Consider the following 72,089-nt stretch of genomic DNA (forward strand, 5'->3'; position numbering starts at 1 on the left):
GAGAGGTCTCTCCCATCCTTCCTTCACCAAACACAAGGGGCCTCTCACAGGGTGCCCATACAAAAGTTCAAAAGGGCTGTAGCCAACCCCCTTTTGTGGGACCTCTCTGTAAGCAAACAGAAGGCAGGGCATCAGGACATCCCATCTACGCCTGAGTGTTTCAGGTAGTCCATGAATCATCCCTTTTAGGGTCCTGTTGAACCTTTCAACAAGCCCATTGCATTGTGGGTGATAGGGTGTAGTGAATTTGTAATTGACACCACACTCCTTCCACATAGCAGTTAAGTAGCTTGACATGAAGTTTGCACCTCTGTCAGAGACAACCTCCTTAGGGAAGCCCACTCTGGAGAACACTCCAACTAGGGCCCTTGCCACCACAGGTGCTGTGGTGGTCCTAAGTGGAATAGCTTCAGGATACCTGGTGGCATGATCCACTACCACCAGTATAAACTTGTGCCCTGATGCTGTCTGGGGTTCCATTGGACCAACAATGTCAATCCCCACTCTTTCAAAGGGCACCCCCACCACAGGCATTGGTATAAGGGGGGCCTTTGTTGTGCCACCTGACTTACCACTGGCTTGGCAAGTGACACAGGAGCGACAAAACTCCTTGGTATCCTCATTCATGTGAGGCCAGTGAAAGTGTGAGACAAGCCTGTCCCAAGTCTTTGTCTGGCCTAAGTGACCTGCTAAGGGAATCTCATGGGCCAAGGTAAGTAGGAAACCTCTCTGAGACAAGGGTACAACCAGCCTCCTGGTCATGCCAGGCTTGGGGTCTCTTGACTCAGTGTACAGGAGTCCATCTTCCCAGTATACCTTGTGGGTACCTGTGGCGTTCCCAGCAGCCTCAGCAGCAGCCTGCTGTCTGAGGGGTTCAAGAGAAGGGCAGTCTAACTGGTCCTTCCCCAGGTCTTCCCTTGAGGGTCCCCCTGAACCCAAGAATTCAACTTGATCAAGTTCAAACTCTCTAGGCTCAGTTTCCCTCAATTCCTGCAGGTCAGCCTCCTCTGAGACTTGATCCACAACCTGGGGCAAGGGGGAAGGCACAGCCTTAACCCTACTGCTCTTTTTCTTGGAAGGTGTCTGGTCCATTGTTCCAGGATCCAGCACCTGTTCAGTGGGGCATTTTCTGGCCTGTGACCTAGTCACAGCAAACACATGTGCTGGCAAACCTAACATTTCCAGATGAGTCCTCTGCTCCACTTCTGACCATTGTGATGACTCCAAATCATTGCCCAACAAACAATCCACTGGGAGGTCTGAACTAACTACAACCTTCTTTTGGCCAGTTACCCCTCCCCAGGAGAAAGCTACAATTGCCATACTATGATTGGTAGTGACATTGCTTGCATTGGTCACCAGGAATTCTGTACCTGGCATGATCTGTCCAGGGTCCACAAAGCCAGGTGTCACCATTGTGACACTGGCACAAGTGTCCCTATAGGCCTGAGCCATTTTTCCATTAATAAAAGGTGTCTGTCTGTATTTGCCCAAAGTATTGGGACTTATGTCAGGGGACATATCCATATCCCCTGTACTGACAAGGACAGCCTGAGTGAGGGTGCCAACTAAGTTGTCACTCCCCTCAGAACCCAGGGTTAACCCTACTAAACCCTTGGGAGGTGCACTACCACTGCTGGCTGTACTAGGGGGCACAGGTGCCTTAGGGGCTGCAGTGGCAGGAGTCTGCCCTCCTCCTTTCTTGGTGCACTCACTAAACCAGTGAGTTTTACTTTTGCAGTATTGGCACCACCTTTTAGATTGGCCTTCTTTCTTCTTTTGGGGAGCCTGACCCCCACCCTCTTTGGGTTGTTGGGGACCTGTCGAAGACTTCTGGTCATTTTGTTCCCCTTTTGAATCTTTACCCTTCTGGTCTGCTTTCTTCTGACCACCTTGATTCTGGCCCTGGTTCTGTTTAACTCTTGTTCTAACCCATCTGTCTGCCTTCTTTCCCAATTCTTGGGGAGAGGTCAGATCTGAGTCAACAAGATGCTGATGCAACAACTGGTTCTGACAATTGTTTAAAATTTGCTCTCTCATCATCAAATTGTACAATCCTTTATAATCAGTAACCTTACTGCCCAGCAACCAGCCCTCAAAAGCCTTAGTGGCACAATCTACAAAGTCAGCCCAATCTTGAGACTGAGTTTTCTGGGTATCCCTGAACAGCACCCTGTACTGCTCAGTGGTTAGGCCAAACCCATCAACCAGTGCACTTTTCAAGACTTGGTAATCATTAGCATCCTCCACCCTTGTGGTGAGGAGCTTGTCTCTTCCTTTACCCTCAAAGGAGAGCCACAAGATAGCTGCCCACTGACTTGGGGGAACACCTTGCACAGTGCAGGCCCTCTCCAAAGCAGTAATCCATTTGTGGATGTCATCCCCTTGCTTAAAGGGGGGCACTATCTTACCAAGGTGTTTTGTATCAAAACTCCTTTCCCTATTGCTAGGTACAATGCTGCCACCAGTGGGGACTGTCCCACCCAATTGTTGCTCTCTAGCAAAGGCAAGCCTTTCTTTGGCCAGGGCAAGTTCTTCCCTTTCAATCCTCAGATTGGCTGCCTTTTCCTTAGCTTCATACATTCTCCTCTGGGGAGATGTCATTCCCCTTTGAGAGGAACGTTGAGAGCCATTGGTATGAAGGGATCTGATAGAGCCTCTTGATAGAGATCTAACTCGTCCATTCCCCACGTTAAGCTGACCTGAGAGTGGCCCTAGGGGTCCCCTAGTGCCCATCTCATGTCTGCTTAAGTTGGACCTGGTTAGTCTGCTGACTTCTACCTGTCCCTGGTCTGCCTCACCCCCAGACTCCAAGTCATCATCCTCATCATCAGCATCATCTGCTTCCTGAAGGGGACGGTCCTGGTTATCAAAGGGTCCCTGTAGGGAGGGCATATTGCCTTCTGAAGTAGAAGGGTCTGGGTTACCAGCCCTCCTTGCATCATGAGTCTCTAAGAGACCAATCAGAAAAGCAGTTGTGGGGTTAGACCCCTGCTTAATCTTCCTAGAGGTACATACTTGTCGTAACTCATGGAAGCTAAGCGCAGTATATCTTGAAGGGATGACCTGTGGAGGGTCAACTGACACAAGGGGAGACTCAGTGTTTCCTCCTGTGACCGACATACTGCTTCTAGTGTGGTGTAAGTGATGCACCTACCTACACTATGTGTTACCTACTGGTCCCTTGCTAGAGTTGTAGCCAAGGTGTGCTAAGCCTTGAGGAGCTACAACAGCTGGTTCAGTAGAACTCAGAGTATTCTAAGCTTTAGTTATATGTACCTAACAGTACTTATGTGATCTTTCAACAAGATATTCTTAGGATACGTGTGGTAAAACAACAGCAAGCTCAAATCCCAACCGCTGCCCACCAATGTGAGAAGGTGGCCTGATATGCAGTGCTCACTATTCTAGTGAACACTATGTATCAGTCCAGCAACCCTTATTGATGATTGGTTGTAAGTCAACCTTATAGACCAGCTATCCTAGTAGCGTGGATACGAGCAGTCTAAGGCTAAAGACTCGAGAGGGCGTGTTAAGCCAGCTGTTTACCACACATATACCCCTTGAATACCAAGTGAAAGGACACCACACAAGTGTTATGAAAATAAACAGTTATTTATTTAAAGATCACAACAGCCCTGTACTCTTTATGAGGACAGGGTACTAAGCACAAACCAAAAACTCTTACAAAATACTTAAGTTAGCACAGTATATACAAATGCCCGAGGGGCACGGAAAACCATATACTCTGGAAGTGGAATGCGAAATTCCTAACAGGTAAGTACAGTACTAATAGCTTTTGGAATCGCTAGGACTTGACTAGGGAATCGTTAGATTACTTCTAGGAGGCCTAGGGGACTCGGGTGCAGTGTGTGCACTCTCACGCGAGATGCGGGACAAAAGTCTATGGTAGCTAGGAATTAGAAAGTTAGTGTTCTCGGGCGAACCCGACCTGGTAGGGAGAAAACGAAAGTAGATTCTGACCCTTGGATAGTGAGGCTATGCTGGGGCACCGAAATGCCGAAGTTACCTAGCCCAGGGGCTGCAGCTGCATAGGTCTGAAAAGACGTCGGGAATCCTCGTAGACGGACCAGGAGCCGGAAGAAAAGATGCTGGCCGGTGACCAGTGAAGAAAGTTCAGTTGGATCCAAGCCTGGATCTCGAAGATAGATGACACCTGAAAGCAGAGGGGACCAAGTTCGAGACTACTAGCCAGTAGTCAGTGGGCACCAGGAGGGCACCGGATGGTAGCCACCTCGACAAGGTGAGTGGGTGACGCTTGACTCGAAGATCTCACGGACCAGGAGGCGTTGTCGGCGACCAGGATGGAGGATCGAGCTGTCCCACGAAGATGGAAGCTGTCGGCGTCGCTGGACCCAGGATTGGGCAACAAAGCCTTGGCAAATTCAAGCCCACGCGGTGGACCTAAAATGGCGTCTGGAGTGGACCAGGAGGGTCCGGGGTGCCTCTCTTGAAAAAGGAAGCAAGGGCCAGCCTGGGGCAACCAGACCAGCAGTCGTGAAGTCGTTGGGCGTCGTTCGGAAGGCCACAAGCCAGCCGGCTAGTAGCCAAACAACGCGGTGCACAGCAAACAGCAGAAGGGCCCCACGCCGATCGTGGAGATGCAGGGAGGCTGATCTTGGGTGCTGGAGCTGCGCAGGGTCGGGGCTTCTCGGACCCCAAAGCACTCACCAGTGGAGGACACGGTGGGCTTGCAGTAAAGATGTCGTGCAGTCTTGGCGATCGTCGGTCCCTTGAGGTCTCGTCGCACTCACGGTTCTCAGCTTGGCTGTAGAGGTGAGTAGAGGTCAGAGGTGCCAGGGAAGCCGGGTCTCGTCGAGCTGGGTCGTCGGATTCGTGATGAAGGACTTGCAGCAGACCGCAGTGTTCTTTAGGATGGTGCCTGCTTGATGCAGGGTGACTACTCCTTAGCCACAAGGGAGAATCTTGAAGAAGAAATCGTGAAGTCCTTTCGAAGAAAGTGGTATCTTGATTCCAAAGATGATCTAATTTTAACAGGGGGCCCGCTCCCATCTTTATACTAAAAAAGGGGGCTGACCCGGTGACTAGGTCCTGCCTATGGGTGGGACTAGGTGGGGGGTGGTTACACCCCTCAGCCATGCCGGACTTCCCCAGGCCAGGGGCTGGTGTGCCCCTGGAACTGGTTCAGACCGGCCTATGCGTAGTGAGCACCGGGGTGCCACTCAGCAGTCACCTTCCTGTAAAGCCCTGCCTACCCAGGATACACAAAACCATGTCTGGGACGGTGCTAGCACCGCCCCTGACAGGAAACCCTTTGTCCAGGCTCCCCTCGCTGGAAGGACTCCCAGCTGCAGGGGGTCAGACTCGTGTCTGTGGTGGCAGCATCCATTTTGTGGAGCTGAGGCTTCAGTTAACTTTAACCGGGGTTCACAGTTACATACATGTCGTGTCCCTCTAGAAGGGTGGAATGCTAACCCCGTCGCCAGAATTGGCGAGGGGTTAGTATTCCAATTCGTATGACACCTTACTCGACATGTTTTGATAAAGCAATACCAAAGATAGCATTTAACCGCGAGGATTATAATGCACTTAAGAGTATATGGTATGCGATATCATGGAACAGCTATTAGGACTTGATTCCGCAAGCTGCAGACAGGCTCAGCTCATGCCAGAGCACCATCTCACACGATTCCAAGCACTCTGCCTTCAGGATTGTCAAGGCCTGCCATAGGAGTGACTGATAGGAATCTGTGTGTCCATTTTAGGGTTAGGTATAGGTATACTACACCTACAGCAAAGGGTGATTACACGACTTTGCCCCAGCTGTCATGCAGCCAGTTGTGTCAGATTTAGGAGGCCAGCCAGGGGTGGCATAATACATGCTGCAGCCCCTGGCAGCCCTGGGTACACCTATGCCCTGAGTTACAGGGTCTGATAAGGTGGCCCAGTACCAATTGGTAGATGCACCTAGGGTACATGAGGTAATTTAGAAAGAGAACAGCCAGGCTGTGGGTCTGATTGGCAGGCCCACAGCCAGAGAAAGTCGTAAACCAGTGAAACAAAAGCAAAAAATCTGGGTGATCATAGGATTGCAGACCCTACTCTCCTACAGTGTGACCCCGTGAGTTGAGTAGGCACCAGAGTGAGAATTGTCGAGTCCGTGGAATTTTGAGCTCGAGACCCGCGGAGGCGGGAATCGAACCCTGGTCCACAGTCGATCTCAGCTTCCGGGTCTGCCGCCTCTAACCACTGAGCCACGCTTCTCCACGTGATGTGGGTAGCCTGAATGGGTGGGAGGGAAGAGAGCCTGCATAAGTGACCTTACCATTTAACGCCTGACTCACTTGCTCCTAAAATCCACCCCACCCCCACCACCTACTGGGACAAGGTGGTGGCGATGGCCTGCACAACATGCTCACGAACCTGCAGTGCTCACTGGCCATGTGGCCTTCTGCCAGGGAAGAGGAAGGAGAGTGGGGTGAAAGAAGGTGAAGAGTGAGGGTACAGAGATAGAATGAGCAGAGGAGAGATTAAAGGGGTAAGTGCAGACAGAGATGGGGAATGGATCGAGACAGCTATGGAAAGAGTAAAAGAGGGACGGAGATGGCAGATTAGAAATAGAAAGAGTGATAGTAAAGGATTATAGGATACCTTTGGGGTAAAGAAAGTGGGGCAGCAAGAGAAATGGATACAAATGGGAGAGAAGTGAGTGGGGCAGGGATCGAGAGATTAGAGATGTGAAGATTGACAGAGAGTATTCGTCTGCTTGTTTCTGTGCGGTTGCCTGGTTGTGTGTATGTTTGTGTGTGAGAGAGAAACTAAATAATAGAGGAAGAGCATCAGGACACCCAGGAGGTATTTGAAATGAAATGCGTCTAATATTTGTTATTAATGATGCTATGCCAGTCTCTCTCGTCCTGGTGCACATTGATTCTTTCTGGAAGGGCTAATAGTACTGTTGATGGCTTGGCTGCATTCAGGGTTTAGAAGATTGTTGCATTGCTCACAGAAGTACTTCACACCACCCTTTATTAGCATATGCACCTGTTTATCTGCACATATGGAAAGTTTGAGACAACTACCAAGGGCAAAATGAATACTCAATAGAATTGTTTTCTATCATCGTGTTTTACCCCGCCCACTAGCCACGCCCCTAACTCAATTTAATGAGTACCTGCACTTATTTTTTTTCCATTTAAAGCACTGCCTGGGATGAAGGTTGGACCGTTGACTGGTCCCAAGTGCTTGATTGGCAAAGCAGGGGAGGCTCCACTTTCATTGTTTGATTTCATAGAATTTAGCTGCTAAAGTGTAAAAGTTTGCTATCATATGTACATAGACTATAGAATGTAAATTGCGGTTTTCCGCAATTTTACTGGACGTGTACCGCTCTATTTTATAAGGTAACAATGTGAATGTTAAAAATGTCATGCTTGTGTATCTTTATGTAATAAGCATGGCACTCTTCCCACACCAGCTGTTGTCTGTCATTGATTAGTGGGGCTGTGGTGGTGGTGTAGTGGGTTGGGGGGTTGGCATGACTTTGGGGCCTCGGGGTCCGATGCAAATGAGGTTATTGGATTGCTAACCAAGGTGTATATAATGATGCTTTTTAGAAACTGATGGAAGATGAAGTGGATTCTAGGTAACTTATAACTGTATTATGAAGTAGCCTGTCAGTGGTGGAAGCAGTTAGCATTAATAAAGAGGGAGACACATGTTTTCTACTGTTTTACTTGAGGAAATTGTTTGCAAAGGCCATACGCGTCACCATGGTGGGAGAGTTAGTAAGAGGTGGTTATGTGAATGGTAGCGGAAATGGTCAGAGAGTTTAAGGAGTGGTGTCGGTCTTGCAGTGTTTGTGTGCATGTGCGCATGACTGCTGACAATTGTATCTAGGAGCATTGCCTGTGTACCCTGGGGGATGGCTGGGTGAGCAATGTCGAATTATGCTGCCGATATAATTGGACCGTTTGCATCATTCCCTCGGGAACAAGCTTCCAGGGCAGTACTGGCAAGCTACCCTTCTAAGGGGTTTGCTATATGGTGACTCCACATGAAGTTCTTTAATGTGGTTCTTGCTTGTGAGTGACAATTGTAGTCAGTTTGTGTGAGTGGACTTCGCACTTGAATGCAGCTTCGCCAGTGGTTTTGTGGGCTACCGCACTCCACCATATACAGGAACTACCATTTAAATTATTGGAAGGGACAGTGTCAATGAGTTGGTTGCGGCCAATTTGGTTGGGCCTAAAGGAAAGGAAAATGTGCTTCTTGAAGGATATTATTGCAGGAAGTGAGGAGACAATGTAAGCAATACGTATTCTATATTACTTTGGGGAAAATAGGTAAGAAACAGGCATCTGGGATATACAGGGCAAGTTAAGATGTGAAGAGTGATCAGTACATGCACCAAAGGCTATGCCAGGAGCTCTGAGCTTGTGGACTGTGGGAGGCAGTCGAGTTTTCAGGGAGCAGAGAAAGTGCAAGGCTTTGGCTGCAGGAGCCTGCATGTACATTTGAAGGGAGTTATGGTTTGTAGGACTTGGGTCCGAGAGAAGAGTTGTCTGAAGTGTGTGGGGAGGAGAATGTCAGAAAAACCAAAGTGAGTGAGCCTGCTAGTTTGCTGGTATGGTGAAAAAGGGAACGCAGACTTTGAAGAAAATGGAATAGAACTGAATGGTGAAAGCTGAATGAATTAAGAACGTACAATGAAGTGGGCATTTATTTTAGAAAGACCCATTCAATGAGCACATGCACACTTGCAAAATCCCAAGACTGCTCTATGCAGGTACTTCCTTCATGTGATTATCCTTTGTTGTCTCTTGTTTTCATGCAGCACAGATTGGTTGTGTATAGATGCAGAGAAAGTGTGAGACTGTGGGCATGAGAGATGTAATGTTGTGCATGTATCAAATGGGATGACCTTGAGGTTGAATTGAGGATCGTTTGGAAGAAGGAACATCATTTGTGCTAGGTGCAGTTTACCTCTTATTTGTATTATGTGAACCAGAACATTGGTTCTTAACCTGTAGGCAGAGAATCCCTGGGGTTCTTTGAAGCCGACTAATGTTAAAATGAACTAAGGTATATATATACCTTAGTTCATTTTAACTGATGTCTTGAGTGATGTAATATGTGACATCATCAGCAGTGCATTGCAGGCGCGCTTGTTATAGTGAGTCCAACTAACTATAACGTTGGAATTTCTATGGTTTTATATCAGTAAAATTTCCAGCTAACTATAACTGGTGTGAAACCTATGGTTTTTTCATTGAATTTAATAGGTTTTTTAAATGCTAATTTCTAACTATAACTAGTGTGAAACCTATGTTTTTTTCAGTGAATTTCATAGGTTTTTTAAATGCTAATTCCTAACTATAACTGGTGTGAAACCTATGGTTTTTTCAGTGAATTTCATAGTTTTTTTAAATGCTAATTCCTAACTATATATAGGGCCTCAAACCTATGAAATGTAATATTTTTTATAATGAATCCTGTATTGTCTATTTATATAATACTATTTTTTTTTTTTTGCTCTGGTGCGCTCCCGGTGCGCGCCCCGGTGTGCGCACTGGAAAGCGCATTTTTTTGGAGCGCCCCAGGTCGCGCACCGGTGAGCGTTCCATTATCGCATAGCCACATCCGCGTGATACGCACGGCGTAAGCGCACCCGGAAATACTCGAGCGAATACGATCGCGCAACGTAATCATCTGACGCGCTTACGCGATGCGCCTGAGGTTCCGTGACAATTGTAAGTGGTGTTTTTAACTCGCACGAATATGGTCGAGTCTAGTATCTATGAACCGCAAATGACGAGTTTTGTAAGTGTGCGCAGTTTCGCTGTGCTAACTTAAACCGTTCGTTTGTTATGTGGGTTTGTCATCTGTACCCACGGGTTCCATCTTAGATACGGCATCCATTTTGTCTCTTGCCCTCAAGTAGCCAGCGAACGGACGCTGTCCGCTTCGCGACCCTGGGACTCCCAAGATATGGCGGAAGACGCATGTTCTTTGTAAGTGTCTTTATGACGAGGGGGATGCTACTGTAAGGCAGATGGCGCCGCTCGAGGCTCATCTTGCCGCACGGGCTTATTGTCTCAGTCGTGCATCTCATTAGGCACGTCCCTTTGATGCCTGTATCTCGTGCTTCTCGACACTCCCCTTTTACACCCTTTCCGATCTCCCTACTGTCTCCGTCTTCCTCTGCACCTGTCTTCGTTCCTATTTCGATCTACTTTACTGCTGATTGGAATTTGCTAATGGTGGGAAGATGGGTTTTTACAGTTGGGAACCGCCAAATGTTTCCGCACTTATGTTCCGGATCTTGTGTGTTTCAAAGTGATCTAAGCGACCCCTCTGAGAGCGACTTGTGGGAACCAGGTTGTAAACTATTGTGTATCATGTTATCCTATGGGTAAAAACTGTATAAAAGGAGCGATCCACAAATACAATTTGAAGCAGTCTCCCCGAACTACACTCGATGTACTTCCTGTGACTTCTGTGTTCCCTGCAGTAAATAAACCTTGACTCTTTGACGCCGAAGGAAGTGTCCCGTGTCTCTGTGACTTGTACGCCGGAGCAGGTTACCCACGAAGGTTTCAGGTGTTGTGCCCTGGCACCGCTGGGTCCAAAGAACCCAGTCCTTCAGTTGGCGCCCAACGTGGGGCTGCATCAGTGGTACCGGTCCAAGCCCGACGATCGTGAGGAACTTCGTGTGAAATCTCCGAGGGAAGGTGCACCCCGCTTCATCGATCCTGTTGTCGAAATAAGTGGCCCGAAGACTTTTCCCGCGAAGATTCCCGCCTCCTAACGGCTGCGACGGACTGCTGCCCTGACTGTAGACCTGTTTTGGCGCCTGGCGTAGACCTTGGTATAGCGAGACGATTGACGGGCCTTCCTGAGGACGCCATTGATCTTTGAGTTAAGTATTTGTGGGTCGCTCCCAGAGTTCTTGGTTGTAGACACTTTAGCGAGTGTCTTTGTTGTAAACACTTTAGCGAGTGTTTTTGTTGTAGACACTTTAGCGGGTGTCTTTGTTGTACACGCTGTGTGAGTGTTTTTGTCGGTGACACTTTGCTAGCGTACTTTGTTGTTGTTGTATTTGTTTGACGACTGCAGCCGCCAAAGACCGAGGGTTTAGTTCTTTGCTGGGACTTGGTAAATCCCGAAATCCCGTAACCCTTGAAGTTTGTGAAACTCGGCTAGTGTGCAAGATGCCTGGTCGCAGTACTTTGTTCAGTTGCTTTAGACCTTGTGGTGCGGATTCCCTGCTGGAGGACTCGTGTCCGATACCTCCGGTTGGAACTCCTACATATGACTTATATAGCAAACATGGGCTAGGCCCGATTGCTTTTAACGATTATTGGATCAAATATACAAAGAAAGACGGCGATCTTCGTTGGCCACCTCACGGTAGCTTCGAAGCGTCGATCTTAGATAATTTGGAAATAAAGTTGTTCGAACGTAAATCAAGGCCGGCCATGTTTGATGCCTTTCGGTTCTGGCGCAAAGAAGCCCGACAGAAAGAGATCAGACAAAATAAACGTAGTCAGCGAGATACTGTTGCTACTATAGTGAAGAAAGCTGAGCAGTTTCAGCGTGATAAGGAGGATAAGGATAAGGAAGTGTTTGAGAGATTACAGCGTATGTCCATAGACAAATGCTATCCTGTTTTGCCTACGGAGTCGGATAAGAAGGAAGAGGCAGTTGAGGATTCTTTAATGTCCTATCTTATGAAGTCGCCACCTCCGTACGTACAGGGTACCGCAGCTCCTGTGGTCCCTGCCGTACCTGTTCTTCCACCTGTTATTCCTCCACCAGTTCCTCAACCTGCACCTGCTCTTCCGACTGTTCCTGCTCCTTTGCCTATTTCTATTCCTACTGCTCCTCCGCTTCCACATACTCCTGTTCCCGCTACTGCTCACGCTACTGCTCCTGTGTTGTTAACCCCTGTTGCTGCTAACGTCTCTACTCCTTCTCTTGTTAGTCCTGTGTCTTACTCTTCTCCCTCTACTCGTAATCGTGATTCTCCCCTTGCGACAAACTTCTTTCAGTCGCTCGGACCTGTTTTTGGGTCTGCAGGTTCTGATGGTCCACAGAGACGTAGCCAGCTTCCTGGTAATAGAGAACGTGTTGCGCTATACAATATGGCGATGGGTTGGATGATAAACCCTGTTAGAAATCCACCTCGTGTTGTCCTCGAAACGTTTGATCAATTCAACATACCTACTCAGAGATATGTGTTTGATGAAATGTGCAAGTTCTTACATGATCAGATAGCGGCCAATGCGCCTGACGAGGTGCTGACCGCCCTGTCTGAACTCCGGCTTCAGTTCGCAACTGGACTGATAGTCGACACTAATGTCCGACGTGCTATTGAGCGGTTGCTATCTCTTCGTCCCGCTCCTATTCCTCATGCATTGTTCGTTGAGGACATTGAACAACGAGATGGGTCTGGCCAATATCCTATGCGTGAAGTTCCGCCAGTTTGGGTACCCGCTGATAATACTAATGCTAATGCTCCAATACCAGCACATTTCCAGAGAGTGTGGATACACCTCCCTTGGAAACGATCGGAAGTGCTTCAGGTGAAACAAACTTTGCCTGATCCTCGCAAAAATCCTGCGGGGTATTACAAAGAATTATCGCAGCTCGTAGACGCTACGATAATGAATCTGGCCGATATCGACATGTTGTTTGGCAATGTCGTACCGCAACCGGTATGGGCCAAGATTCGTCACCAAGATCACGCGAATGAATTAGGTGGTGATTGGGCTGCCATTACAGCGGCAGACGCTGGACAAGTGGCTGCTACTAAACCCGATCAGTTGATTGAACTTCTTCCCCAGCGAATCATTACATTAATGAAAACGCTTATGCCAGCTATGAGGGTAAATTGGGACAAGTTGTCAGCCTGTAAGCAGAAGAAAGATGAGAGTGTTTCAGACTTCTTTACGAGGTTCGAGGAAACATTCGTCGATCATAGTGGGCAGGATATGGGTACTGAGGGTGGACAGAGGTTGTTTGTGGATAAATTCGTATCGAACTTATTGCCCGACTTGAGCCATAAATTGAAAAATTCAGAAAGTTCATGGGCCGTTTCTACCTCAGCTCAGATATTGGCTACGGCACAATATTACGAAAATAGAGAAAAAGAGGAAAATGACCGTGCCGATAAAAAGACGAAAGAGCTGAAAACTAAAGTGTTGTTACAACAAGCATATCCGCCGCGTTCTAATCAGAATGCGCCTCAGCAGAATAGATCGCAGTCGCAATCGAATCGATCGCAGCCGCGTAATGATTCATCTTTTCAGAGATCTTCATTAGGGTACAATCAATGTGCTTATTGTAGACAGGAGGGACACATTAAATTCAATTGTCCTGCTTTAAATGACCGTAGTGGTGGTAATTCGTCTAGAGGAGGTCGTGGTGGTGCACAGCACGCATCACGTGGTAGAGGTCGTGGTGCTCAGAATGATCGCTCTGACCATTCATCAAATTCTAATAACTGTTTCGATCAACGTGGATCATCGCAAGGACGATCTGCGCAGTACAATGTAGACGATTATTACGTCGATCAGGGACCTGACGATAGTAATTACTAGGACAGCCAAAGACAAGGAGAGGGAGTGGTATCAGTTCCGGTTGATCAGAGAGGGCCTTACGTCGCAGTTGCTACATCGGGCGTCGTTGAGCCTTTTCTGTTGGACACTGGTGCAGCGAAAAGTTCTATCATGCATTCGAAACTCCCTGGCGCACCTTTGTCTGGCTTAACAAATGTTTCCGTTGGATTCTCTGGCGCCCCCGTTAGCAATCCAGTTTCGCGCCCTTTGCCCCTTAAAATTGGGCCACGTGAGCTCGAAGCTCCATTGATTTTGTCTACTGGTTGTGGCGAAAATCTTTTGGGTCTGGATTTGCTTAAACGCTTGTATGCGACTTTGTATTGTTCTCCTGCGGGTGTAAAGCTTACGTTAGGAGAGAGGGTAGTCTCTCCCATGTACTTGTCCCTCGATAAGCTTCCACCGGAATTGAGTTCTCTTCCTGCATCTTTGTGGGCGACGGGTCCAAATGACGTGGGCCTACTTGATATCTCCCCTTATGTTGTTCAGTTGAAATCGAATGTGCGATTGCCACGTATTCCCCAATATCGTATCTCCCTTGATGGTGAACGAGCTTTGTTAGCGATCATCTATGATTTGATCGAGAAAGATGTCATTGAAGAAACTCGGGGAAACGTGTGCAATAGTCCTGTACTGCCCATTCTTAAACGTACTGATCCTACCAAACCGCCTGTTTATCGTTTTGTTATCGATTTACGGGAGGTGAATAAAATTGTGGTTCCTCAATTCCCTGTTGTGCCTGACATTACGGCGCTACTGACTCTGATTCCAGCTACAGCTTCATGGTTTTCGGTGATTGATTTGAAAAATGCGTTTTTCAGCATCCCGATTGCCGAAGAGAGCAGGGACCTTTTCGGTTTCTCTCTTGGTGGACGTAGCTTCCGGTTCAAACGCGCTCCTCAGGGCTACTGTGAAAGTCCATCGATTTACAGTCAAGCTTTGAAGGGTCAACTAGATGCGTTTAGGTTGCCGGTTGGTGCGGCTTTAATCCAATACGTCGACGACTTATTGGTGGCTGCTGATACTCAGGACATTTGCAAAATTGCTACAGTGTCGTTGCTGCAACATCTCTGTGAGTTAAATCACAAGGTGTCACCTTCTAAACTCCAATATTGTTGTCAAGAAGTAACCTACCTAGGTCACTTATTGTCAAAGGAGGGAAGGAGATTGACCCCAGAGAGAATTGCAGCGATTGCGCGCATGGCTGTGCCACAAACCCAAAGAGATGTGCGTGCCTTTCTAGGTATCACATCGTACTGCAGGCAGTGGATTCCTAATTTTTCATTGCTAGCGAAACCATTGGTGGCTCTTACGTGCAAGGATGTTTCGACTCCTTTACCATGGACGGAAGAATGTCAGAAAAGTTTTTCTGAATTACGTGATTCATTGTGTTCGGCTCCTGTGTTAGGTACCCCTGATTACAGTAAACCGTTCACGTTATATGTTCACGAGAGGGAAGGTTGTGCTTTAAGCGTCTTAACGCAACCTTTTGGTGGTAAGCAACGTCCATGTGCATATTTTTCCTCGACCTTAGACCCAGTAGCTAGAGCATTGCCGAGTTGTTTGAGAGCAACTGCGGCAGCTGCGGTCTCCATCCGACAATCAGCAGGATTGGTCATGGATAATATGCTTACGGTGATGGTTCCGCATGCAGTCGATACTCTTTTGAACCGTACGAAAACTCAGCACTTGACGAGTGCGAGGTTATCTGGGTACGAATTGACGCTCTTGGCAAGCCACATTCAGATAAAACGTTGTAATGTCCTAAATCCGGCAACTTTGTTACCAATTAGTGCAGAGTCAGATGCAGTAACAGAACATGACTGTTACTTGCGGACAGAGGAGGAAACAAAAGGTCGTGTGGACCTTAAAAACACCCCATTGGAAGACCCGGATGGCATCCTGTATGTGGATGGGTCATGTTTTAAATTGCCGAATGGTGATGTGACTACTGCTTATGCTGTGGTGACATTGAATACTGTTGTTGAGACTGCGAGATTGAATCAGAATTCTGCCCAAGCTGCAGAGCTGATCGCTCTTACTAGAGCATGTGTATTAGCAAAAGGTAAACGTGTGAATGTGTACACCGATAGTCAGTATGCTTTCGGTGTAGCGCATAGTTTCGGACGATTGTGGCGAGAACGTGGTTTCTTGACGTCACATGGCACGAAAATACAGCATGGCCAGCTTGTGAACGATCTTTTGGATGCATTGACTTTGCCTGCTCAAGTTGCAATTGTTAAATGTAGTGCGCATCGTAAAGTGACGGATGATGTTGGTCGTGGTAATGCGTTTGCAGATGAGATTGCTAAGGAGACTGCCCGGAACCTTAGCACTCGAATGTATGTGACGAATTCGGTTAGGTGGCCTACAGAATCAAGTATGTGTGAGAATACTATAGAGAGTGTGAAAGCAATTCAGAATGAGGCCACCGACACTGAAAAGATGAAGTGGAAAGAAAGTACGGGAAGGTTGGATGTGAATGGTTGCTGGATTGATTTGTCAGATCAGAAAAGATGGATGTTGCCTGATGCGTATGTACTGGCCGTTGTGCAAATGGCACATGGGTTAGCACATATTAGCGCGAAAGGTATTTGCAAGTTGTTGGCTGATGTGTGGAAGAATGATGGAATTACTAAGTGTGCTGAACGTTTGGTGAAGAATTGTATGGTGTGTATAATGTACAATCCTGGCAAAGGAACCCCAACTCCCCCTGGCAGTTTTGCTCCTCCTTTGTATCCCTTTGAGGTGATCCAATTGGACTTCATCCATATGGAGCGATGCAATAACCTGAAATACGTTTTGGTTGTGGTTTGCGCATTCTCCCGATGGATCGAGGCCTATCCCCTCAAAGACAATACTGCTTTGTCTACTGCGAAAATCCTACTGAAGGAATACTTTCCTCGGTATGGAATGCCTAGAGTCGTGTGGTCAGATAACGGAAGTGAGTTTGTTGGAAGTGTGATGAAGAGTGTGTGTAAGGGCCTTGGAATAAATCAGAAATTCCATAGCGCCAATCATCCCCAGTCAGCTGGATTGGTTGAAGGGTACAATGGCACCCTTAAACTAAAATTAGCGAAGATTCAAGCTACGACTGGACTTTCGTGGCCTGATGCTTTGCCTCTAGCATTACTGTCAACTAGGGCGACTGTACACTCCCGAATAGGGCTCAGTCCCTATGAAATAGTGTTCGGCCGTCCTGCGAATGTGTGGGGGGTTCCTAGGCCAGGAATATTCTCTGATCTTGAGTTTCCGATGTTGATTGATTACTTACATGACTTGACTGCTAAACTGAGGTTAATTCATCAACAGGTTTACGACGCCTTGCCGACGCAGACGGAGGGTCCAGGCCACCAGCTCCAGCCCGGAGATTGGGTGGTTACCCGAAATTTTTCACGAAAAAACAATCTGGACCCTCGCTTCACCGGACCTTACCAGGTGCTCCTGGCCACGAGGACTGCCGTTCGTCTTGAGGGGCGGAAAAATTGGGTACATGCTACCCATTGTAAGCGAGTCCCTATTCCTTTGTCGGCAGACCCGTGGGTAAGGAAAGGCATTGCGTCAACAGAAACAGAAACATTGCCGGCGTTTGTACCTTTTAGCGACGCACAGCTTGTTGGAGAACCCTCAGCGCAGCAGAAAGCCACTGTTGAACATTTGTCAGCAAGAGACTCAAGACCAGACCAACGAACTGATCAGCAGGACGCTGTCTCTTCGACAGATCCTTTGTTCGACGTGCAGACACGTCCCGGGAAACATCGATATTCTTTGCGATCTCACACTAAGGACAAATAAAAATTTGCTTGCTTTGCTGAAATTGATAACTGCAATATCTTCGTTTCCCATGATCAACTTTGAACATTCGTATCATTGAAAATTGTTTTGTATATATATATATATCAAGCTTCTTCCTTGTATCTTTTTCTTCCACAGCTGAGAAATATTGTGCTAATATATACATATTGTGTATTGAGGGCCGTAGGGCCGCGCGCGTACTTCCTTCTGGACAGTAGGTCTTGACACTAGGTTAAAGACCGTCGGTTCCTAGGAACTCCTGGGGATTGACTATTGCTGCACAGAACGAAGTGCGTCAAGAAACGTTGCGGACGGTCGTAGGGAAATGGCATTTTCGAAGCTGAATGATTTGGAAGGAGCTCAGGCATATAGAGTCAAGCTGCAGAAACTTAGTCGTACGAAATGTTTTGTATCCCAGTTGTTTGTTTTGTTTTTAACTGCTTCTGCATTTTTGGCGGGTGGGGTGTATTACACTATGTCTTACTTCTTACTTCCTACCCCTACTCCTACTCCTTACCCTAACATTACTTCTACTGCTTCTCCTCATTCCTTTCATATGTTACCAGAACACGAACAGGCTAGACGTGTAGAATTCCGCAACAATTCCTTTATCCAGCTCCTCCATCAGCATCAGTTAGTGGTTAACACTACTAATTGTTGGGTGTGTGGGTTGATGCCACATACTACGGGTAAGGGAATTCCATATCTGGTGTTACCGTATAGTTCCCAAGGGTCAGCTCGAGCATTCCAAACAATGCTTCGAAGCGCACTGGGTTTCCACCCCACTCCAGAACAACGTTCCCCCAACGCTGGTCCTACCTCGTATCAGTGGGTGCTATCGATGGCAATAGAGGAGATGGAAGATGAGATCCATGATCCTTTTCTTATCCCTAAAGAAGAGGTACAAGCCTATAGGGTCCTAAGTAGAGGGGAATATAGTATGTTCATTAATGAAAAGCAGCTTAAAAGCTCGTCTCCAATATGGGTCGTACCCCACACTGGTAATCTTTGTCTTGTGGGTCGTGGCTCGCAAGCCTCACTTGGAGTAAGTGCTTGCACTGAAAGTTACGTTTTGCCAATGTCCCCGTCCCCTGTGTTTCTGGCTGCCAAGGGTACATACTTTATCTGTCATGATCGTGCATACACATGGTTGCCCGCAGACTTCATGGGCTCATGTTTTGTTGCAAATCTGTTGCCTCCGACGTTTACTGTAGATGCCGATTATCATAAGACTAGAGTTGTACGAGGCGTAATTAGCGAAGAGGATACTGCCGGTCAAGAGGCAGGAGACTTTTTCAAGGGTTTCCTCCCGTTTTGGGGACCTATGGTTAATAGTAGGAACCTGAGACATTTGACTCGAGTGGTAGAATCGACAGCTAACATTACTGCCAGTGCCCTTGGTAATATCACCACAGAACTTCAGGCGGAGAGACTTATGACATTACAAAACCGTATGGTTTTAGATGTTGTCTTAGCAGATCGCGGTGGGGTATGTAAAGTGATCCATTCGAGCTGTTGCATTTTCATTCCAGATAATGCTCCTACTGTCTATCAAGCCATCTCGAAGTTGCACAAGATCTCCGAATCCATACACGTGGATGTAGGGGATTGGACGCTACTTGGTTGGTTTTGGGGCCTGGTGTCGACTTGGGGTTGGAAGATTCTGACGATCATCGGGGTTGTGGTAGTGTTCCTGTTCACGTGTTGCCTTTGTGTGCAGTGTGGTCCTGCCTTATGTGGCCTCTGTGCTACAACGTGTATGAGACAACCATCTGTTACCAAGGGGACTCGGTTGGACAGAGCTATGCTACAACGACATCTTGATGGTCTGATGAATATCGAGTATGATTCCGACTAGTGCTTGCCTACATGAGGGCAAAAGGAGCGTCTGAGGTTCCGTGACAATTGTAAGTGGTGTTTTTAACTCGCACGAATATGGTCGAGTCTAGTATCTATGAACCGCAAATGACGAGTTTTGTAAGTGTGCGCAGTTTCGCTGTGCTAACTTAAACCGTTCGTTTGTTATGTGGGTTTGTCATCTGTACCCACGGGTTCCATCTTAGATACGGCATCCATTTTGTCTCTTGCCCTCAAGTAGCCAGCGAACGGACGCTGTCCGCTTCGCGACCCTGGGACTCCCAAGATATGGCGGAAGACGCATGTTCTTTGTAAGTGTCTTTATGACGAGGGGGATGCTACTGTAAGGCAGATGGCGCCGCTCGAGGCTCATCTTGCCGCACGGGCTTATTGTCTCAGTCGTGCATCTCATTAGGCACGTCCCTTTGATGCCTGTATCTCGTGCTTCTCGACACTCCCCTTTTACACCCTTTCCGATCTCCCTACTGTCTCCGTCTTCCTCTGCACCTGTCTTCGTTCCTATTTCGATCTACTTTACTGCTGATTGGAATTTGCTAATGGTGGGAAGATGGGTTTTTACAGTTGGGAACCGCCAAATGTTTCCGCACTTATGTTCCGGATCTTGTGTGTTTCAAAGTGATCTAAGCGACCCCTCTGAGAGCGACTTGTGGGAACCAGGTTGTAAACTATTGTGTATCATGTTATCCTATGGGTAAAAACTGTATAAAAGGAGCGATCCACAAATACAATTTGAAGCAGTCTCCCCGAACTACACTCGATGTACTTCCTGTGACTTCTGTGTTCCCTGCAGTAAATAAACCTTGACTCTTTGACGCCGAAGGAAGTGTCCCGTGTCTCTGTGACTTGTACGCCGGAGCAGGTTACCCACGAAGGTTTCAGGTGTTGTGCCCTGGCACCGCTGGGTCCAAAGAACCCAGTCCTTCACGCCCCATGGCGCGCCCCTGGGCGTGCCCGGGGGCGCGTCGCGTAAGGGCATCGGGTCATGTGACCTAAAAATAACACTTTTTATTGGTGCAGAACAGTTGTGGTTTCTAAATGATGAAAGCCCAGGTCATGTGACCTGAAAATAACACTTTTCATTGGCTCAGGACAGTTTTTTTTCTCCAAATGATGAAAGACCCTACCTTTTTTCCTTATTCTGACTTTGTCCTTTGACTGAGGAAGACCTGTTTGGAGATCTAACAGAAATATTTTGTACTTTAAAATGGCTACAGTAGCAGCAGCAGCTGGAGCATCTGCACCACCACCACCACCACCACCAAGAGGACCACCACAACATTACATTTGTGGTCAAGAAGAGGAGAAGGAGGAGGAGGAGGAGGGGAGAAGGTGGCTGCCAGAAGACAATACCCCATACAAGCCAAGGCAGCACATTCTATGGGAGTTTTTTTCTATCCCAGAGGGCAAGAAGAAAGTCAATGCGCCCAAGGTGACTTGCCAAATCTGTGGCATGGAACTTTCAAGGGGGAACCCTAACAATAAATATTCATGTGGTAATAATACCATGATTAGACACATGCAGCGCAAGCATCCGAACAACTATGCTGCCACAGAGGTGAGAGAACTGACTAGTAACCCTCCCCAATCTTCAACCACCACCTCCAAAAGAAAGCAACCCACTCCATCGGGACCAGAGACAAGGGAGACGATCCCTTGCATACAACCACGGTTTGGGGAATTCAGGATTACATATATTTTTTGTGGTAAGACCATCTCCTATGGTGAGCAGAGCATAAAGCTCATCCTCCTTGCTGGTGACAACCACAATTGCCCCAAAAAACCCTAATTTTTTCCTGATTTTTTTTTGCTCCAGTTGAGCCATTTTTAATTCCCTGTTTTTTGTTTCTCCCCATAAAAATAACAAAAAAATATAAAATTGTTCATAAAAGCCAAAAAAGTGTACAAAATGTTCAAAAAACATTAAAAAAAATATAAAACAACAAAAAGAAGAAAAAAACAGTTCTTTTTAGAATTACCTCCAATTTTTTAAAAAAAGGCTACATTTTTTAAAAACTCTATCATTCTTTTTTCTCATGGAACACGTCCCAGTACGCTCCGCAGTGCGCGTACCGGGCGCTTCCCCCGCGCAAATCAAAACATTTTTTTTTTTTTTTACCCGCGGGGCACTTTTATAGCCCCCACAGCAAACCTAGCGGGTCAAGGGCGGTCTACTCTGCCCCCTTATGGTCATTTCCCCCTTTGTTTTTGCCACCTCTCGTGTCTCGATCCTACTGAGACACAAGATGGCGGCCGCTCCGGACTGTTTGGAATGTTGACAGACACCCAAGAGCCAATCAGCTTTCCGCGCGTGAACTCGCATAGCACGCTGGTTAGCGCCCCGGTGCGCGTACCGGGGAGCGCTTATAGATATATATATTTTTTTTACCTAAATTACTCAAAATCCACTGGAGCACATATCTTGAGACATAGCAAAGGCACATCGGGCTACCAGTCCCTACAATTTTGCCAAGTTTGGTGGAAATCCATTCAGCTGTTCGGGCTAAAAGTGAGGTCGACCGCCCTATGGAAATTAACATGGGGAAAACACGTTTTAGGACCCCCCTTTTATCTTGGCCCCCGCTTGACAAATGCCCCCCAAACTTTTAGGGAAGGACCGGGGCACCACGAGGCAAATTTGAGGAAATTTTCAGGCAGATTCCTCAACCGGCGCCAAAGTTATTCACAATAGAATGTTGAGATTTTGTATCGAAAATAATCCTAACTATAACTACCTACTGGCGAACGCCAGTAGGTAATATATATACCACCTTTGAGTAGCACGCGAACAGCAGCTTGGTTTATGTATAGGTGAGGGCGGGGATCCACTCGTAGACGCCGCTCCGTACGGGATCTGCCGGACGCGTTTCGAAGCTCCATTCGCTTCTCTTCAGGGGCTTTAACGGAAGCGGTGTGCACAACCGCCGACCCACTTCCCCATTTTATATATAACACACCCACCGATGGGATGCTCAAATGAGACTGTGCATTCTGGGAAGTGTGGTCCGGGAAGCACACAATCGAGTCCTGTATGGACTCCACAAGTGGGCCCGTCCTCGATTCCAAGTACGACTGCTGCTTCACTTTTGTGACCCCCAGGGTACCAGGGTGGTGCATACTCCGCGGCTGGACGGCCGCGTATAAATCAATGCTCGAAGGTGTCCACCTTTGAGTAGCACGCGAACAGCAGCTTGGTTTATGTATAGGTGAGGGCGGGGATCCACTCGTAGACGCCGCTCCGTACGGGATCTGCCCGACACGTTTCGAAGCTCCATTTGCTTCTCTTCAGGGGATTTAACGGAAGCGGTGTGCGCAACCGCCGACCCACTTCCCCATTTTATATATAACACACCCACCGATGGGAGGCTCAAATGAGACTGTGCATTCTGGGAAGTGTGGTCCGGGAAGCACACAATCGAGTCCTGTATGGACTCCACAAGTGGGCCCGTCCTCGATTCCAAGTACGACTGCTGCTTCACTTTAGTGACCCCCAGAACCAGGGTGGTGCATACTCCGCGGCTGGACGGCCGCGTATAAATCAATGCTCGAAGGTGTCCACCTTTGAGTAGCATGCGAACAGCAGCTTGGTTTATGTATAGGTGAGGGCGGGGATCCACTCGTAGACGCCGCTCCATACGGGATCTGCCCGACGCGTTTCGAAGCTCCATTTGCTTCTCTTCAGGGGCTTTAACGGAAGCGGTGTGCGCAACCGCCGACCCACTTCCCCATTTTATATATAACACACCCACCGATAGGAGGCTCAAATGAGACTGTGCATTCTGGGAAGTGTGGTCCGGGAAGCACACAATCGAGTCCTGTATGGACTCCACAAGTGGGCCCGTCCTCGATTCCAAGTACGACTGCTGCTTCACTTTAGTGACCCCCAGGGTACCGGGGTGGTGCATACTCCGCGGCTGGACAGCCACGTATAAATCAATGCTCGAAGGTGTCCACCTTTGAGTAGCACGCGAACAGCAGCTTGGTTTATGTATAGGTGAGGGCGGGGATCCACTCGTAAACGCAGCTCCGTACGGGATCTGCCCGACGCGTTTCGAAGCTCCATTTGCTTCTCTTGAGGGGCTTTAACGGAAGCGGTGTGCGCAACTGCCGACCCACTTCCCCATTTTATATATAACACACCCACCAATGGGAGGCTCAAATGAGACTGTGCATACTGGGAAGTGTGGTCCGGGAAGCACACAATCGAGTCCTGTATGGACTCCACAAGTGGGCCCGTCCTCGATTCCAAGTACGACTGCTGCTTCACTTTAGTGACCCCCAGGGTACCGGGGTGGTGCATACTCCACGGCTGGACGGCTGCGTATAAATCAATGCTCGAAGGTGTCCACCTTTGAGTAGCATGCGAACAGCAGCTTGGTTTATGTATAGGTGAGGGCGGGGAACCACTCGTAGAAGCCGCTCTGTACGGGATCTGCCTGACGCGTTTCGAAGCTCCATTTGCTTCTCTTCAGGGGCTTTAATGGAAGCGGTGTGCGCAACCGCCGACCCACTTCCCCTTTTTATATATAACACACCCACCGATGGGAGGCTCAAATGAGACTGTGCATTCTGGGAAGTGTGGTCCGGGAAGCACACAATCGAGTCCTGTATGGACTCCACAAGTGGGCCCGTCCTTGATTCCAAGTACGACTGCTGCTTCACTTTAGTGACCCCCAGGGTACCGGGGCGGTGCATACTCCGCGGCTGGACGGCCGCGTATAAATCAATGCTCGAAGGTGTCCACCTTTGAGTAGCACGCGAACAGCAGCTTGGTTTATGTATAGGTGAGGGCGGGGATCCACTTGTAGACGCCGCTCCGTACGGGATCTTCCCGACGCAATTGGAGAAGTGTAGCGAGTGCGCACACCGCTTCCGTTAAAGCCCCTGAAGAGAAGCAGATGGAGCTTCGAAACGCGTCGGGCAGATCCATTACGGAGCGGCATCTACAGGCGGATCCCCGTCCTCACCTACACATAAATAAAGCTGCTGCTCGCGTGCAACTCAAGAGGTGGACAACCTGGGAGCGAGAATATATATATATATATGATATATATATATGATTGAAATGGCTCCCGAACAGAGTTTCTTCCTCCCAGGAACCACACAAACGACTCGCACACCAGGGTCCGTGTTTAAATTGCGTTTATTGGCGACGCGTTTCGACCAAACGGTCTTCTTCGAAAGCCAACCACACATAAACACAATCACCATTTTATACACCTAACAGTGCTCCAGGAGGTAGAGGAAACTGAGGTAGGACTACATTTTAAGTCAAGACTACATTTTCAAATGAACTACAAATGAGGTAAAAGACAGACTGTGTGAAAAATCGGTCTCGAATAATTAGGATAGCCATGATTAAAGGTGTACATTTAAACACAAATAAAATGCTTTCAGCTTAAATTGAAATTGAATTAAAACAAAAGCATGGACAATTTCATACAATTGTTCGAATTGTCGTATTAATCAATGCACAGTTCATGTAAGTTTCAAGTTCATGCCTGAAAATAAATAACAAACAGTTGTGCATCGAAACATATATTTCCTCCAAATATCCTAGAGACCAAATATTACTGTCACAAATGCCTGTCTTGTTTGTACAAGCCACAATTAAGGTTGAATAGGGCTGGAGTGGGAAAAAGGGGTGCACGCGTCACGGCCAAGTGGCCAATTCTTTCTTACTGCAGACGAATTCTTGAGTGGTAGTCTAGGAGTAAATTAAGACTTAAACAATTTAAATTGACAATCCTCTAAGGAGGTGTGGGTTTTTTCCACAATCAGTGACGGACTTCTCCAATGCCATATAGGAGCCGTTTTAAAAGAAAAATAAAATAAAATAAAAGAAAATTGAGGGTGCCGAAATTCTTCTTTCAGCCCCGTGAACTATACAAAAAGTGAACCCTGTGCTGCCTGAGATTTGCCTAGCCAGACAAGCCATAATCAGACACTCTGGTGTGATTGTGAAAAATAAAAATTGTGGAATTTAAAGGAAGTGCCCATAGAAGGAACAGGAAAGGTCATTTATCCTAATAATGGTGCAATATTGCTCCCGTGTCTGCCAGAGAATGGATTTGGCAATGGTGTTAGTTAAGGTCTAAAATTCTAAGCTCGGATGTAATAACAAACTTAGCTCACCTGCATCAGAGAGAGCCCTGTCTGCGCAGGATTCGTGTGAGTGAGGGGAAATTGCAAACACAGAAGCCCAGATAGAGGGATCCGGGCAAAAGCACTGAATAGGACCTGTGTGGAACTGGTGCAGTAAAAAGGCAGATCTTCCGGCTCAACATAAGGTTCTTAGCCAATGTGCACATACAGTTCCTCATCCTCGTTCAAACCAAAGGGGTTTCTCGAATCCAGGTGAATGATATATCGGGATTCCAGGACACGCAGCTGTTTGAGACGGTTACCCCCTCTGGGGTTCGCTGGAACTCTGTCAATACCAAAAAAGGAAAATTGGTTAACATCGCTGTTGTGGACACGCAACCAATGTCGTGCAGTGGCATAGGACATATCAGCATTCTTGATTGCTCTCATGTGTTCTAGAATTCGCTTTTTTATCGGGAATATGGTGCTCCCAATGTAGAACTTTGAACATGGACACATAATTACATATACACAATGATCAGTGTTACAGTTCATGAATTTACCTATATTCTCACTTTTTCCCGTGGGGAGAGGAGAGGATAGGATTTAACATTTTCACTGGTAGCACAGGCCTTACACTTGCCACATTTGTAAAAACCCTTCTGTTCTTTCAACCAGTTCTTCTTCTTTACTGGGACCTCGAAGTAACTCTTAACCAGCATGTCTTTAAGAGAACGTGCCTTTCTGTAGGTAACCTGGGGTGAGCAGTTGACCGATTTCCCTATAGTGGGATCACTTTTGACAATGTGCCAATGTCTCTTCAAGATTTCTCGTACTCTACCTGCTACCTGCTTCCACACTATATGTCGTTATCATCCTGACATTACTCAATCCCGGGCTATTGGGATGTTTGGTTATTCTCTTGCTCAGAAGTGACTCCCTATTCCTGGCTTTCACTTTCTCCCTGGCTGTCAGTAATGCCTGGTTTGAGTACCCCCTAACTCTGAATCTCTGGGTCATTGTGTCCTGTGCTCTCTCATAGCTGTCATTGGAGCTGCAGTATATATATATATATATATATATATATATATATATATATATATATATATATATATATATATATATATATATATATATATATATATATATATATATATATATATATATATATAGGTATCAAGGGGGAAAATGTAAAATTTAAAATGTGAAAACCTTTTCTATATTTGAATGTTAATTAAACAACATAGTTAAATATTTGATCATTTGTAATGGTGTATACTTGTTTTTGCATTTTTGTGTATTGTTTTGAGGTTCAAATCATGAAAAGAATGTCCAGGATTTCCAGTACTGAGTCAATGGGGGTCCCCGGGCTCCAGTAATGATTCAGTTGGGGTCCATAGAAGTCAAAGGGATAAGAACCACTGATCTCAGATACATACAAGTGCATTTACACCACTACGGTTGCTTCTCTCAATTAATTGCCTTTTTGTTCCACCCAGGCTTGAAAGAATTTAGTCTGAGGCCCTGAGCTAAAATTTAATGCAGGGCCCTCTGGGTGTGTTTTCGGTTTGGATTAGATGTGATGAGCTGCACTTGGTTTTGAGTATTGAAAAATGTACGCCAGGAAAAGAGAAAACATAGCATCTGGTGCCATCTAGTGGTTTGGCCACATTAATAATGATCATGTCAGAGTTGCTTTCAAATACAATTCCATAAATAAATGTTGGGAAAGGTAAGTGGGGCCCTCGAAAGTGTGAGGCCTGGGGCAAATGCCGCCTCTGCTACCCATTTTGCTCTCTCGTATCAGCTGTGGTTCTTCTCTATAAGCTATTCTCTACCACATGTATGGCCATGATGTTGACAATGAAAAATTGTACTCTATATGATCCCAAGAACGGGACAGCGAGTTCAACTGTTTGATGTATAATGTGGGAACTATCCAAATAAATGTTATACTTCCATTGATTGTGTCTTGACAATTGGATTTGTAAGTACTCATTTATCTGGAATGTGAGGACGTACACGCTCTTTGTAAGAACAAGATACGTCAGACACCTTGACAATAAACTGAGCCAGCAAGATCAGAAAAATTACATAGCTCAGCGGGTAACCGCATTAACCTTTGCATATAAGACACTGGCAGGGAAGCTAAGGGGCCCCTCATTCAAACCACTGATTACAGTAATAACGGCTAAAACATTACCTACGTTAACATACACCAGCGTAGCCTTCCAAGGTAAAGATGCAACCATACCCAATAATTTAACAACCCGCATTTTTAAAAGGGTCTTTCAGCTTCCTCAAATGGCATTTCCAGCACAAGTGCGATTAGAATTTGGATTACTGAATGAGACAGTTGGCAGGCAATATTCAACAATTAAAGTGTGGTACCGCATAAAGCAAAACACGGTGGACTCTAAACTAAATGAGGCTTTGTGGTCAGAACAAGAGAACGGTCCCAATACACCACATAAGCGCTATTTGCAAAATGCTCTCAAATCCACTTGCACTTTGGACCTGTGGAATGAAAACCTGCCTTATGTTACATTTAAGTCCACAATTAATAAAGTTGCAAAATTGCACTTGATTTTGCTTGACAAAAATATGTTGTTCCATAGGTCCCACGCGTGGACTGTCCTTAACAACTACAAGATACTTAAACCAGCAGCATACCTAGATTTAACATACTCTGTCCACCTATCAGCTAATGGCAAATCGTTTTGGTAAATATCCATCACTGGCAGACGGCCCAAAGTGGAAAAATACGGAAGTAAAAAGCTGTCGTCTATGTGGAAGCCCTACAGAAGACCTCATCCACTTAACGCCTTAAACGCAGCGGTTTTTCGCCGCAGTGCGGGTGTTCTAAAGGGTGGGCGGGGCTTCATCGGCCGTTGGCCGACGGCAGCACTGGGGAGGGAGCACGGAAGGGGTTAATATTCATTTGCAAGAAACTTCGGCCTGCACGAGAGACCTTACTAAGAAAAGCTTTTTGGGATAGAGGAATACGAACATGTCGGGAGGCTATAATTAAAGGGCTTGATCCATCTGATACCCAGATGAACTGTAAATTGATTAAGTTCCTACATATATACGATCAGGCAACACAGTCAACAAAGTCAACACAACAATGAGAGGGTTCGTTCATGAAAAGCTTGATGCTAGTTTTATTGTTTTAGGGAGTCATCACAAGGAGGGAGCAGTTGGTCCGGTGCATCTACTTTTATTCATATTGACTTATTGCTGGTACCGAAGGGACTAACATTTGACATCTGTTAAACTGTCGGTTTATAACTGTAATATATGTAGAAAAAGTAGAGTACAGGCATTATTTCATCAAATTTTAGAATGTAATTATGATCTAATAGTGATTTTAATCTGTAAGACTTTTTGGTGCAACTGACGGTTGAATAATTTAGAAATGTTGTTAAATTCTTGACTGCTATCAACAGGGAAGAAAATTGTAATGGTTTTAATTAACCTGAAGCCTCACAATAATCAAACATCAACAGACTAGGCACTGTTGGAGAAGGCAGCTGTCCAGACAGTGGCGCTTAGGATACAAGAAAAGACTGGGCTCCAATTGGAAACACTTGTGAGTCAGCTTGCACTTCTTGTTCACCAGGGCAGCGTCACCATAAGTTCCGCTATTCAGACTAACTCAACATCTAGCAACTTCTCCTGTTGCATGAACTCTCACAGTCGTCCCTAGTTTGCACCTATTTTGCATCCCTCACCTTTGTTTACCCCTTCTCCAGCCCCTTCAGGTCAGCATTCCCTCCTTTTCTCTATATACATAAGGCGTGTTAGGCTCTCTCTTTTGTGTCCCTTACTTTGCAGGCTTTTCTGGAATCCATTATTGATTCCTGGGTTGGTACCAGGTCTCCCTGTGAAAAAGTTCAACCTATTAACATCCAGGAGCCGGTAGACTGCATATTACCTTCCCATGTACCTTATTTCCTTGTGGCAATGTGCTAGTATTCAACATATGTGAACATGTGTGATATGTTAAGGTAACCTCCATAGCTTATGATATTGACAACCAACTTTGGTCTTACGTGTTGCCTGTAAAAATCATCATTATTTCCCTCTTCTTGAATTTACCATTACCAGAGGTTCAGGTAATTTTGGAGGGGGCAGGGGAAAACAGGTATAATGGATTTATGAACAATAACTTGTAGACATTGAATTATACTGTGATATTATTCAGATTTCTCCATCGTATCCTACCGAGAGGCTTTGCCTGATTACATAAGGTGGAATTCCACTAAGCAGTGGTGTTCCTTCTAAACTCATAATCCCCATGTGTGTAATTACTCCTGTTACCAGGCCCATCCAAATTAATGATCCACCCTCTTCTCTCCCTTCGGGTGTATCAGTGCACTGCAGTTTCAACTTTTATATATATGGCTTGGAGCATCAGAGGGTGGACTGGGATAAACACTAATTCCACTGTTGCCAGCTCGTACCTAACACTACTTCCATCGAGTAATGCTGGACCAGAAGAGGACAACACAATGCAAATCACATTACCTAAAGGATGTTTCTACTACTGGGAAACTCTTCACTTATTATAGTTATAAATGAATGAACAGTATAAAAAAGAGAGAGAGAGCAATGCATTTTAAGAACGTTTTGGTGCTCCATTCCGAAACACACTCTGCCACATTCCTAATTCTAGCTATTTTTTTTGGATTGAAGTGCATCATTTAAAAGGAGACTAACAGAAATATGTTTTCTGTGATGAAAGATAAAGCTGGAAAAAGCTGCATCGCATGAGATTTAAAGTGGTTATTGCAAACTAAATGCCACCACTTACCTGTCGACACGATTTAGCCATTAAGACCAATGAGATGTTTATATGTTAAGAGTAGTTTCATTTGTGTCAGTCAAACTTCCTTTTCCATAGACAGGGAATTAAGAATGAATTGACCTGCCGGTATATTTTCCATCAAAGGCACCTATGAAAAAAAAATATTTATGTACTTCTATGCACTACTACAAAATATTTGAATACGTTCACAATTAAAAGTATGCACTACAAAGTGTCAGGTCCGTTCTTCCTCCACCAAGTTGTGCCAATTCTTTTAAACTTTTATTTGAGATCTTGACAGGTGTCAATATTGTTCTAACTTAATAGGGAGCCTCCTTGAAATGTGCAGCTCTTGAAGTTTTTTTTTTTCCAATCTTCATTCTACTGAGCAGACACAATCTGATTGTGGTGAGCTATAAAAGTCCAGGCGCTTAGGAGAAAAAAGGTTCAAATGTGCTTGGCACGTTTATTTTTCATCTGTAGTACATGTGGAGGTACAGCCAACAAGAACACGGTTTTGGATTCTCTTCATCCTCGTTTCAGGTATACTTTTCTTGATTTTAAGTCTTCTTCCATTCTGTGGACATTAAAGGCACTTTTAGCGTTTCCGAAGCCAAAACTGCCTATCCTTGCTTTATTCTTGGGGATTCCTCAAGCAGATACATTTGTGTAGCTAAAGAATATAGTCAGAGATAAGGTGTTCCTGGCAAAAAAATACAACCTTTCCACCTTCTGTAGGTTGATATAGCTCCGGGCGGTGTGGACCCGACCTAAACTTGGCCCCTTGATTTAAGAGTCTGATTAAGTATGTAGGATAAAGCATATTTGCCAACTTGAAGAACAATCTCACCATGTAAGGAGGGGTGGGCCATCATGCAATGTGAAGTACACATGAGGCAATTTTGAATCCCACCCGCCCCCAAGCACCATCCTCCCCCCCAAAAAAAACATGGTGCTGAGGCTGGTGCCTATGTCTAAGGGTGTTTTCACATACTTAATGGACGTCGGCAGTTCAAAGTCTCGACAAACGAGCCGGAAAACCACTATTTTAGTCGTTTTCAGCATGTTTTCCCTGCCACAGTGTGATTTCACCTCCCCTGGGAGACAGTGTGATGGAAGCCAATATGGTCTGTTACACTATGGCATCGTGTGAGTTTGCAGGTTTGCTAAAGGATGACTGTGAGGAAGAAAAAAGTCATGCCATACACTACGTTGAATACAAGTCTCAGGAGCTTGTTAAGGTCCCTATTTCTCCTGATGAGTCAGCCAGCTTGGTGACAACAAGATTAGGTGGGAATATGCCTATGTACATTGTACATAGTTATGGTGGCAACGTTCGTGACCTTGGTGAGCGTGCAAAGAAGTGCTGTGGTAGGCCCAACAGTGATGTTTGCAGTAGCCAAGTTTGCTGCAAGTTAATGAGTTTATGAATGAAATGAAAAGGTGATTTGTATAGCGCGGCTGTTGCCCAAGGGCGTCCAAGCGCTGAGTAGAGGGCATAGTACTCTGAGGGGGGTGGGGTGCCTAGTTTCTGAAAAGGAAGGTTTTTAGTTCTTTGCGGAATGAGGAGAGGATCTGATTAGATCTTAGAGAGGGGGGAAGGGAGTTCCAGAGCTTGGAAGCGTTGAGCTCGAAGGACCTGCCTCCTGCCCTAAATCTTTTGATTCGGGGAACTGTTGCAAGGAGTGTTTTTGATAAATTGACAGGGATGTGAGAGCAGATTCAATTAATCAGGACACTTGTAGCGCGCACTACATACCTGTGAGGATCTCAGGGCACTGGTGGGGGGTTCTGCTACTGATCGAAGAGCCAGGTCTTGAGTAGTCTTCTGACGGTCAGTAGGTCTTGGGTCTGCCGTAGGTTGGTGGGGATGGTGTTCCAGGTCTTGGCGGCAAGGTGGGAAAAAGAACTGCCTCCGGTTGTTGTTCTTTGGATGCGGGGTGCAGCGGCGAGGGCGAGGTCGGCAGAGCGGAGCTTGCGGGTGGGGGTATAGAAGCTGAGGCATCTGTTGAGGTACGCTGGGTCGGTGTCGTGGAGGGCTTTGTGTGTGTAGATGAGGAGCTTGAAGGTTATACCTTTGTTGATGGGGAGCCAGTGTAGGTCTCTCAGGTGGGGAGTGATGTGACTGTGGCGGGGGATGTCGAGGATCAGACGTGCCGAGGTGTTTTGGATGCGTTGCAGCCATCTCAGGAGCTTGCCCGATGCTCCTGCGTAGAGAGCGTTACCATAGTCCAGCCTGCTGGTGACAAGGGCCTGGGTGACTGTTCTTCTTGTTTCAGTGGGGATACACTTGAAAATCCTACATAGCATTCGGAGGATGTTGAAGCAGGAGGAGGAGACGGCGTTGACCTGTTTAGTCAGGGTAAGGGTGGAATCGAGGATGACCCTTAGGTTGCGTGCGTGGTCTGTAGGTGTCGGAGCTGTTCCCAGTGTGGTCGACCACCAGGAGTCATCCCAGGCCGAAGGGGTGGACCCAAGGATGAGCACCACCGTTTTGTCCGAGTTCAGCTTCAGTCGGCTGTTCCTCATCCAGTCGGCGATGGCCTTCATTCCTTCGTGGAGGTTGGTTTTGGCTGTGTGGGGGTCTTTGGTGAGGGAGATGATCAGCTGGGTGTCGTCGGCATAGGATATGATGTTGAGGTTGTGTTGACGGGCGACGTGAGCGAGGGATGCCATGTAGATATTGAACAGCGTCGGGCTGAGAGACGAGCCCTGGGGTACGCCGCAGATGATCTTGGTGGCCTTGGAGTGGAAGGGGGGGAGGCGGACGCTCTGAGTTTTGCTGGAGAGGAAGGATGCGGTGCAGTCCAGGGCCTTCCCTAGGATTCCGGCGTTGTGTAGGCGTGTGCGAAGGGTGCGGTTGCAGACTGTGTCAAAGGCGGCTGACAGGTCCAGGAGGATGAGGGCTGCTGTTTCTCCATTGTCCAGCAGGGTCCTGATGTCATCTGTGGTGACGATGAGGGAGGTTTTGGTGCTGTGGTTGCTGCGGAAACCAGACTGGGATGGGTCCAGGATGTTGTTGTCTTCAAAGTAGCGGGTCATCTGTTTGTTGACGATTTTCTCGGTGACCTTAGCCGGAAATGGGAGCAAGGAGATAGGCCGGAGGTTCTTGAGGTCCTTGGGGTCCGCCTTTGGTTTCTTGAGTAAGGCGTTGATCTCTGCGTGTTTCCAGCTTTCCGGGAGGTTGCCGTTTAGAAGTAGATGTTGGTCACCTTGCTGAGATGGGGTGTGATGGATGTGCTGACTTTGTTGAAGATGTGGTGGGGGCATGGGTCTAGCGGTGAGCCGGAGTGGATGGTCTTCATGATCTTGCTGGTATCCTTGTTGTTGACGCTTGTTCAGGACAGTAGATGGTTGGTGCGTGTGGTGGTGGTCGGGGCGGTAGTCGTCGGTGCGGTCGTGGCGTTGAAGCTGTCGTGGATGTCGGTGATCTTGTGGTGGAAGAAGGTAGCCAGTGAGTTGCATAGGTCTTGCTAAGGTGTGATGTCATTGGCGTTGGAGCTGGGGTTGGAGAGTTCCTTCACGATGTTGAAGACTAAGAGCTTCTTAGTGTTGTGTGAGTTGTTGTCAAGGCGGTCCTTGAATGAGGCCCTCTTGGCGGCTCTGATGAGTTGGTGATGGCTGCGGGTGGTGTTCTTGTGGGCTGTGTAGCTGTCCGGTGATCGTTCGCGGAGCCAATTCATCTCCAGTTTTCGGCATAATCTTTTGGAGGCCTTGAGGTCTTCGGTGAACCAGGTGGCTTTCTTGTTGGTGTGGCTGTTGGAGGGTGTCTTGAGCGCGGCGAGGGTGCTGGCGCAGTCGTCGATCCATTGTCAGAGGCTGCGGGCGGTGGTGTCGGGGTCGGTGGAGTCAGTGCATTGCTTCAGGGCGAGGGTGGTGGTAAGCTGGTCCTCAGTGACTTTGCTCCAGCATCGGGGCAGCAGTTGGGTGCAGTGGTGCGTGGTGGGCTTCCTGAAGGTGAAGTGGATGCAGTGATGGTCGGTCCAGTGGGGTTCGGTGGTGTGGTTGAAGGAGACGTGGGGACTTGTGGTGAAGATGGGGTCGAGCGTGTGGCAGGCGGTGTGGGTGGTTGTTGTCACAAGCTGTCTGAGTCCGAGGTTGGTGAGGTTGTCGAGCAGGGCGGTGGAGTGGGTGTCGTTCTTCTCGAGATGAAAGTTCAGGTCTCCTAGGAGGATGTAGTCTGTGGAGGCAAGGGTGTGCATGTTGAAAAAGTCGGCGAAAGAGTCGGAGAACTGGGGTCGGGGGTCCATATGTTGCATATGTTGACCTTCAATCATGCTTTGTTATTTATGTGAAAATCCATTGTCATGACTGAATTGAAATACATTCGATTTTATTTGTAGCATATGCCCCAAATGAGAAAGAAGGCTAAGAATAAGAAGAGACATTGAGAGAATAAGAAAAAGTAGGGAAGAAGTAACAAAAGACAGCACAAATTAATTTATGACCCAGGACCCAAATTGATACCTGCGTTAATGTATAGCTGCCACATAGCCAGTCCTTAAACCACCTTCCCACTTCCCAGTCACACACTATTGTCAATGAAACAGACCAGAAACCATGAATAAAGCTAAAACAATTCTTAAATCACTCTGACAGTAAGTGGATAGAAATTCATGTTCATAAAACCACCTCATAACCTAGTAAATGTTCTGTATATAGCCTACCAAAAAGAGGTATACTGTGCAAAGAGTCAGGGTACGCCTTATAAGTGGACAGAGGCTTGCTCTAGCAATCCCAAGGTGCTCTCTTACAGGGTAGTGTGGTCGAGCAGCCTTAGGCTTTTCAGAGAGGAGTGTTAGACATATGCTGCATGCACACAGTAAATAAATGATACACACAACTCAATAAGGAGATCCACACCAATTTATAAAAATAACACATCTTCATATAATTTTAGGCACCAAGATCATCAAAATCAGGTAAGTGCGTTTCGAGTTAGAAATATTGACAGTTTTTACAAGTCGACACAGTGCAATTGCCGTAGCGGTAATGTTATCCTACGGAGGAAAGACATATACTGCAAACAGGCACTTTACAGCCACTTACAGGACCAATCTTCCAGACTTAATGAGAGTATGGGGCACGGTCCAAGGCAGCACCAACAGGTCACCTCGGCCAGCACTGGTGCGGATGGGTGCTAAGGTGCTATGCATCGTCGGGTCCCTGTGTAGGTCTGGGAGGATCGGTACTGTCACAAAGAGGCTGCAACCTGAGATGGGAGGGCCAGTCCGGCTAAACCAACAAGGGGGCTCAGGTCTCACGATGTTCTGGGATGTAGGGACACTTTTGGCCCTCTTCTCCATGGCCAGGGCAGCCAGGTGCAGAGCGTGTCTCAGGTGTTGGGGTTTCATAACCAGACACACTTGCAGTAGAGGGGGCCTGCACAAAGAGGTTGCAGGCAGAGTTGGAAAGTCCACTGTTGGCAAACCCAAGGTTGACTTAATCTTGGAGGGTCTGGGGACCACACTGTGCACTGTTAGGCAACTTTGACTCGGGCTAAGAGACACAGGTGTAGTGGTGCTTTCAGGTGTCTGGTTTTGACGGTCCAAAGTCCTCACAGGGCTTCTGAGGTGCCTGCATGATGAAGGGGAGTAGCTCCGCTATACCGTGGGAGTTCCTGGGTCTTGAATGCAGGGCTGGCAGTCCTCCCAGGCTTTTGGAGGCACGGCAGCTGCAGGACGCAATTGTCAGGGAGAACAGGCCGGCAGGACAGCAGGTGTAGTGCAAAGTTAGTCGCTGGTCCTCTGTACTTGCTTTTGTAGCTCTTCGGTGTCCTTCTTCTTTCAGGTCAACAGGACCTGATTTTCTGGTGCCAGGGGCTCTCCTTAATACTAGATGTAGGGGTCATTAGGAGCGTGTAGAGTAGTAGGCAATGGGCTACTTACACCTGGGATCACTATGTGTCCTATATGATCATTTCCTGTGGGAAGTGGGCATAACCTTGTCCCAGAGTTCCTAATTCTGCCATCACCAAGATGGCAGACTTTAAATTATCATGTCCACATCAGTTAGCCCACATTAGGGGTGGAACTAGCCAGTGCTTGAACACCCCTCTCTGACTACTAATTTTCCCGTCTGGCCCCTGGTAGGGGGAGGACACCCCTCACCTCTGAGGTAAGCCAGATTTGCATACCAAATGTGGTGGGATCTTTGAAGCTCCCTGCCTTGGAATTCGAATTTACTAGCCATCCTGTTGGAGGGGGTGCCAGAGCAGGCTTTGTTCCTGACCTCCTGACAGTGTGGGCTCTCTCACTCTGGGGGTCAGACACATGTCTGTGGTAGCAAGCTGGTCTACACCAGTCAGCCAGCCACCACATGATTTTCTAAGGTGCCCTGTGGGTGCATATACTAATAAATCCACCACTGATTCAATTCAATTCAAAGAATCTTTATTCGATGATTAAAAATCACCGTAAAAGCACATACGTATTTACATGAATAAAAAGTCATTAAACATTTTCAAGATCCTGATACTAAAATATTAATGTTAATTTGGGACACAGAACAAAGGAAAAAATGCAACACATTAAGAAAAGAAAAAACATATCATTCATCTCCCCTAGTTAACCTTAAACGGACCGCCACTTTGATAAAATTCATTATACAACACAGTGTAAAAGGGTCCGATGCTTTTTGTAAAAAGACTAGTGCCTCACTAGCATGTTCCAGTTTAGCTTGTTTTAAAACATTTACTAGAAATCTGCGCCTGGGCATAGTAAAAAAAGGGCATAGTAAAATAAAGTGAAGGGAATCCTGCGGAGACCTATTGTCGCAGCCGCAGGATCCCTTCTGTTCAATTGATGTTGAAAACCCTGCTGGTGATGCCAATATGAATGGAAGAAGGTTAAGTCTAAAACGGCACATCGAAAATCTGTCCTGTGCATTGTGCATAAGGTACAAATATGGCTCCATTCCCTCAACGCTCTTAACCAGGCTATGGGCCCTCACTGTCTTTTTAAGCCCTTCAGCCTCAGCTCTACGTTGACCTTTCAGCTCTAAGAAAACTTTCTTTACTTGTGTCTTGTGCTGGGCTACAACAGTTGCAGGGTTGGTAAAGAGATTTCCGTAGCCTAGTTCCTCTAGGGTATTCTTTACATAATTGAGCCATGGTATTCGCATACATTTGTCCCTCTCTAAACTATCCTTTAAGATTTCTCTGCTTAGAGACGCATCGGGATTAACCCAGATTTTTAACCAGGCCACAATTGGTCTAAGTTTTACCAAATCATCTAGGTGCGGCCTCCCTAGTTCCCTATGTGCTATGAAGCCAGCAGTACTTGGGGGTACCCTCAGGATAGTTTTTAGGTATTTGTTTTCCTCCCGTTGGATTCTTGTGGTGTTAACAAAGCCCCATACCTCTGCCCCATAAATGACTTTACAGCAGGATATGGAGTTGTACAGGTTCATCACCTGTTCCGGGCTCCATCTACCTAACCTTCTGCCATAACTTGCAATGGCCCCATAAGAAGCGATCATTTTGCTGCAGCGCTCCTCAACCAAGGAGTTAAACTGTAAGGCACCATCAAAAGTTACACCTAGATATGGAAACGTTTTAACCACTTCTACTATGTGACTTCCTATTGTGTAAGTAAATTTAGAGGAGGGTTTTTTACCAGCCAGGAGCACATAGGATTTGCCCAGGTTAACAGAAAGATCTAGAGCACCCATGAACTTAACAAATCCATCAATCAAGATTTGCAAGCTCCTGGGTGTACGTGCAAGCAGGACCGCGTCAACTGCGTAAAGCAGAACGGGAATGTGACGCGACCCCACCCTTGGGCAATCTGCCTTTAAATCTAACAGAAACTGCTCCAGATTGTTTATATAGAGGGAGAACAAAAAAGGGGCAAGAATGCAACCTTGCCGGACTCCGCTCATGCAGGGAAAAGAATCGGTAAGCCCCCCCTCCCTGTTAAATCGAACCCTGGCCGAGGTATCACTATGAAGTTCCCTTAGTATGTTAATTAGGCCACCCTCTATCCCCATACAAGACATCATGTCCCAAAGTGTCTCCCTGTTGACGTGATCGAATGCCGCTGCCAAATCCATGAAACCCATATAGATGGATTCATCGCTGGCCATAGTGTATTTGGTAGTCAGCATGTAAAGGTTCAGGCATTGATCACTGGTGGACCTCCCTGTCCTAAATCCGTATTGAGTGTCCGAGAAGATGTTATTTTCTTCGGTCCACTCGGACAGTCTATTGAGGATCGCCCTACCCAGGAGTTTAGCCGATACATCAATCAGGGAAATAGGGCGATAACACTTGGGGTCGTCCCTATTGCCCTTCTTAAAAATCGGCACAATTATGGCTTTGGACCAGGACGGTGGCAGGCCACAGGTAATTGCCGTGTTTATGACCCTGGTCATTAAGGGAGCCCAGAGTTCTATACAGCTCAGGAACAGGTAGGGGGGGATTCCGTCAGGGACAGGGGCTTTGTTTTTGGTCAACCCCTCAATCCCAGCAGTGATCTCCTTGATAGTAAATACAACCGTTGAAACCTGAATTGGGGTTTCAGGTGGCTCAACGGAAGTACCGGACACATAGTTATACAAGCCCCTATAATGAGTAACCCACTGTTCTGGGAGGATGTTAGACCCTATCTCCGGAATGTCGCTTTCCTGGAAAGTGGGTTTGTTGATGATTCTCCAGAATCCGGCTATGTCCTTATTTTCCCCTGCTTCTCTTAAGTCTGCCCACGCTTCTCCCTGCAGAGCGAGTTTCCTCCTCTTGGTCTCTTTCTTGCATTTCTCCCTACACGCCTTAATTTTTTGGGGATCCCTTGGTTTGAATTTAAGGCTGCTTTTGAGCTCCCTCAGTGCTTTTGAGCAGTCTCTATCGAACCATCTAGGATTACCTTGGTTCCTTATGGGCGCACTAGTTTTTAATAGGCCATCAATCAGGTTAGCAATCTGACCGAATGCTTCAAGTAGCCTCGGTCCGTGGACTTCTGTGTCTAAACAGTCATTAATAGCGGATTAACCAGCGTCCACCAGGGCCTTATAAAACCTTTCCCCGTCTATTTTGGACCATTTTAATCTCCTGCCCTGGTCTGCTACCTTCTCCGTGAATGTGCGATGGTCTCTACTTTTTGACCCCGCCCGGTACATCAGCTCCACAACGAGTGGGTTATGGTCGCTGAAACTGCTCCATTCAATCCCTACACTAATAATTCTATTTAGCAGGGATCTTGAGACCAGGATGTAGTCTATAACAGATGAGCATCCTCTGCCCTTAAATGTGGGTGGGAGTGTGCCATCCTTCTGTGTCTGAAATCAGTGAGGGTTTGTTAATACAAGGTGTTTGATACCAAACACCATAGATTTCAGTAAAGCCATCATGTAGCTGGGGATCTTGTTTTACCAGTGTATAGCACATGTACTTAAAATGGCCTCCCTGTTCACTTGTACTGGCAGTAATTGAACTGCCCATCACTGGGGCATATCTGCTCATGCAGATCTGTCCACACATAGGGAAATATCCTTTACGACGCAACTTTTACCACGCAGTGCCTTTACAACGCAGGTTTTTCAACGCAAGTAATTACAACGAATTGCGCTGGGGGCGCTGTAGGATAGGTAATAGTATAATTTACTATTCAACACCTTCTCTACTATCCACGGGGACTGGAGTTGGAATAGTAAATTAAACTATTCACTATCCAGCACCCCCCAACGCAAGTCGTTGTAACGACTTGCGTTGAAAAACCTGCGTTGTAAAGGCATGCGTGTTAAAAGCATGCGTTGTAACAACGTACATCCCCACACATGTGGCATAATATAACCTCCCTTAGGGCTGTAAAGCCTGCTGTAGGAATTACTTACGTATACTGCATGCAGTGTCAGAAGGCATGGCACACAGGAATGTGTGTCTTGTCATGTTTTCAGTTTTCACTTTCGTCTGCACCAAGACTCGCAGCCCTCAATGGCAGCCTGCATGGGCTTGGTGAGGGGTCCCTTGGGGTGGCATAATACATGCTGCAGGCTTGAGGGACCCTGTTTAGCCTCCTCATCTTTGGTACAAGGGGTACCATTTACTAGGGACTTGCAGGGGGTGCTAAAGGTATTGCCCATTGGAGAAACAATTGTACAGTTTTAGGCAAAGAGATCTGGCACTGGGGACCTAGTTATCGGGAACCCAGTGCACTTTCCGTCAAAAAACAAAAGGCAAAAAGTGAGGTTGACCATGTCAAAGAGGGGTATTTTCCTACAATGCCCAATAAACCCAGCCAACCCAATAGCTCTTGATCACTAAAGAATTCTGATACAATATGATTTATTTACAATAGTTTATATGCCAACAAACACTGTAAACAACGAACAATCTCATCTCTTCTACCACCATAGACCTAACATGATATTTATAAAAGTTGCCAAATAAGATAGCACATATTTTAACAGTGCAAGATTATGGAAAATATATAACTACCCTGGAAAGCCCTGTAAGCAAATGGTTTGTTTATATTGGTTATTCCAAAATCCTATAAGGTCAAAAACACAGTTTCAATTGTTTAAACATAGGCTCAGTACCTGGTAGTTTGGTAGCTGTTGTACAGATCAGACAAGCTTAATTTAAGAAAAAGTGTAGGATATATATGGCAATACTAAAACACCCAAAAAGATAAAACATAGCACTATACAAATCTCACGATTTTTATAAAAGTAAGAAAAATTCAATGTGAAAAATTACACCTAAATGCCTAAAATTCAATAAGGGTGACTGGAGATTTGCATTTTTAAAATTTCAAGGGAAAAAACACCCAGGAAAAAGCAAAGCATCAATCATAAACCACTCTTCTCTTGGTAGGTATGTTTTCAGGCTGTGATGGAGCAGAGGTTGGATGCACCAAGCATGTTGTCCTGGTTAAGGTTTTTTCCTTGAGTCATTTTTATGGAAGTTGAATTCCTCTAGGGCACAAGGTTGCAGGCTGTATCTGTCAACGTCCTCTTGAATTTGAATTGCCACTGGACAAAGTACCACTGAAGCTGTTAGTTTTGGAAGGCAAAGCTTAAAGCGGAAAAATTCAACATTCATGGTTGCCGAAGTCCTCTCATGGAGGTGGGGAAGGGGGGTGGGGGATACATTTAACACCTTCACTGAGGCTGAAGATCTGAGGTCTTGATGGTCCAAAAAGTTCCAACTTTTCAGACTTTTTGGGGCAGCACCTCTTAGCCAAGGACACGCTACAGCAGAGGTCCAGGTCCACTTGTAGGTCCACTGGTCACTCCAGGAAAAGGCATTTTGCAGCTTGCTATGTCCCTGTAGCCACACAGGAGGCCTGTCAACTAACCCTTGGAGTCCACTTCTTAGTCCTGGTTACAAGTGGGAACAGGTTCAGCCTTTCAGGTCTCCTTGCTGGTTACAGGCAGCAGGTCCTGCTATAAGAGCCCAGATAGCATTCTGATAAGCTGTGGGCAAGATACCACTTTTGATAATTTCACTAGCCAGTGGTGGAGGTGAGTCCTGGAAACTCCCTGATGAATGGGCAAAAAAGTCTGGGTCCAGGTCCCTCCTCCCTTGAGTCTAGAACTAAGACAACTCTTCTCCATGCTTCCTTCATCACTAAACTATAAAAGTACAGGTTTCCCCTCAGTCCCATCCATGATAGTGACAGACGCTCCTAAACTGCTTGACTTTCGTTAAGCTGGATCACATTCCTCACCCAAGCCATCCTGCCAGGCCCAAGCCAATGTCTCTTCTCTGAGCGTAGTATTTCACACTTTAACAAAGAAGCACGGATAGGCTATCTGCAGGCAGGGCAATGCTAATTAGCCTGCGGAGGCTTCAGGCAAAAGAAATATAACTTAAAAAAATACTTTCCAATATATTTATCAAAAATCTAATTTCATCATTTAGATAGGTTTTTAATATAAATTAAAAACAATGGTTGAACCACCACTGTACCTTATTCCAAACCCAGGATACGGGAATAACACATTAACTGTACCTCAGCTTCTTCTTAGAAGAATAAGCTGCAGCTTAACAGTGAAATTTGCTTTTGGGGGCCAGTCACTGTGGAAACATGTAAACATTTTTACATGTTCCAGGCTGAGTACCGCGTGGCTACAAAGCCTACTTAAGGATGACTTACTTAATATTTAAAAGTAGTGTTTATTTTTACTGCAAACAAAACAGGTGATGGACCGAATATGGATCAATGTCACACATTCACCCCAGTCCAAATATCTGGGCCCAAATCCATCGTTTTTTTGCACTCCACACCACCCTGGGTTAGACAATGGCGATATGCAAATCAGCTCTGACCCTGTGCCCCATGGGAACAGTCCAGTCCGAACTACAAAAGCAATTGCCGCCATAAGTGCGCTGGGGATGCTCAGACGTGGGTCCCAGGCACTCCACACCACTGGAGTCAAGCTAGCCGGGCTGATGAGAGGTGTTACCTCGAAACCGGTCCGGTCCTCGGATGCTTGATTCCGTTCTGGGAAGGACATGGCTTTTGTAGTTCGGACTGGACTGTTCCCATGGGGCACAGGGTCAGAGCTGATTTGCAAATCGCCATTGTCTAACCCAGGGTGGTGTGGAGTGCAAAAAAAACATGGATTTGGACCCAGATCTTTGGACTGGGGTGAATGTGTGACATTGATCCACATTCTGTCCATCACCTGTTTTGTTTGCAATTGCCGCCATAAGTGCGCTGGGGATGCTCAGACGTGGGTCCCAGGCACTCCACACCACTGGAGTCAAGCTAGCCGGGCTGATGAGAGGTGTTACCTCGAAACCGGTCTGGTCCTCGGATGCTTGATTCCGTTCTGGGAAGGACATGGCTTTTGTAGTTCGGACTGGACTGTTCCCATGGGGCACAGGGTCAGAGCTGATTTGCAAATCGCCCTTGTCTAACCCAGGGTGGTGTGGAGTGCAAAAAAACGATGGATTTGGGCCCAGATCTTTGGACTGGGGTGAATGTGTGACATTGATCCACATTCTGTCCATCACCTGTTTTGTTTGCAGTTTATTTTTACTGGCCTGCCTGCAGGTTTAAAAACATAAAAGAACACTGGATGGACAGAAGTTGGGGTGATGCCCCAAAACCGGTCCCAGGATGCTTGTTTCCGGTACAGGGAGGACCTGGCTTGGCCGATCGGGCTGGACTGTTCCCATGAGGAACAGGGTCAAGACTTATTTGCATATGGCTGGGTCTAAACTGGAGTGGCATGTTGAGCACAGAATGATGGATTTAACCCAGATCTCTTGACTGGGGTGAATGTTTGATTTGTTCTGCATTCCGTCCATCATCTGTGTGTCTTTTGCAGGTTTAAAAGCACCAGGAGTCATGCTGCACATGCAGGCAGCCGCGGTCCGTAGGGGAGTACCTGCCGGGGCGGTGACGTTGGGAGGGGGAGGGGCAGGGTGGGGGGTAGTAATCTATGGATAATGGAGGTTTACAGGTAAGTAAACATTTAAATAAATCAAATGAATTTCGTTGCGTGCACTGCATTGCATGAGGGGATGCAGTGCACACAACGAAATTCGTTTGCTTTGTTTAAATGTTTACTTACCTGTAAACCTCCATTATCCATAGATTACTACCCCCCACCCTGCACCTCCCCCTCCCTACGTCACCGCCCCGGCAGGTACTCCCCTACCGACCGCGGCTGCATGTAGGCCTGGAACCATGTATACCCTGTCAGCCTAGTGAATGGCACAAAAGGCGCAACAGTCCTAAAGTGATATTTAACTTTCTATGCCATTGACATATTTTCTTACCCCATAGATTATGGCCTTACTGCAAAGTTAAATATGCCAATTGAAGAATTTGCCAATTTCGCCTCATTTAGGGGTCAGAGCACATATACTGAGACTGGACAGCAAAACCCCAGCTTGCAGAGTTCGAAAACCAGCATCACCACTCCACAATAAATGAGGGTGACCCCGTAAAAAAGGTTATTTCTTTTATCAGCCTCTGGCAACAAGCCATGGCACCTTAGATTACTTTCTAAAACCTCACACTAACTATTATAAATATACTTTTGGGGAATCTAGAAGGAAATATAGTTAACATGTTTGGCACAGCATTAGAAAGATGTGTTAGAATAATACTCATGTTTCTGGGAACCTATTAGCAACATAAATGTGGAATAGAATGAGTCAATATAAATAATTAATAGTGAATATATTTATGAGGCATACCTTTAAAAATTGACAGGTGTACAGAACACATGTTAAAGTTTTTACTTTTCTATATGAAAAGTGATAACTCACACTGTCACAAATAACCTGACTAGGAGTAGGCTGGGAGAAACATTTCAAGATTTTGGGCCTGATGTATATCTTGGCAATATAGTTACTCTGTCGCAGCAGTGACGGAGTATCCATACCGCCAAGACTATGATCCACCCATATTTAAATGTAAGTGGACCTCAGGTTTAATCATGGTAGAACCTACTCCGTCTTTGCTGTGATAAAAGCCCTTTAATAGAATAAGGGCCATCAGAGATTGACCTCTAATCCCACTCATCTGATTTAGATGGGTGGAATCAGAGGTAAGTTTTCACTGCCCATCACCGCCAGGAAAACCTCGAGGAAAACCCTACAAAATGCTCCCCTCGCCATGCAAGAAGACTCCTGTGGCAAAGGGAGTATTGTCTTTTTTATTTTCATTAAAAAAAATCCCGTTTTGGGATTTTCTTTTTAAAATAAAAAATAAAACAGTTTGCTGTACGGCTCCATCGTGCTTGACGGACCAGTGCTTCAAACGGCAAAAACCATTGTCAGGAACCGCTGTGACTGCAAATCCTGGCAATGCTTTAAGAAACGACTGCCAGCTTGGCGGTCGTTCCAGAATTTGGCTGGCAGAGGTGCAGTCAAGGCGACGGAGCAAATTACTTCACCGCCCTGACAGCAAAACCTCTGACCGCTAAATTAGAAATCGTTTTTTGTAAAAAATTAGACATTAGTTGTAGAGTCAATGAACCACTCTGGATTCATTCATCTTCTGTACTCAAACACCTCCAAAGTTTCAAATTGTTGCTCTTGTGATGAATTTGTTTACCTTTTAAGGAGCATAATATGTATCTGTAGCCACCCGTCTTGTGGACTAAATCATATCTGCAGCTATATTTTATTAATATGTGATATGTGCCTCTGTTTGTAAGTATGTATGTATGTATGTATGTATGTATGTATGTAGTATTTATGCAAAGGAAAGTCTAGCTGGGAAGAAAAGGAGCACTGTAAAATGCACTGGAAATAGCGGGGCAACAATGCAAGATGTTGAATTACAATTTGCGAAGGAGCCGGGAGTTTATGTTTTGGGCCGGAAGAAAATACATTGATGGGGACATTATCAAGGGTTAATGAGGTGCTCCTTCCTTTCTGAATTGGAGTACTAATGGTGCTAATGTAATATGAATGGACACAATGATTCAGATCCCTGTGCACAGATTGAAATAGCTTATTGTGCGGGATGGATGTGAAGTGCATGTTCATCTGGACTTTTGTAGCGATGGCAACACCATGTAGGATGCCCATCAGTGAGGGCAACATAGAAGCAGGCTCGATATTAACCCCACCTAAAAGGGAGAGGATCAGGGTATGAAACTCCTTTTCTAATGTATCTTTCAGGGACATAGTACTTTCTGTTTTTTGACAGTGCCAGGTGACATAATGCTGTTTTTGACTGCTTTGGCCAGGTAACTTCTGGGAAACCTATTAGCAACATAAATGTGGAATAGAATGAGTCAATATAAATAATTAATAGTGAATATATTTATGCAGCATACCTTTAAAAATTGAAAGGTGTAAAGAACACATGTTAAAGTTTTTACTTTTCTATATGAAAAGTGATAACACACACTGTCACAAATAACCTGACTAGGAGTAGGCTAGGAGAAACATTTCAAGATTTTGGGCCTGATGTATATCTTGGCAATATAGTTACTCTGTCGCAGCGGTGACAGAGTATCCATACCGCCAAGACTGTGATCCACCCATATTTAAATGTAAGTGGACCTCAGGTTTAATCACGGTAGAACCTACTCCGTCTTTGCTGTGATAAAAGCCCTTTAATATAGTAAGGGCTATCAGAGATTGACCTCTAATCCCACTAATCTGATATAGATGGGTGGAATCAGAGGTAAGTTTTCACTGCCCATCACCACCAGGAAAACCTCGAAGAAAACCCTACAAAATGCTCCCCTCGCCATGCAAGAGGACTCCTATGGCAAAGGGAGCATTGTCTTTTTTATTTTCAAAAGGAAAATCCCGTTTTGGGATTTTCTTTCTGAAAATAAAAAATAAAACAGTTTGCTGTACGGCTACATCATGCTTGACGGACCCGTGCATCAAACGGCAAAAACCATTGCCAGGAACCGCTGTGACTGCAAATCCTGGCAATGCTTTAAGAAACGACTGCCAGCTTGGCGGTCGTTCCAGAATTTGGCTGGCAGAGGTGCAGTCAAGGCGACGGAGTAAATCACTTCACCGCCCTGACAGCCAAACCTCTGAACGCTAAATTGGAAATCGTTTTTTGTAAAAATTAGACATTATTTGTAAAGTCAATGAACCACTCTGGATTCATTCATCTTCTGTACTCAAACTCCTCCAAATTTTCAAATTGTTGCTCTTGTGATGAATTTGTTTACCTTTAGAGGAGCATAATATGTATCTGCAGCTACCCATCTTGTCGACTAAATCATATCTGGCAGCTATATTTTATTAATATGTGGTATGTGCCTCTGTTTGGAAGTATGTATGTATGTATGTATGTATGTAGTATTTATGCAAAGGAAAGCCTAGCGGGGAAGCAAAGGAACATTGTAAAATGCACTGGAAATAGCAGGGCAACAATGCAAGATGTTGAATTACAAGTTGGGAAGGAGCGGGGAGTTTATGTTTTGGGCCGGAAGAAAATACATTGATGGGGACATTATCAAGGGTTAATGAGGTGCTCCTTCCTTTCTGAATTGGAGTACTAATGGTGCTAATGTAATATGAATGGACACAGTGATTCAGATCCCTGGTGCACAGATTGAAATAGCTTATTGTGCGGGATGGATGTGAAGTGCATGTTCCTCTGGACTTTTGTTGCGATGGCAACACCATGTAGGATGCCCATCAGTGAGGGCAACATAGAAGCAGGCTCGATATTAACCCCACCTAAAAGGGAGAGGATCAGGGTATGAAACTCCTTTTCTAATGTATCTTTCAGGGAGATAGTACTTTCTGTTTTTTGACAGTGCCAGATGACAAAAGGCTGATTTTGACTGCTTTGGCCAGGTAACGGAATGAAAGCAGCTTTATTGATTATTTTGCAAATAAATAGCAGATGTGTGATGGGTCTATAGTAGGTGACGTCATCAGGTCCAAGACTGATTTTGTTAGGAGCTGCAGATTCGGTCTATTTTGCAGCCCATCAGGGAATGTTCTGTGATTGAGTAAAGAGTTGACAATGTTGAGTCATCGGGTGACTGCTTTTCTGGAAATTAATTTCATACTGGTTGAGTGTAGGATGCCATCCACAAATATGATGACTTTAAGAGCTCTGAGAATGTCAGAGAGGACGTTTCTTTAAGGTTATTTCACTGTGGACCCCTAGGGAGTGTCGCACGGTTGAATGGAAAGAAGGGTGGTAGTCTACATCACTCAGTTGGTGTGAAGTCAGCTACTGTTTATTTTCTCTATGCAGAAATGGATCAGTGCACTGTATTTATTAATGCAGTGTTGAATAGAAAGTTTCATCACTTTGGACAAGGCCTTTCTTCTTTGCTTTTGCTGGATACTTTAATAATGTTTGTTTTGAAGTAGGTGTCTTTAGCTGTTGTGTGAAGCATACATATGGAATAAGAAGTCTTCATTGGTGTTAGATCGTCTTGGAATATGGCCTGTCTCCACCTCTCTTTACCTACTTGTAAATAGGACATTTGTTGTTGTTTTTTCCTTGTACGTTCCAGGACATGGAGGCCTTTGGTTTGATGTATCGAATTTTGATTGAATATTTGGTTTCCATATTGTATTTCATGGGTATGTTTTAGACATTGAGAAGTGAATTGATGCTTGCAGGGTTAGCTTGTTTCCTTGGTGATGTCTTACTGGAGAGAGTCCGGGAAGAGTGAACATGGTGAAATCCTGTCTAGAGGCAACTGCGCAAGTAGCACCCCAACGGTGTGCCAAGTGCAAAAAGAGCAAGTCCATCTATGCCCACCTGCATAAGGCTACACAACTTTCATGCAGATCTATCCTTTCTTCCTCAAACATCAAGGGCCCCTACAGGCTCTAATACACTAACAATCAATTGCTATACCACGTGGTGTCAAACTGACATGAGTTCTGCAGCCCAATTACAATATGTGGCTGCTTCCGTCATATAATTTAGTCAAGTCAAGTGAAGTCAAAAAGTCTTTATTCGGTTTTGATTCAAACCATAAAAGTGCATTTACAGTATAAACAATTTAAAACATATTAAAACACACAGTAATTATAAAACATGAGCGAATAGTGCAATAGTGCAGGGTACAGCAAATTCCATACATAGCAAATTCATTAGTAAAGACAATCAAATCAACAGAGATACCATCATTGGTCCAAACAATTTCTCAACTTAATAGAGAATTTAAAAAATTCAGTAACTTGAAGAATACTGTCACTGTGCAAAAGTTGCAGATACAATAATGCTGGTCTGATCTGGTTAAAATTAAGTTTCTTTAAGAGATCTACCAGATAGCGTTTGCGAGGATATTCATAAACTTTACATAAAAATATAAAATGCAGCATATCCTGTGGAGACATACCGTCGCAGCCACAGGGAGCTGTAGGTTTAATAAAAGCAGCATTTTTTGGTCTAAACAGCTTAGTCATAGCATGCAAGGTTGGAATAACCATGCTTAAATGACAATCAAAAGAGGTAGACCTGACCAGTGCTCTAAGGAACTGTTGCTCTCTAATAAAGCAGAATTGGGAGTTGTTTTTTTGCTTGTTACCATTCAGTGGGATTTGGTATTACTTGCAGAGACCTAGCTACAAGATACATGACTCTCTAGTTTGCTCATAGCCATACTAGATGACTACAAAATACTCTTCTATGTAGAGAACATCCAGCCATGGAGTAGGGCTGGTGGTCAGTCATAAGAAAGTGATTAGGTGCTATATATTGCAGGAATGTGATACTTAATTCCTGGGAACTTTGTTTGATTCTGCCTTCCCTCAACAGATTGGTCCATCATGTTTGTTAGAGGGTAAAGAGTCACTGGTTCCAGCAGCGAATTACAAAATGCCCTCTCAGAGGCCTCTGGACAGACAATGTTAACTTTTAGCCTAAGCAGTTTCAACATTCATATTACTATGAAGGCAGATAAACTTGCCCAAGAGTTTCTAGGTTTCTTTGAAGACTTGGGCCTTGTCACAGGGCACATATTAGATCTGATTCTGGATCGGAATGGACTAGCTTCAGTTGACAGTATTGAACCACTTAGTTGGTGTGATCACTCAAACATTAATTTTGATATGGATCAACCTAGAGCCGTAACGGTGGGTAGCCTTGAACTAAGAGGCATCAATTCTGCATGTGGTGGGCAAGATGGACTTTGGTAAGTTTAAGTAGGTATTAAATGATAAACTAGAGATACTGGAGCAATTAGAGGAAGCTTCATGATTCCAGCAATAGTTAGCACACCTTGTCTCTCTGCGAAGGATACTCTTAAGGAATACACAATGGGAAAGAGTCCCTTTGCATCATGCCAGACTGAAAAATGTTTGGCGGTAGGAGTCTGTTAGAGGTGAAAAACTAAACACCCAGTGATAAAACTCTATATGCTGATAAACACCCCTATAAGATACAACTTAAATCTTGCAACAGTGAGTTAAGGCATGTTAAGACCAACTTTATATGCCACAGTAACAAGTAGCCACAGCCAATGCATTTGATTGCCACCCTGAAGACTTCCTGCCATGCCTAACAAGCATTCTCTCAAGGTCTCAAGACTCTTTTGATGAGGTAGCCACCTTTTCCACCCAAGATCAGTGACATTTACAACAACATTAAAGGTAAAGCGGTTCTCCACTTTTATATCCACCAGATGAAGTATGAAGGAGTCAACTTTGTGAAATTATTTCTCCTACTTTGGTATAAGTCGTTGAGGTCCTGATTCTAATGGTTAAATTACGTTCTTCTTCTGACTCATGCTCTGTGATTGTATTGGGTAAATCTGCTCCGTGCCTATCAGTGACAGTAATCAGTCAATGTAAAACCTGCGTAGCCACTGTGGTGGTCCCTGGTGATTGGAAGGAGGGGTTAGTCTAGCCCCTCATTACGAAGCACAGCCTTGACCTCCTCTCTTCTGAATGACTATCAAATGTTACTCTCCTTCCTAATTTGGGACAACTGTTGGAGAAAGTGGTGGCAAGGCAGTTTTCTAATTAACTTAAGGAGGAACTTATTCTTGAGCCCAGGCAGACCCAGTTCCATTGAGAGCATGGCACGCCCGGCTGAATGACTTGAATGAAGTTCTGGATATAGATTACATTTAATGAATGGCCTTTCTCCCCCGCATTCAGTGCAGACAACCATGGCATGTTGCTGCAGTGATTACAAGAGACAGGTATGAGGTTGGGCATCTTGGACTGTTTGAAAATATTCCTGCCTGGAAGATCTCAGTGTCAAACAGGACATGAGTCAGAGGTAGATGCGGGTAGACGGTGCCATGTATCTTCTTAGGGTTTAAAAAAATAAATGTATAAGTTGGGGCCCAGCTTTTGCATCGGGGTTGCGTCACTTTTTTGGCACATCCCTAAATCAAATGTCATTTGTTAAATATTGAAATGCACTCAAATGTATTCATGATAGACCTGCTAAACGTATGTGTGAGGTCTTAAGAACTGACGCCACATCATGTAAAATCACTTCCTGTGAGGTCGTGGGATGTGATGCCACCTCCTGTGAAGCCATGTGATGTCACACACCATGATATCACGCACTGTGATGTCACGTGCCATGATGCCACTTGCATAATGCCTAACTTGTTTAGTCCCCCCACTTCTGTTTTTTAGGGCTTGTGCACTGGTGTCAAAGTCTTCTTACTTTTTATCAGTGAAGTCACATTTGCTTTACAGGAGCCCCTGGCTTCATCTTTCTCTCAAATTCTATTTAATATCTGTGTCAGACAACTGTCCTCTTTGTTTAGCTCTTCTAGCTTTCTTACCTTATCATTGGGTGACAACACATCTTATTAGGATAGAAAAGTCAGCCCCCACAGTGCTGTAAACATCGAGTTTATCTGTCAGCAGATAACCAATGGATGGGGCTCAAATGTCCAAATGTTAAGACCAATAGAATAGAGTTTCTAGACCTAGGAAATAACGTGCCTTGCTGGAACACCAGTCTCTGGATTAAATGCATGGCTTTCCCTCCTTATTAGTAGGTATTGCAAAATGCCTGGGGGTGATCACTGACCAAGAGGCCACTTTAAAATTTCACGCCAGATTAGTGGTGGCCTCAGGAGGATCTTTCCATATTTCCCACTTCAGGTTCCGGAGGCAGTGGTAGCAGCATGCGTTCTATCTAGGCTCGACTAATGTAACAACCTCTTCTTGGTGTGCCTGCATATCTTATGAATATCCTTCAAAAGGTGCTGAACCTTGTGGTGAGAGTGGGTCATACTCTTCAAAAAGTTGATCACATCTCAGGGGGCCAGCATGCTTAAACTGGTTGGCTGTGGAGCAGAGGGTTCATTCAAAAACTCTCTGGGTCGCATTACAATCTTATACAAGCACGGAAAGTTGGAAATTGCTAAGATTTTGAAACCCTGTACCCAGGGCCACAATCAATCAATCAATCACTGCATTTATAAAGCGCGCTACATACCTCTGAGTGTCTCAAGGCACTGCCTCTAAAGGCCAAGGCAGGCCACTAGAATTATGTCATTCTGCGGCCACAGTGTTTTCCACGTAACTATGGATTTGCCGCTTAATCCATCATGTATTGCATAATCTGCAAACGTGGTGAAAAGTGTTCCTGTGCAGTGTGAGGCCCTTTGTAAAGGTTCGCTGGTCATATTTCAGTTGTTTAGTACTGTAGTTGCTTGTTAAACTGGTACCGGTGATGTAAAATATTTGCCAGACATTGTTACCAGTATACAAAACGCAAAATAAAGAAGCAATACTCCCTCAAAATGTGCCACACTATGCTTCATAATTTGCATTTTTCTGCATAATTTAGGCCTCCCTGTCGCATTATTCCAGTGGCCCGGTCTATACTCCAACATAGCCTCTGTGTTCTGAAAATAACTGGTTCCTACCGTTTCCTCGACCTGGGACTCTGGATTCCTCTCTTATTGGAATTAAGAGCACATGAAAATTGTATAACTTTCTGGCACAGGCTAAAAAGAGATCCCTTCCCCCAGTCTGGTCTTTAAGAGCCAGATCAGACTTTGTTTTGATGGCTTTTAGCTATGTGTGTGAGTTCTCTTTTTGTGGTACGGTTACACCGCAACATTTTTGGCAGCGGTATGTTTTATAAATACAATAATATTAACTTTTAAGAATAAGGATAGGTAGGAGGCTGGTGGAGTTTTCTTCATTTTCGATGATGAGGTTGGATATTTTGTGAATGTAGTTTTGTTTGTCCGGGAAGTCGATAATTCAGAAAGTAGTGTAGGTCAAAAGTGGGAAAATGGCAGGCGATGAGCTCGATGAGTCTGAGAGGGGAGGCACTCCCGAGGAGTCCAGGGATGTGAAGATGTGTGGGTGAGTCTGGTCATTGCATTCTATTGTGTCTCTGGACGGGTCAAGGATATTGAAAACGTGAAAAGATGTGGTGGTGGTCCTCCCCTGTTGAAGAATGCATTGAGATGGAGTGGCGAAATTGTCCGTAATGTCTGTGGCAAGGAACACTGCAGAGAAGTGCATTGACGACAATGAGCAGTCTGTGGGTGGGGGTGATTGGGTCAGGGCTGAGCTTGCTAAGGTTATCAATGCAGGAGAGTTGAATATGAGTGTGTTGTTTGAGAGCATGTGTGAAGGTGGGTATATTACTGGAGGAAAATAGTGTCAAGCGCCCAGAAGTATCATACACAAAAAGAGGGAAGTTGTTGCAATGGCTTTTGGTGCATTTCCAGGCCTTGATAAGATCACACTGGACATTTATCTGGCCTACATTTGCCCTTTCCTTTATAGTCGGGTGAGGATGCTCTGCGCAGTTCACCGTAGAAGGGTAGGTGGCAGAAAAGAATGGAGAATGCTCATTGCCTGCAGGGGAATGTTGTGGACTTGCAGGTCGTGTAACCTGTCTCCACACTCTCTGATCTTCTGAATTTGACTTCTGGTGGTTATGGGGGCCTGATTCACAAAGGTTTTGCTGTGCCATTTTCTTGTAGGACTCATATTACTCCTGGCTGACTCCTGAATTTAAGGAGAACGCTTAGAATGGTCGTAGCTCACTCCTGAAATGAGTATGCAGGAAGTGCCATATGAGCCCAACATTTGTGATTCAGGCCTTGGATTTGTTTCCCTTACAGCTTTTAGTGAGACGAAAGGGAGGCTACTGCATGATCTATTGGGAGTAGGCGGGCCTCCTAGCTCTCTGTGCTTCTGAATGGAAGTTGCATCACCCCTTGAGTGTATTAATTTCTGGTATTGGCTGGAAGGAATAGCAGCTGCTCATTGGCTATAGGGTATTGTGAGATTCAGGTCATGACACCTATCTGCTATTTAATATGCTATTCATGTTTAACGTTTAACTATTGCACTAAGAAATCTTGCTAAAGGATTCGTTTTTGGCCTGTACAAATCAGTTGTCCCCTTTTCCCTTTTACTAAAATTGTTTGTAGAATGTACTTATTTAAAGGGAATTTCAGCCAGCTTTTTTGATCCATTGGTCTGTTGTTGTGTCATTCACATGTTGCATCTGCCTTCTGCAGCATACAGCATTAGGCAATGGGTCAGCCTACTTCAGCCACTGACTAACTTCACTATCAGTGACTGCACATTTTGTTCTTTAACAAGAGGTTCATCCGCATACAAGGTAGTATACTGTGTCACTGGAACCACACTGTACCCGACTGATGAGCTCTAATTAGGGCAAAAGCGGTCATGGGTTGCTTGTGTTTCAGTTCAGGGAGGACCTGGCCTGGCAGTTCGGGCTGGACTATTCCCATTGGAGCAGGGTCGAGACTGGTTTGCATATGGCTGGTTCCAAACTATGTTGGCATAATGTGCAAAATAATGATGTACTAGGATGCAGCCCAAGTAATTACCATTGGCTGAGAATAATGAAAGCATTCCATCCATCACCTTTTTGTATACTGTAGTGTGGCCTTTAAGCAGAAGCATATCCACACACAAAGTAGTATCCAGGAACTTCTATGATAATCATGTGCTTTCTGGAGACGCAAAAATAGTTTTGCTCTAGTCAATTTGTTTTAGATTGACAAGAGCCCAGCAGCTTAGCCTACAGTACTATTTTACAAAATGCATGTCAGAACAAAACAAGAATTGCCAGAGCCAAAAGGGTGGCTGCCAGCACCGGACTAGACCTATTGGCTTTGCCAATGCTTGCTCTTTGCTGCATTCTATCCCTCTATTAGATGAATATATTATAAACGCATCATAATAAGGGTTGATGGAATGTGCCTGTGTCATATTTTATGTCAGTATTTACGTTGCCATTACGCTATGGCTATTTGAAATTCAGTGGGATTAGAATGTTGGTTATTACAACCGTTGCTGCATTCAATATGAGATCGTTTGGCAGTCTTTTCTCAATTACTAGTTTTACCGTTATGCCCTTTCATTCTAGCAGCAATACATTTCCACTATTTCTGCATGAAAAAAAGCACTTAACAATATTTATTTTATTGAGCATTTTAGTATTGTATAATATGCAGTTATCATTTCAAATTATTGATGCAATGTTTAAGTTAACTATCATTCAGTTTTTTAACTTGTTAATGTAATATAATTGGACTGAACCCTGTTATAGCAAATCTTGAAAGAGCCTACCGCAAGAAACTTCACTGTACTTTGTATGCTTCTGACACATATTTTGAGATATGTTTATTTTACTTTGTAAAGCAATAACATCTTTATGTATTTGTTAGAACACCTCTGGACTACTACACCTTCTCCTTTGATCTGTATCCCAGTATTAGAGTCACCTGTGAAAGTAACAAAACACCCTATGGGGCTTATTCACAAGAGGTGTGCGCTGATGGGGCATCACTTTTAAGACGTTCCAGTGGTGCAGACCTCTCAATCATACCTATGATGCGATGCAAAGCCTCCCTTCGTGGCTTTGCATGTCCTCCTAGATATGGAGTAAGGCAAGGCAGCGCAAAGCTCAACGTTGCCTTGCTCTGTGTCAAGGAGTGTTGCAGTGGGTGTTCCCATGCAGCACCTATGGATTTTGATGCTGCCCCAGATTTACAAAATCACGTCAACTGGCGGCAGCAGCAAAACCTCATGGTTCTCCATAGTTGGTGCAACGAGGAGAAATTTTCTCTTTTCTCCACATTTTTCCTCCTTGCATATGTGCTGAGTTCTGCAGCACACATAGAACGAGGTAAACGTCTTTCTAGATTATTTTTTGCAGAAAGGTGCCCATTGCTGCACAAAAAACAATCCCGCCAACAATGCAGACACCCATACACCATGGTGCAAGGGTGCCTGCATTGGCGCTAGGCACCAAATTCTGCGCCAGCTCCGGCTGAAAGGACAGGAATGCACTGTATCTTGTAAATACGGTGCATTCCTGCCCTTTTAAATTGGCATGGGGCAGCGCAGCAACAAGACTTTCCCTCTGCCATTTTTTGTAGATGTAAACATGCAGGCAAGGAAAGGAAAGGAACAGCGAGCACAGTGTTCCATGTTAAAAGAAATAGAATAATTTGCCTTTCATGAGATAGTTTGTAAATAAAGACCTCTATTGTTAATTCTCCATGAAGGATGTATGGGAGTGCTGCGGCACCACTGCATTCCAGCTCTCAGAGCCACTGCTGGCCTGCTAAGTTTTTAGACTTGGAAAATAACACAATCTCCTAAGCAACAATCAGAATGTTCTTAAGATGGTGATTTGACCCTGCCAGTCATGTGACTACTTATCTTCAAGCTTGGACTTGCTGTTTTTCTACCATGCTTTTCTCTGGTGTGTTGGAGCCATGGAGGATGGTTTTTGCTTTGGTTTTTATTAAAGCAGTACCCCTGGGTAATTACAGCAGGCATGGGGGGCTTCAGAAGAGGCAGAGGTGAGAGACAAGAAAGAGAGCAGGGTTTGAACATTTTTCCAGAGCTGCTTTTCTTTCCCAGTCTGGCCCTGTTTATATAATAATTTTACTGCCACCAACCTCCACACTTAATAGCCTGAATAATGATTGTGTGGGTCAAAACGCGCACAGGAAATCAGGTTCAGACATATAGAAGTATATTACTGCTAGTAATTCATACTGAGAAACCTATTCACTCGAAACGGGCACGAGGGTCGGTCCCAGCAGAGCCACTGGCACTTTCACCAACAACAGTCATTCTAAAATAATTTCTTAGCAATTCTACTTATTTGCTGACAAGGATTCAAGGTTTTTATTAGAGATGTAGATCTTGCAATGAATCTACAATATACCAAGTGACATCCATTAATACAACTTTGAAAAGGAGCAAAACAATTTCAACATTTTACAGCTCATTAGTTCATTAACTGGCCAATTTATCATCTCCATTGCTGCTTTTGCTGTTGTAATACCATATTATAAACAAGCATTTACAATGCAACGGTTTCGCCTTTGCAAAAGTTAGAGATATTGGCATTGTAAATGACAACATTTTTATTTATGTGTTGGTTTTGAAAACAGATAAATAAATGTCATTTTCATTCACAATGCCAATAGCTTAATCTCTCGCAAATGCCACACCCACACACCCACAGAGACCCCCTCACACAGTGCCCCCCCACACACACACAGAACCCCCCCACACATACACCCACACAGAGCCCCCCACACAGAGCACACCTCACACACCCACACAGAGCCCCCCCACACACCCACAGAGCCCCCCCACACACCAACACAGAGCCACCCACACAGAGCACCCCCACACAGAGCCCCCACACAGCCCCCACACACACCCACAGAGCCCCCCCACACACAGTCCCCCCACACACTACGAGCCCCCCCACACACCGCGAGCCCCCCCCACACACTGCGAGCCCCCCCCACACCAGATAAGTTTCCGCTCTCAAACCTATCTGCACTCTCTAGCAATACAGCACCCTTAGCGCTTCCCGGGGGTGTCCAGCGAGGCCGAAACATTTCACCTCGAAGAGCCCCATTAAGGAAAACTTTTCATTGCATGTTTTTCTTAAATGATTTTGTTTCCTCTTCCGGATTATATCCGGGGAAAAGGTGAAGGGGTATTGGGGGGTCTGTATTCAAAGTTGAACACTGCGCCCTAACTTTTCCCTCCATTGTAGGAAAGATTCAGCAGGACCTGAACACGTGGAAAGCTGGTAGTAGTAACAATATCACTACTATTATGATAACATTAACTAACGGTCGCTGCAGCTGCTATTTATAATGTTGACACGAATACCAATATATTAATAATAATAATAATATTCCATTCACTCTTAATATTGAAAATATTAAATGTGGCACCGCTGCAAATGGCGACTATTGTCATATAGTTTTTATATGTCATTGGCTAGCGCTATACACATGAAATGAATAGAGGTAACATGTTACATAACTGGCGGTACTTCAAATAAAGACGCAAAAGAGGCCCCTCTTATGCACTTCTATTGAACATGAACATTAAGGACCAGAAAATTCCTTTGCAGGAAAACTTCAATTCATTTTAAATATATTTAAAACCTGTGAGAAAACGAGGTCTGTGGTGCGGAAGCAGAGCGGTGAAGCGTTACTCTGAGGGTAAACCATACATATGTACTCAAACCTGGAAGAACGTGTTTGTGAAATACATACGTAATAATCAACTTAAAAAACAGGCGGACACACATGGGGATGGTAAATAACACTCGCGGGAGGAGAAAACAGCAACGGAAATCACTTCTCGCAGGGAAGATGCAAACGTTCGTGAAACCTTAGGAATATATTTTAAGAAATCTACAAAGCCTGTGCACTTTTATTTTAGAAGACCGGCGAATTAGCGAGGTCAAGGTTCTTGTTTTAGCTTGAAGAATCTGCGAGGTAACTTAAAATGTATTTACATTTCGGACAGAGACAAAATGCACAATTATTAAAGAAAGCCACACGTCAACTAGGGAAAGAGACATCAGCTTGTTATACAGGAAAGTTGCCACTGCTGTGCGACTAAGACAAAAGCAGGTGTAGCCGGAAAAGGTAGAAAATGTTCATAAAATAAACATAACTCGCTCAGTCACATAAGAACATTGTCTTGTGCAAGACGCAGCGACATCCCCCAAAAAATCACAAACACACCATAACTTGCACACACACTGACACACATGCACACACTCATACTTCCACACACACACAACTTGCACACACGCTGACACACACATCATAACTTTTGCACACACTGACTCATGCTTACAAGCAACCCGACACACACAACTTATGGACACACTCACAACTTGCAAACAGGCGACACTCACAGCCACCACTTAATCACACGCTGACACTCGTGCACGCACCCATACTTGCACACTGGCACATTCATGCAAGCACCCACAACTTCACACACACTGACACACCTACATTTTGCACACACACTGACTCATGGCTGTACATACACACATACACACACACAGACACACCCACAGCTTGGCACAGCCAGGGCCCTCACATGCTGCTCAGACAGATGGATAAAAGGCAAAAAGGAGAAAACAAATGAAATAAGCAAGGGAGGGGCCGGGGGGGGTGTCCTGGGCTTTCACCCTGTGCGTAGGACGGGCGGGGTCCGTTAGATTCTGGCCGCTGTTATAATCCACTCTGGATAACAAGAGTATTTACACAACGTCCAGACTAGGAGGGGGGGTTGGTGAGTGTCTCACAGTACAGCCCATAAACGGTCAAACTGGACAGGACCGCACAGTTCTCTTTGTTATACGAAAGTTCGACACTGCATACAGCAATTGGATCATAGGACCTTGCCGGCAAACGAAAATCTGGAAACAACGACCCATAAACAGTAACACAAAACATTAAGGCAAGCGATAAAAATATAACATATTCGTTCCTAATGCAATTTACTGCCAACACGGCGTTCTGCAGACAGGCGTTAATCTGACGTATAGGCTTTCTAAAAAAAAATACAATACAAAAAAATCGAAACCGCTAAAATGTTATACTACATAAAACAAGATAAACAGTCGAACGAAATCATGAAGAGTACAGTAAAATAACCACTCTCTCGCAGGGAGTCTACTCTCTTATATAGTGATCTCATTTCAATTCAGCACCACGCCGCACAGAGCCGGGGGCATTTCTGGTCTCCGGGCTGGAGTAGCTAGGAGACCGGGGCGCCGGCTATGCAGGCCTCTTGCAGCAGGCTTCCCGTGGGCATAGGTCACAGGGCGCCGGAAAGGTCCGAGGAAAAGCGCAAAAAACGTGGAATTCGGAGCATGGGAGCTCCTGAAAACTAAAACTGGTGCTATATAATGAAGTTAACAGCACATACACCATCAACGCGTATGGGAGGCGACAGAAAGGGCCGTCTTGCAGAGACATACAGAATTTGAATGCAAAAGCCCATTCATTGCCAGGCCGGCCCACTCAGCAATCCATTCAACAATACTACCCAACCTAAGAGGTGGGCCTATAGTGTAAACAGGGAGTTAAATACTTTCTTTCCAGGACCCTGACTCTCACATTCTCAAACAGAATCCCGTGTTCAGGGTATTATAATTGGTGAAAAGTGAAAGTGGCATCACTAAATTAAAAAAACTTAATAGGCCCGAGTCCCAAAACTTTTTTTTTTTTACGAACATATGTTAATCAGGTGCGCACAGAAAGCATTACGATAGCCACAAATCGAACGAGTATTTAAAAGGATTAGATGTAGCGCGAGGGTGTTACGGAAGAACGCATGCTTCATGTTAAGGGCAGAGAGCACGTTCTGTTTAGATAGTTGATTAGGGAGTCAAAGGGTTTTGTTTAAACATAAAAAAAATTACATTAGAAGAAGTTTATAAGAAGATAACTTGATTTTAAAGAAATCGTTCGTAAGAGGAATTTGAATAGGGCAGTTTAACGGAAGCCTACCGTTGTGGGATGAACGTCAGAGGATTCCATTCAGTGGAAATGCGCGAGGGCTCTCTCGAGGCATACGCATGCGTGGAGGAGTTTCAGAGTGGATATGGAACAGAGTTGCGCTGCGTCTATGCGCGTGCTTTGTGAGTGATACTGACAGGCGATTTCTCAGAGAGGAAGACGGAGATTTAATAGAAATATTTAAGTTGGTTAAGGAAAGGAAGGAAGATTTGAGGCGATTATGTAAAGATAGATGAATATTAATATTGGTTGCTAGTTGAAACAAGCATTTACAACAAGAAACAATGGCACAAACGGGGGCAGAGGCTTACCTCATGGCCTCGGGAGACGCTGCTCGGAAAGCACAGCGTCCTGTAGGGATTCGGGGGCGTGCTCTCCCCTTCCCATTGGCTGGAAGGTAAAATTCCAGCCAATGGGAAGAGGAGAGGGCGGGACTTAAAAAAAGACCCAGAAACGCCCCCGAATCGCGTCAAGGCGGGCCCTGAACTCAGTGACGCTCCTCTCCTCCAATGGTTGGCCAGCATTTACGAGGCCAGCCAATGGGGAAGAGGGGCGTGTTCAGGCCCCCTTACTACAAACAAAAGATTTCGGCTCCGCCCACCCACTGCTTACGCAGTGGGACGGTAGCCGAAACCTAAAAAGTGGCTTTATGAAACAAGCAATATGAGATGTTCAATGGTCTGACAACAGACCCTTCAAATCTTGCAATGTTTTAAAATGTGTCCTGTTTAAGGCTTACCCTGTGTTCATCTATATTACCCATGGACTTGGTTGTTTTCCAAAAAGAAAAAAAGCCCTGCGGAATCTTTTAACATTCAAGAAATTGTACCTTAGAAAACAGATGCAAAATGTGTGGGATTTTTCTGAACTCTGCATGCCCTTTGAAATAAGTGTTTATTATGAACACTGCCATGTAAATATCAATTTACATAGAGAGTGAAAGATAATATTATTGTGACACACAAGGAATCGTTCTTTCCACCCTGTTTGAATAAACATGTAGCAGGTTTGTCTCGTGTTACCCGGCTCATTCATAGGAGATAACAACACTATCAGGATGAAATTAATACCCTTTTAATGTCTGAATACAACACGTAACAGATGAAACATGGCTAGTTGACATTTCCAATGCTTTTGTGGCCTGTGTTGCATTGCTCATGCAGCATGTATAGTAGCGTTTTATCCATTAACGTCAAAAATAGTATTTTGTTGAAACCCGCAAATTATGCAATACTTTATGAATGATGTGCCAAGTGCAAACAAAATTAAGTGGAAAAACCAAAGACGTGGAATCTCTTAATTCCAGAATTCCCTGTTTTTGTGTGTTTCTTGTATCTAGCCAGCAGGCTTCATTTGCGAGATTATAATAATCTATTATGTTATTCATTTAAAAGATGCCAGTAAATGTGATTTCTTAAGTCCCTTGTGGGTGGAAAACCAAGCATTAAGAGGATTTCAGAGGTCGTGTTAGTGATAGAAATACAAAGTTATTTTGATAACCAATGTCATTGCAGTTTACTTGAGTTCCAGAAACAGACTACTATAGCCGTTTTTAACCAAGTATTTTTGGCCCCTCCCTCACCACAAGTACATAAAGACATGACGCTTTTCCCTGTCTGGTTTTTCTGTTTTTCTCATGCAGACTCACAGCTGAAAGCTGGATGGAGCTCTGTGTTTAACTGTGTTCCCTTTTTAGGTCAATCCTTGACAGCGCTTGCGCTGTCTGGAAGACCTGTTGTATCCTCTTCTATGGACTCTGGCACACCTACCGATTGCCATTGGTTGTTGTCCGTAGCATTTTAAAATGCTGGCTTGTTATTGGTGCATTAGTGTAAATGTCCCTCCTTCGTGTGCTGGGTTCCCTCCCTGGAGATTTCACTAAGAGAACATTTTGTTGGCCATCACACTGTACAGCGTGTGATGGCCCTTCCTCCCTCCTCTGGTATGGGCATTGCAGGTTTATGTTATTTATAGCTGGCTTCGGCAACAAAAACAAAAGCAATCGTCCACTCATCTTGTATGTGAGGGCAGAACAGATCGCTTTTAGGCATTTTTGTGTGCATTGCAGATAAGTGCTTCTGATCACTAAATTGAAATATTTTTCTTTTGCCTGCTCTTTATTGCTGTTTTTAGCAGACACTGCAGTACTGACTAAAGCTGTTACGATTCTATTTTCTCAGTGGATTTCACTTGTTTAGAGTGCCTGTCACTTTAAATATAAATCACATACCCGCCACTGTATGGAGCCCTGCAGTAGGTTACACGAAATGCTTAAGCTTTGGGAGGATAGTGGGTAGATCAACCGTGGGGTATATGTAAGAACACTGCACAGCAAGAGGTAAGTTGGTAAATTAGTGTGCAGCAAGAAAGCTGTTAGACTTATCTTACTACTTCCGAAGGGCAATCACAGATTGTAGTATTCCTCCTAGTGAATGGTAGTATGTCAAATGTAGAATGTTATAATGTCATGTACAGAATGTTAGGGATGTAATAATATGATGTCATTGCATTTATTTGCTTGGATTTGGATGTAAACCAGATCAGTACTCTGGTCAACTGCTACTGTCTGCCTGCTTATGGTTGGATGGGATTCTTTAAGGAATAAACTTCTGAAGATTTGAGCTTCCTGTGTCCAGTCACCTTTGCAGGAATCTTACACTGGCATAGTCGGCAGTCCTTAAGAATCTCAACAAGAAAATATTGGTCAGAGATTTCCTTACTTAAAAGAAATTTGGACTTCCTTCAATCAAGCAATCTTATCATTTAAAAGATATTGGAAAAGTAATTGACTGTTTAAATATTAATGATGGTAGTGTTCGCCACAGTGGTATGGGAGCACTTAGTGTTTTGTAAAATACCCCTCACACACCAAAAGGCCCCTGACAATTTCGTGAAACGTGAGTAAGGTGGGGAAGTTGTGCCCCCGTCCTGAAGAAGGAGCTCTGCCTCCGAAACATGTCGACGCACACATGAGGTACTGTCCATAATCACGACAGGTTTACCTCGCACTTCACTTCTTTTAATAGTACCAGCCCGGGGTCGTGAATAAAATTTTTTTCAAGTACACCCACGAGCCTGGTATTTTTAAATGTTGTCACAAAATCCCACCACGCGCATAAAATATCCCCAATCACATGCACCACATATAGTCATACTTAAAGTGCTCCCGCGTAGTCGTAGGTCGCAGCACGCCGCATCCCGTTAGAGGGGTGCGAAGACCCCTGTGATGAAGCATGACACCAAGGGGCCTTTTGGTGTGTGAAGGGTTTTTTACAAAACACTAAGTGCTCCCATACCACTGTGGCGAACACTACCAAAACACCCCCAGTAGGATTCCTTTTGTTTATTCAAATAAGTCTGTGGAGTAAGAATCCTACTGTGTTACTCTACCTCCCCTCTCTTGTTTATTTGTGTAAATATTAATGATCACATTATCAAGTTGGCATCATCTTTCTATTATTAAGATTTTTTTTTTTACCTTCTTATGAATTCACTAGGATTGGGAGCTGCGCCGCATAATAGACACATCTGACTGTTTTAAATGTAACTTAGACGTGTATCTACGCGGGCTCATCCTTTATTATTGTGATGTATAATAGCTTGATTATTTGAGATAGCGAGTCATTCAACGTTAAAAGGTCGAAGAAAATTGTGATAATATTTGTAACATGGTTATTTCGACCGGAATGGCATTCTCATCAAGATTTGATTTTGCATAAGTTATGGCAGTTAGCAGTTTTTATTTTTAACATAACCAAAACAAGATCTGAACAGTAAACTGTAAACGTAACAGCGTTTCTCTTCGACATAAGCTGTACTGGTACCTCTTTGTGTTGTTTTTTGAAAAGCACTGCCATCGTGTTGTGGAATCCGACCATAGATTCTTCCATTTGTGTTGGTCAGCGTAGAACTTGTCACTGGAAGCGTTCCATGGAGGATTGAATGTGTGTCAGCTTCTCACAACGTAATAGACACACTCCGTCATAATGCTTCAAACGTCATTCCGTTACGTGGCGTGGCGCCATTTTAAAGGAAAGAAATTTACTAGAAGTCGCGGACAATCTTGTATAGGGTATCACAGGTTGGTTCCTGGATAAAGTTTTTTTTTTAAAAAGAAAGAGGGAACGGAACGATTTACGCTCTTGTTTTTGGTTTCTTCGTGTCAAGATTTTACATTCTAGACATATTTTTCACTGTTTTGCATGTCTCTTTGTGTCAAGCCACCTCATTTTCTACATAGTGTGCACAGTTACGTTGATGCGCACAGCATTTAGGGCCAGATGTAGGTGGGAGATTTTGGCCATTTACCGGCCGGTAACGGCCGAATTTGGCCGTTACCGACCGGTAAATGGCCATGGAGATGTAGGGGGATAAAAAACATGCATTTTCGGTAATTTTACCGAATCGGTAATTTTCCTGATTCTGTAAAATTACAGAATCGGTAAAATTACCGAATCTATATATTTTACCGAATCAGTAGATATACCGGTCGGTAAAATTACTGAAAATGCATGTTTGGTATGTAGGTGCCAATTTTAACATTGACACAGGGCTTTGAAAATCGGTATTTTACCATGCAATACAATTGCATGGTAAAATACCGATTCAGGTGTACATGCACATCTGTGCATGTACACCTGTGCCATGTGGCACACATACATGCCCTTAGGGCATATATGTGTGCCACATAGCACACAAGCCTAAAACAGGGGTGCCAGAGGGTGTCAAAGTGACACCCCCTGCACCCTTGCAAAATTCGGTATTTACCGATTCGGTAAATACCGAATTGGTATTTGATATTGAATCCTATGGGCTTCAAGGCCCATAGGATTCAATAGCAAATACTGAATCGGTAAATACCGATTTTTACCGATTTGGTAAAATTTACCGAATTGGTACCTACATTAGAAATACCTACTCTTAATTACCGAATCGGTAAAATTCGGTAATTAAGAGTCGGTATTTCTGATTTTGCTACATCTGGCCCTTAATTCCTTCTTTTCTTTGGGTGCTGCATCTTCAACATTTACTGTTATAAATGGTATTGTACGATCATCATATATTGTTCGTGCGTAGGTGTGCAGCTGTTCACATATCTGCGCTGATACACACAGCTTTTGGGGAACAGTAGTTTGAATTGTGCTGCAATATCATTAATTATCACATAACAAGACTCTCAAAATTTTATATAATTTTGTGAAGACACAAAGGTATTGACTTGGGTCTGAGACTTTACAGAGTATATTTCAACGAGTTTGGTAAACTTTTATCCAAAGTTTTGTGGTTACCAGTAATATTATTGTTGGTCTTCAAAAAGAGATTCATTATGCAAAATGTTACGTCTGCCCCGTTTTTCCTCTCTAATCCTGGGGACCCCCCTATTCAATGGAAAAAACTGAAGGTGGTATTTGAAAGGTATGCAAGGGTGTGTGGATCATCATTAAGTGCTGAAAGGAAATCATAATTGTTGTTGCACTGTCTAGGTTCCGAAGGTCAGGATGTATTTGACAACTTACCTGAATTATCTGGGGAAGATGCTAATGGTCTTAATGATTATGAAATTTGTATCAAGAAACTTGACAAGCATTACCTACCCAAGCTTAGCACTATATTAGAGAGGTATGATTTTGCAAAAAGGATGCAAGTTAAGGAAGAAACAGTGGAAAGTTATGTGACTGATTTAAAAAAACTGGCATCATCGTGTAAATTTTGTTGATGATCCAACATTAGATGAATTTCTCAATATGGCCAAGAGAATTGAACATTCACTAAAATGTGTAGCAATTCTAAAGAAAGATTCTGATAAAGATTGTAAGGTGCAGAAGGTCAAAAGAAAGGATAAAGTAAGTTTAAAGGACAAGAACTTTAAGAGTCCCACTTACAGCAAGGAAAAGTTAAATGGAAAATGGGTAGATGCCAAATGTTTCAGGTGTGGTAGAACTGGAAATTTGGCTAACTATAAGAAGTGCCCTGCTCTGAACCAAAAATTTACTAAATGTAAAAAGAAAGGACACTTGACTTCATTGTTTAACAGCAAGCCTACGTCTAAAGTGAAAGAGGTTGAAGTGTATGACATTGATAATGGTGAGTCAGGCACTGATGATTACGAGTGTGGTCGAATTGTAGTAGAAGCAGCGAGTGATGATAGAAAGAAAAATTGTCCTTGGGACAACATTTTAGTTGAAGGAGCAATGACTAAAGTCTTATTTGATTCAAGTGCGAAAATTACAATTGTTTCTAGTGAATTTTACATGAGTAATTTAAAAGGGTAGGTGAAACTTTTCAAACCTGACATAAGACCGCTAGCATATGGACATATGGAGGTGAACCCATCAAACTTCATTGATACTTTTTAGGTCTGGTGGAGTATAAAGGGAGTTTCATATCAGGGAAGATTTATGTTTCAAAGAAGGGAGGCCGTATTATTAGTCGGATCTATTAAGGTGAATTTGGAGTTTTTCTTGATCCTAATGCTGATCCTCCTATACAACTGAAAGGCTCCGTGAATTCTGTAGCTGTTAACAATAATGATAGTTTTGTCTCTAATTTCATGAGGTGTTATCCTAATCTTTTCAAGAAAGATTTGGGTTGTTTAAAAGGTTATAAACATAAGATTGTGCTGAAACAGGATTCTATACTAATGTGTTCCAAGGTAAGGAATGTTCCAATATCGGTCAGAGAAGACATGAAAAAGGAAATTGACAAGATGAGAGATGGGTAGATCATAGAAAAGGTTGAAGGCATAGAATGGTTGGCTCCAGTTGTGGCAGCTCACAAGTCGAATGGCGATTTGAGACTTTTCATTGATTTGAGGCAGTTGAATAAGTGTTTGGTCATTGACGAATATCCTCTGCCAAACATAAATGAGTTGTTGGTTTTGCTAAGTGGTGCCAAGGTCTTTAGTACGATCGATCTTACCTCAGCATACCATCAAATTGAGTTAGAGGAATCTTGTAGGGATTTAACTTCATTCATTACTCCCTTTGGTACTTATAGATGTGTGCGCATGCCTTTCGGATTAGTTTCAGCATCATCCGTATTCCAAAGAGTAATGGAGAATGTTCTTTAATGTCTCCCAGGTATTTATATGTACCAGGATGATATTCTGTTTTTTGGAGATGATGAGAGACAGATTGATGCACGCTTGGGTCTAGCTTTAAGAAGATTATCAAATCATGATTTGACTATTAAAGCTAAAAAGTGTAAATTTAAAACTAGCTCTATAGATTATTTAGGTCATAACATCACTTGTGATGGAGTAAAACCTAAAGCTGACTTGATTAATACTCTTCAAGGCATGAGTTCTCCTTCAAACAAATGTGAATTAATGAAGTTTTTAGGAGTAGTTGAATACTGTGCAAAATTTTAAAGAATGTAGCAGAATGTGCAGTTAACATGAGGTACTTGCTAAAGAAGGGTGTTGACTTTGATTGGTCAGATTCTTCTGCAAGAGAATTCATTGATATCAAGGAGAAACTTAAATCTGCACCTTCTCTTAGGAGTTTTAACCCAAAAATCAAACCCATTTTAATCACGGATGCGAGTGAAAAGGGTTTGGGTGCAGTGTTACAACAGCAAAATCCTGAGGGTCTGAAGACAATAATGTCCTTGTCACGTAGTCTCAAAGATCCTGAGACTAGATATTCGGTGGTGGAGAGAGAATCTCTGTCAGTGTTTTGGGCAGTGAAGAAGTTGAAGAAGTTTCTGTGGGGAATTGATTTTGAGATAAGCACTGACCATAAACCCTTGGTTCAAATATTCAGCAAAAAGGATCTGGACTCGATTTCTAGCAGGTAACTAAGAAGGTGATAGGATTGCAAGAGTATAACTTTGTGATAAAGTACATTCCTGGCATAGAGAATACTGTGGCTGATGCTTTGTCTAGTCTTACTCCTAAAGCATCAGTTGTAGAGGATGTCGTAGAAGACTCTGATGAATGGGTTTGTGCGGTTGATGATGAAATCATTTCTGAAAAACAGTGGAGTGATGAAATGTCTCAAGATGATGTTTTGAATGAGATCATTGGTTTGATAAAAAAGGGGTGGAGTAACAACAAAATGGGATCTGATGATGCAAAGAAATATTGGACAGTACGGAAGAAACTGTCTACAGTTAATGGACTACTGTTTAGTGGGACAAGATTGGTTCCTCCTATCAGCCTTAGGAAAGTTCTTATAGATTTAGTTCATTCCTCACATTCTGGTTTTTCTAAATGTAAAGAAAGATTACGCTTATCTTATTGGTGGCCAGGGATGGACGAAGAGGTTGAGCGTGTCATACGAGATTGCATTCCATGCAATTTAAGTGATAAATCCAAATGCACACGCATTCAACCTATTGTCTTGAGAAAGCGTCCCGCGAATCCTTGGCAGGATATTGCTTTGGATATTCTTGGTCCTATACATTCCAATGGATCACAAACATTTGTTTTAGTGGTGATTGATATGTTTTCAAGATGGCCAGAAGTTTTTTTTCCTTCTAAGACAGCAAAAGGAAACTTTGAGGGTGCTCCTGTACAGGAAATGCAAAGAAATGTGCAGAAAAATAGGTGTTCATCAAGAGTATATAAACGTCCATCTTATCTTGCTGATTATGTTTAGTTACTTTATTTATTTAGTTAACGAGGGCAGGTGTGTGGTATTCCTCCGAGTGGAATGTTAGTATGTCAAATGTAGAATGTTATTATGTCATGTACAGAATGTTAGAGATGTAATAATTTGATGTCATTGCATTCATTTGCTTGGATTTGGATGTAAACCAGATCAGTACTCTGGTCAACTGCTACTGTCTGCCTGCTTATGGTTAGATGGGATTCTGTAAGGAATAAACTTCTGAAGATTTGAGCTTCCTGTGTCCAGTCATCTTTGCAGGAAACTTACACAGATGTACAATTCCTGTGCGCCCACTATGGTCTCGATTACAAGTAGATTGATAGTTCCGATGCGCCCAGTAACTAGAGTTATCACATCCATTATAATTATGTGTTCTTGTGTTTTATACAACCATTCCTGTACGGTATTCTTCAAAAGCTTGTAATCCACATTATTTCCCCTCCCTAACATTACAGCGGCCCCCAGTAACAGTAGTTCTGGGCTGCTCATAATAAAGGTCTTTGGGTTTCTGGTTTAGGTGCGGGCCCATAATCCAGGGTGCTGGCAATTTAAAGCAACTATGGAGAAAAAATGCTTTTATTGCTTAGTCGTTTTAATGCTGATAGTAAAATGGTACCAGAAAGCTTACAGTGTAGGCAATAAAGACGTTTATCTGCCGGCATTCCTGGTTCACTGAGAGGTGAAGCAGAGACACGAAACAACCAGAGGTAATAGATACGTGTGTTTGCCTAGAAGGGGGAGGGCTGAGAGAAAACGCACTATGAACTTTTTTGCCTACATGTTCCTAGACATTATATGTGTTTTTATTATGCTCTCCTTATCATGCCTTTTGGCTCATAATTGAATAACAGGCAATTAACAGCTGATAAGATTTTTAGAAGAGGACACCAATGCCTAATTGCCACCTGCCAAGACAATAAATGCCTCTACGCTCTGGGACAGATTGAAACATCTTGCTTGATTTAAAAGACATGCGGTCATCAGCTTTTCTTATAAGTGTACAAAATGCTCCATACTGTTTCCCGATACTGTAATAGAACAAATAGAGGACAAGTGCCTCCATTTAAGTGAACAGTTTGTACTCCTTCAGGATAGCTGGTTATGAATGGTATTGATTATGGGGGGCATTAGACTTTTGTGCAACAGCTAAAATGTGCAGGAGCACAAATTTGCACTTCCTCAAGATTTTGTTGCAGGTAGTTGCCACCAACAGGTGTGCAAGGTGTAACAAAGGAGGCAAATTAGGTGCAAAAATGTTTGCTCAATATTATTCCAATTATCTGTTATTGTTTCATGGGTGTAAACGCCTCATTACAAGAGCTGCTGGAGTTCCAGGTTACTGGCCCATCAGAGCTAGATAATAAGCAGAAACATCATGGATCCGGAGAATTTCATGCTGACATTTTGGCTGCTGAAAATCTGAGTGAAACTCCAGGGAGAAATGAGGAACTACTGGGGACCCAGGTGTCGTACTCCCCATTCCTCAAGGAGTCCTCAAGGACCAACTCCTATTCCTGCAATATTTCTCTCCTTCCACCCCCAGTAGTTATCGATGCCCCCGGTATCAGGATCTCTGAGGGGACTGGCAGGACCGTTGCCAGGGCACTCATAAATAGGCAGAAATTAACATGTAAATGTTTTCTAGTAACATGTTTAGTATTAGTTAAATTCATATAAGTTTTGCAAGGGCACTGAGGAATAATTAAAAACAGACACACATCACACATGAGAGTAATAAGTGCCAAATCCTTTTATTTTAATTGCAAAAATGAATCTAATCAATCAGTTATGAAGGTGTTTTAATATTTAGTTATGAATGTGGGTCTGTTTGGAAATGTAAGTAATAGTGTCCCTCAGTACTCTGTTAGGAATAATGGTGCATAATATGGTATTGTTATTAACTTTCATAATTGAAGCAAAATCCTTTAAAAATGCAGACACCAATGCTCCTGGTTGGAGGGGAACACAAGTGATGAAGCAATGTTGACTAATTCTATCCATCCTCAATATTGTCTATGCCAGCACTTTACAAGGTGTGGATCTCGAAGAACAGACCACGATAAACAAACTAGACTAATTTAGCAAATAGTTGTCATTTTTAGGTTGAGCCACGACAGCACGTATGCTGTCTGCAAGACCTGTTATATCGCTACTGTGGGCTTTTGGCACACCCACTGATTGCCATTGTTTGTTATCTGTGGCATTCAGAAATGCAGGCTTGTTATTGGTGCATTAGTGTAATTGTCCCTCCTTTGTGTACTGTGTTCCCTACCTTGCAATTTCACTAAGAGAACATTTTTGTTCACAATCACATTGTACAGCGTGTGATGGCCCCTCCTCCCTCCTCTTTTATGGGCATTGCACGTTTAGTGTTGTTTATAGCTCCCTCCTCCCATCTTGCTATTGCAGGTTTAGTGTTGTTCATAGCTGGCGTCGGCAACAGAAATGAAAGCGATCTTCCACGCTTCTTGTATGTGAGGGCTGAACAGAGCTCTTTTAGGCATTTTTGTGAGTGCTGTGGATAAGTTCAGTTTGAACACTAAATTGATACATTTTTTTGCCTGCTCTGTATTGCTGTTTTTAATGAAAACTGCAGTACCAACTAAAGCTGTTGCTTGTTTGAACTGTAATCTTGGTGATTGTTCATACCGCCTGATACGATTCCATTTCCTCAGTGATTTTGCTTGCTTAGAGTGCCAGTCACTTTAAATAAATGACCACACACCTGGCACTGCATGCAAACCCTGAAGTGGTGAACAGGAAGTGCTTAGTTTCAGCAGATCTCCCTGGAAGAAAGAGTTGCACATTGGTTTTGTAGCCTGCGAGGTACGTTATTTCTGTATGACAGCGAACTAAAAAGAAGTTCATTTTTTATGCATTTCTCACTGGTCTACTGATTGGGTACCAGACATATATCAATTTGGTTTCGCTTTCTGGTTTGTGTGGGAGCCCCGTATTAGTTTGTTTACATTTTGCGGAACTACTTTCTGAAGAGTTTACAAACCTGGTGTTTGGGCTTCAATATACATACTGTGCGCGGGTGGAATGACTTGTTTAATTGTACATATCGCTCTTTTATTCCTATGTGTAAAAATAAATCTTGCCACCTTTAGCCAA

This window comes from Lissotriton vulgaris, chromosome 1_1, assembly GCF_964263255.1.
Source record: "Lissotriton vulgaris chromosome 1_1, aLisVul1.2, whole genome shotgun sequence".
Classification (NCBI taxonomy): Eukaryota; Metazoa; Chordata; class Amphibia; order Caudata; family Salamandridae; genus Lissotriton; species Lissotriton vulgaris.